This window comes from Ictalurus furcatus, chromosome 13 (genome assembly GCF_023375685.1).
Source record: "Ictalurus furcatus strain D&B chromosome 13, Billie_1.0, whole genome shotgun sequence".
Taxonomy (NCBI): Eukaryota; Metazoa; Chordata; class Actinopteri; order Siluriformes; family Ictaluridae; genus Ictalurus; species Ictalurus furcatus.
Window position 1 is genome coordinate 27,837,555 of NC_071267.1, and position 72,089 is coordinate 27,909,643.

At 39.1% G+C, this 72,089-nt stretch overlaps 4 protein-coding genes and 1 long non-coding RNA gene across 10 annotated transcripts in view; 3 read left to right on the plus strand and 2 right to left on the minus strand.

The window, feature by feature from the left end:
- Nucleotides 1-8,116: 8,116 nt before the first annotated feature.
- On the plus strand, nucleotides 8,117-10,897 carry LOC128617044 (uncharacterized). The gene is made up of 4 exons (XR_008387502.1): nucleotides 8,117-8,212; nucleotides 9,291-9,395; nucleotides 9,562-9,629; nucleotides 9,752-10,897. It is a non-coding gene; the product is annotated as an uncharacterized LOC128617044 (long non-coding RNA).
- Nucleotides 10,898-14,789: 3,892 nt separating this feature from the next.
- Nucleotides 14,790-19,933, minus strand: LOC128616591 (legumain-like). The gene is made up of 8 exons (XM_053639197.1): nucleotides 19,717-19,933; nucleotides 19,408-19,505; nucleotides 19,105-19,186; nucleotides 18,910-18,995; nucleotides 18,351-18,426; nucleotides 16,960-17,022; nucleotides 15,694-16,628; nucleotides 14,790-14,939 (listed from the first exon to the last, which is right to left on the minus strand). Exons 1-7 carry the CDS (start codon nucleotides 19,792-19,794, stop codon nucleotides 16,560-16,562), a joined length of 552 nt encoding a protein of 183 aa, XP_053495172.1. The 5' UTR covers nucleotides 19,795-19,933; the 3' UTR covers nucleotides 14,790-14,939; nucleotides 15,694-16,559.
- A 9,602-nt stretch (nucleotides 19,934-29,535) lies between these two features.
- On the plus strand, nucleotides 29,536-41,241 carry LOC128617446 (legumain). 3 transcript variants are annotated; one of them, XM_053640570.1, is made up of 14 exons: nucleotides 29,539-30,599; nucleotides 31,229-31,319; nucleotides 31,504-31,601; nucleotides 34,251-34,332; nucleotides 34,431-34,516; nucleotides 35,571-35,646; nucleotides 36,300-36,362; nucleotides 36,852-36,915; nucleotides 37,017-37,135; nucleotides 37,224-37,328; nucleotides 37,639-37,848; nucleotides 39,331-39,486; nucleotides 40,495-40,562; nucleotides 40,683-41,241. In XM_053640570.1, exons 2-14 carry the CDS (start codon nucleotides 31,245-31,247, stop codon nucleotides 40,726-40,728), a joined length of 1,248 nt encoding a protein of 415 aa, XP_053496545.1. In that variant the 5' UTR covers nucleotides 29,539-30,599; nucleotides 31,229-31,244; the 3' UTR covers nucleotides 40,729-41,241. The 3 variants fall into 3 exon arrangements, with proteins under 3 accessions (XP_053496543.1, XP_053496545.1, XP_053496544.1); XM_053640568.1 differs by lacking the exons at nucleotides 40,495-40,562; nucleotides 40,683-41,241 and having other exon boundaries at nucleotides 29,536-30,599; nucleotides 39,331-40,068; XM_053640569.1 differs by lacking the exons at nucleotides 29,539-30,599; nucleotides 40,495-40,562; nucleotides 40,683-41,241 and having other exon boundaries at nucleotides 31,141-31,319; nucleotides 39,331-40,068.
- An 18,399-nt stretch (nucleotides 41,242-59,640) lies between these two features.
- LOC128617412 (uncharacterized) lies at nucleotides 59,641-63,992 on the plus strand. Its single transcript, XM_053640520.1, has 2 exons — nucleotides 59,641-59,770; nucleotides 61,414-63,992. The coding sequence occupies exon 2, from the start codon at nucleotides 61,446-61,448 to the stop codon at nucleotides 62,931-62,933; it is 1,488 nt and encodes a 495-aa protein (XP_053496495.1). The 5' UTR covers nucleotides 59,641-59,770; nucleotides 61,414-61,445; the 3' UTR covers nucleotides 62,934-63,992.
- Nucleotides 63,993-72,089, minus strand: part of LOC128617413 (legumain-like) — an 8,194-nt gene continuing 97 nt past the window's right edge. The window contains exons 2-14 of one of the 4 annotated variants that reach the window (XM_053640524.1): nucleotides 71,524-71,605; nucleotides 71,318-71,415; nucleotides 70,354-70,435; nucleotides 70,174-70,259; nucleotides 68,826-68,901; nucleotides 68,534-68,596; nucleotides 67,201-67,264; nucleotides 66,995-67,113; nucleotides 66,730-66,843; nucleotides 66,434-66,643; nucleotides 65,674-65,829; nucleotides 64,337-64,404; nucleotides 63,993-64,242 (exon numbers count right to left, since the gene is read on the minus strand). In XM_053640524.1, the coding sequence (XP_053496499.1) occupies nucleotides 64,197-64,242; nucleotides 64,337-64,404; nucleotides 65,674-65,829; nucleotides 66,434-66,643; nucleotides 66,730-66,843; nucleotides 66,995-67,113; nucleotides 67,201-67,264; nucleotides 68,534-68,596; nucleotides 68,826-68,901; nucleotides 70,174-70,259; nucleotides 70,354-70,435; nucleotides 71,318-71,415; nucleotides 71,524-71,595 (1,254 nt within the window). In that variant the 5' untranslated portion in view covers nucleotides 71,596-71,605 and the 3' untranslated portion in view covers nucleotides 63,993-64,196. Of the gene's footprint in view, nucleotides 64,405-65,673; nucleotides 65,830-66,433; nucleotides 66,644-66,729; nucleotides 66,844-66,994; nucleotides 67,114-67,200; nucleotides 67,265-68,533; nucleotides 68,597-68,825; nucleotides 68,902-70,173; nucleotides 70,260-70,353; nucleotides 70,436-71,317; nucleotides 71,416-71,523; nucleotides 71,787-72,089 lie in introns of those variants that run through there. The other 3 variants (XM_053640523.1, XM_053640521.1, XM_053640522.1) reach the window with 3 other exon arrangements.

Consider the following 72,089-nt stretch of genomic DNA (forward strand, 5'->3'; position numbering starts at 1 on the left):
AGTAGTGTTATTTTCCATGGTTTTCTATGAGGCCTCATATATTACATTAATGTCTCTAGATAGATGGCCTGAGTTTGCAATTCAGACATTGCAGTTAATGAACCTTTTACACACACACACACACACACACACACACACACACACACATTTCCTTTACCTGTGAGAAAAAGGAGTAAGTACAGACTCTTCATAACTGATGTAGAATTCAGAATTCAGGAACACTGCAAGCACATTTGACAACATAACATTTGGTTATGAGTTTTCTTGAGTACTGCAATAATCACTCTTAAAATAGTTACATTGTTAATAATTTTTTTTCTCAATGACCTTTTGTTCTCTGATCTACAGCTGGGGAACAAAACACTGCTTGTATTAACTGTCTTGTTAGGCTAATATAATACTAGCTACAACTAGCATGACTGAAGTAATCCTACTCACGGATGAAATGAAAGTACATTTATCACATGTATATGTTGTTGTCGTGTCAGTGCTGAACTGATGAACTGATTCCCGGAATCCATCACGACATTACGACATTTCCCATCCCCCACAGCCAAAATCACATTCCTGTTCATCTGAATGTTTACACACGCCTGGACCAAATCAACCCCACACACTCCACACTAAGTTGTGCTCTGAGTTTGCCTTGCAATGATCTCAAGCCTATGTCATTTTTCAAAATTTGATTAATAAATGTGCGAGAAATGTCACTGTCAGGTCAACGGAATCGTCAATAAACTCTGTTTCCCAGAACACACCGCGGCCTACAAACATGGCCGCCATCGACTACACTCCCAAACAACCACAGACTGTGGGTGTGTCTCAACCAGCTCCCTAGTTCAGTCAGTAGTGAATCAGTATAAGCTGTACAGGAGTTGGGGCACTTTTAAGGACCTGGTTCACTACACACTGGGACACGGATAGCTCAATTTCCGTACTACGTACTCGCGTTAAAAAAGTCACCAAAAATTTTCAAACTAAAAAAATGTACGTTTTATATGTCATATAAATGTGTTAGCTTAATCACACGCATTTCTGTCATCATTTGTCATTTGTCATAATTAAAGTGTGTAGATATTATTTAGTTCTGTGTCGTCTCATGTGGTTAGTGTGTTGTTTTATGTAGAGATGGCTCCTGCCGGCCAGGTTTTCACCTGCTTCAAAACCGCTTTGGAGCATTTGACGAGCGGTCTGCACGCTGGGATTTACCATAACTGAGATGTGGTCTGAGTAGCCGAGGTAGGGGCGGGGCTCTGCCCCGTATGCACCGAGGCAAGTTTTATGATAAATCCAACTTTGTCCAATTTTCTATTTTTTTTTTTTAGCAATTAGCCCTCACATCCACGAAATAAATGCATGGAAACAGTCTATCTAGAAGTACATTTTGAAAAGTTTTTTGATGGAGAATCTGGGCTCATCCCCAGATGATTAAGAGTTCAGCCAACGCCCATGATCTGGCACTGAGTCGTTTCCCTTAATGACAATGTCTGTATGCACAGACTTTGGTGCTACTTCTGAGTGGAAAACTCAAATCCAGTGCTAATTTTAAGCAGTGGAAAATATGAACATAACAGACCGAACCAAAACATTATACGTAGTGGCGAATAAAATATTGGATTTATTTATACTGCATATTGTGATTAGCATTAACAAGGTTTTCAGCGAATGACGTTTTAGTGAGTGAAGTTGTTGTACTTTTTTGATCAGTTAAATCTAAAACTAATAACAACGGAACTATTCAAACACCTTTTTGTCAAAAGACTAACACTAAACTAAACTGTCTGACAAAATTAACCCTGTCTTAAAGTCAGTCAGAAAAACTCAAAAAGATAAAAACATATCGACGTTAACATCCCGCTAGAACATGGAAACAAAGAAAACCCACTATATCAAATAATGTGAACACAAAGATAATTGCCTTCAATTACTGAGCACTGTTAAAATGAATCTAAAGCCAAACAAAATTTACCATATGACCAAGTTACCACTTACTGAATGGTAGAAATAGCCAAATGTAATATGATGGAGACAGAAGAAGGGTCTCTCCTTGTCTGAGCCTTCAGTCACTGCGTGTGTCTCATACGTACATTTCTTATGCAAAACATTTCACTCTTTCTCACATGACTAGAACAGGTACATCCTCTGAGCTTAGCTTTAAATCAGATCGGACCACGCCAGTTGCCATTCCCATCTCTATAAGCATCATGACTCAAACTAAAAAACATACTTGGGCTAATAGATTTTTACTTGGTTGCTTTTATTCTTTCTCTACAGAAGTGGTCCAAATCAGACACTATAGTGACATATAAAAAAACGTCTAGTATTAAAATCTGTTAAAAGCAATACTTTTGGAATCACCCACTGCCATTGAAGCAATAGATGACCAACCAAGTTGTTTGGAAGGGTTTCATAATGACATCATTTTTTATTTGAAAATTAATCATATAAAATGTATAACTGAACATTACATCGAAAATATAAATATTATTTGATCCTTTTTTTTTCTGGTCAGTGGTGTTACTGGGACAGTGGCGGCCCAGTGGAGGCTCAGCGGTGGCTCAGTGGAGGCTCAGTGGAGGCTCAGTGGTGGCTCAGCGGTGGCTCAGCAGTGGCTCAGCAGAGGCTCAGCGGTGGCTCATCGGTGGCTCAGTGGTGGCTCAGCGGTGGCTCAGTGGAGGCTCAGCGGTGGCTCATCGGTGGCTCAGCGGTGGCTCAGCGGTGGCTCATCGGTGGCTCAGCGGAGGCTCAGCGGTGGCTCAGCGGTGGCTCATCGGTGGCTCAGCGGAGGCTCAGCGGTGGCTCATCAGAGGCTCAGCAGAGGCTCAGCGGTGGCTCATCGGTGGCTCAGTGGTGGCTCATCGGTGGCTCAGCGGTGGCTCAGCGGTGGCTCATCGGTGGCTCAGCGGTGGCTCATCGGTGGCTCAGTGGTGGCTCAGCGGTGGCTCAGTGGTGGCTCATCGGTGGCTCAGCGGTGGCTCATCGGTGGCTCAGTGGTGGCTCATCGGTGGCTCAGCGGTGGCTCAGTGGAGGCTCAGCAGAGGCTCAGTGGTGGCTCAGTGGAGGCTCATAGGTGGCTCAGTGGAGGCTCAGCGGTTAAAGGCTCTGGGTTACTTATCAGAAGGTCAGGGGTTTAAGCCCCAGCCGAGCCACCACTGTTGGGCGAGGCATTAACTCTCAATTGCTCAGTTGTATAAATGAGATAAATGTAAGTCACTCTGGATAAGGGCGTCTGCCAAAGGCCATAAATGTAAATGTAAATGTAAATACTATGGTTCAGCGAGTGCTTGGCAATTGAAGAGGCAACAGGGCAGTAAAGTGCCGACAGAGTGCACGCTTACTCAAGTGAAAGAAAACAAATCCACACAAGCAAATAAGTCATTTGCTTTGATATTTTGTTTAAAAAGCTCGCTTAATAGAGGTTTATTTTCAGCATTTGTATCACATAAAATACTAAACAATGATAAGGATTACGAAGTTTGAATAATTATGTCATTTATACATGACACAAGGACTGAAAACTATTCAAACATTTAGAACTGTTGTATTTGTGTTTGTATCTTTAGCATTATTCCTTACTTCCTCCGGAGCCACTTTTCTTCTGATCTAATGCAAGCGATTTTGCTGGATGTGCTACATTGGCTGAGCTGCGTTACTGGAAGATTTAGCGCACACCGTGCTCTGGAGGTGCTCTTTCACTGCTTAGTCATCATTTTGTCCTTTTCAGCTCTCTGTGAGCTTTACCTTTTCATGTTGATTTATAGGTGTGGCTACATCTAAATCACCGCAAACCTGCTGGGTCGTGTCTTAACATACCTTAGTGTCAACGAAATGAGTGAAAATGTGGTGGGAATTGGCCTACAAAAACATTTACACACATTATTATTATTATTATTATTATTATTATTATTCCTAAATTATTAAGCAATACAGTATGTAAAACATGCAGGTACTATCACACACTTAAAAAAAAACTAAATGCATATGCAGCTTTGAAGAAACAAAAAAGAAAGCTGATGGTAGAAGTGCATACTTTCATAACTCAAAGGGAGTGGCTATAGGTAAGAGTTAACGATCTTTATATTATGGTATATTCTCGGAAATGTGCCTCTGCAAACAACCATACTGAAAGCAGAGGTGAGGATCATCTTCATTAAATGGTTGTTTGATTGATGTATTTCATCTACACTCGACAGACTGCATTCCATCATCCACCTGTGTCATCTGAGCACCAAATAATACATCTTGGCCGAGCGTATCGTGACGTAGCAATATAGCTACTTAAGAATTAACTGGAAAATCAGATGTAAGTGTTTTTAAATGAGTCAAATGACCAGATATCGGATATGTTTCAGATTTAGAACGTAGGCACAATCTACTGTCAACCAATCTCACCATGTTATATTAATAACGTTTACATAAAAGAATTCGACAGTTCCACTATTGCTAATAACAAGGAAGGACAATTTAGCTTATAAACCCAGATCTACGGTTCTTTTTCTCCTCCTACAGTAAACCTCCATGCCTGTCACCTTCATTTCCCTGAGCTTATGCTGTCTTGAGATCTTCAAGACCCACCACAATGTCATACTTACCAAGTTCTGGGTGTGTCAAATGGGAACGGTCTCATATGAATGTGAGGTCTACAGCAGACTGTAAGGGCTAAGTGGGAAATTTGCATGTTCTCTGTCCAGGTCTTTTTTTTTCTTTTCATAGGGCAAAATAAAACATCATGCCATTGATGATACAATAAAATGTTTCCTCATGTCGTCTATCACTTCCGACCATGGAACCAGTAATATGTGATTAAAACAGCTGTATAAATGAGATAAATGTAAGTCGCTCTGGATAAAGGCGTCTGCCAAATGCCGTAAATGTAAATGTAAATGTAAATGTAAAACAAACTGGGTGACGTTATTTAATGTCTGAGGTGGTTAAATGTGGAGGAGTTGTAATACTGACTGCTGCGGCTTATGCGCTATAAACATGAGCATAGCAGAATTACTGAGCAAAATGTGTTATCTGCGACATGTGTAAACATTTGAGCTGTATGCATGGCATTTTCACCGCTCTAATAACCACTTGGACGCAGTTATAATACATTTCAAACTCAAAATCCCCTCCAGTTTGTGCAACAATATATGATCTGCATCATCGTTCGTCCAACAATCCATCCACCCATCCATCAGTCCATCCATCCATCCACACATCCCCCCATTCACCCATCCATCCATCAGTCCATCCATCCATCCACATATCCCCCCATTCACCCATCCATCCATCCACCCATCCATCCATCATCCATCCACCCATCCATCCATCATCCATCCACTCACCTATCCATCTATCCATCCACCCATCCATCCACCTATCCACTCACCTATCCATCCATCCATCCACCCATCCAACCATCAGTCCATCCATCCATCCACATATCCCCCCATTCACCCATCCATCCATCATCCATCCACCCATCCATCCATCATCCATCCACTCACCTATCCATCTATCCATCCATCCATCCATCCACCTATCCACTCACCTATCCATCCATCCATCCACCCATCCAACCATCAGTCCATCCATCCATCCACATATCCCCCCATCCACCCATCCATCCATCATCCATCCACTCACCTATCCATCTATCCATCCACCCATCCATCCACCTATCCACTCACCTATCCATCCATCCATCCACCCATCCATCCACCCATCCAACCATCAGTCCATCCATCCATCCACATATCCCCCCATTCACCCATCCATCCATCATCCATCCACTCACCTATCCATCTATCCATCCACCCATCCATCCACCTATCCACTCACCTATCCATCCATCCATCCACCCACCCATCCATCCACCCATCCAACCATCAGTCCATCCATCCATCCACATATCCCCCCATTCACCCATCCATCCATCCACCCATCCATCCATCATCCATCCCCCCATTCACCCACCCATCCATCCACCCATCCAACCATCAGTCCATCCATCCATCCACATATCCCCCCATTCACCCATCCATCCATCCACCCATCCATCCATCATCCATCCACCCATCCATCTACCCATCCATCCATCATCCATCCACTCACCTATTCATCCATCCATCCACCCATCCATCCACCTATCCATCCATCCATCCACCCATCCAACCATCAGTCCATCCATCCATCCACCCATCCAACCACCCATCCAACCATCAGTCCATCCATCCATCCACCCATCCATCCACCCATCCAACCATCAGTCCACCCATCCATCCATCCCCCCCATTCACCCATCCCCCCATTCACCCATCCACCCATCCATCCATCATCCATCTACCCATCCATCCATCCACCCATCCATCCATCATCCATCTACCCATCCATCCATCCACCCATCCATCCATCATCCATCCACTCACCTATCCATCCATCCATCCACCCATCCATCCAGCTATCCATCCAGTCATCATCCATCCATCCACCCACCCATCCATCCATCCACCAATACGTCCATCACCCCATTCACCCATCCATCCACCCACCCACCCATCCATCCACCAATACATCCATCACCCCATTCACCCATCCATCCACACATCCATCCATCCACCTATCCACCTAACCGTCCATCTACCCATCCACCCATCTATCCATCCATCCACCCACCCATCCATCCACCCATCCATCCATCCATCCATCCATCCATTTTCTGTACTGCTTATCCTACACAAGGTTGCAGGGAGCCCGGAGCCTATCCTAGGATGCCAACCCATCACAGGCCACAATCAGGCACACACTCATTCTACAGACTACGGACAATTTGCCAGTCAGCCTACAACGCATGTCTTTGGACTAGTGGAGGAATCCGGAGTACCCGGAGGAAACCCTCAAAAGCACGGGGAGAACGTGCACACACTTTGCAGACACAGGGAGGAGGCGGGAATTGAATCCCTGACCCGGGAGGTGCCAGGCAAGCGTGCTAGTGAAGACTGTACAGTGATCGTACATATGATTCACTGTGATTTAAAACTCACCCAACCTGTTAATGCACATACAACTTAAAACTAGTAGATAAAAACATTCATGGTTATAATTAAGGAAACACTTTCACTTTTCGTTAGTAGCTTTAGGAATACGCACTGTAATGAGAACTTTGTTAAAATAATAAAGTGCTTAGAAATAACAGGATATTTAAATTCTTTCATTTGTAATTAATTGACATGGACGTCGATTAATGTCTTGACGTTATTTATTCACATCTCAAACACTTGCTTTCTATATGACACAGTGACGGATGCGAAAGTGACGACATTTAACACAGCAGATGAGCAAAATATTTCTCAGCTGTGAGTTGACGATGAATTCATGAGTTTTAGAACGTACTGAAAGTTTCTTTTTTTTACATTTACTGAAGCACCTGATTTATTGTGTAATAACAGCAATGACTTCATTTCATTAAAAGAAATAAAACACTGTTTGTAGTGCTGTTAGAGGAATTAAAATGAACAACACAGTGGTGTGATGAAGTGGAGTTACTGTTACTGCTCTGGAGTCGAGTGTTTTCCTGTAACAGCACGTCCGCGAGTGTTTTATTCCTCTTATAGCACAGCGATTTGCAAACACATAAACACTTTCATCACCAACCTCTCTTTTTCTCTCTCTTGAACTTAATAAGACCAAAAAAACAAAAAAAACATGACTTGTCGTCTTTTGTTACTGAGAAACCACAAAATCTCACTCCTTGATATTTCACAGATTAAGATGCATCTTCTCTGATGTCCTCGCCATGGACTTTAAAGTAGTGATATTATTCATTTTTATAATGATATTATTAATCAGCCCCTGCGTGTCACCATGATCAACACAACGATTTAAGTTCTAGTTTTTTAGTCTCTTATTGTCAAGGTTATGTTGTTTGTTGTTGTTGTTATGTGTGCGTGCCATGTCATCGCTTATAGTCTGTATGTACTGTATCTTGCATTGGATCCACAGTTCATGTTGATGGTTCTTGTATTCACGGTTTTGACAGCTGATGTCTTCGTGACATATTTACCGGTATGCATTGAGAAACCTGTTCAGTCAGCGTGACGAGAATTTCCCCAAATCTGAACGCTACGTCATGCTCCGGCGGCAATAAAAAGCCCCCGGAACAGCATGTGAGAACATCCATCTCAATACATCCATCTCATCGTGCACACAGGGCAGAAGTCTACAGGTAAGCATCTCCGTTCATGTTCATCTTCAAATTTACTCGTTCAAAAAATGAGCAATGAAAACAAATCATTTGGAGAATCTCACTAGGGAACAGGTGTAAACTGAAATGGAAATAAAAACAGTAGAGGCTCAGGTTGTGACTTAACATTTAATTTGACAGCAAAATGTATAGAAATGAGTCGAAATGTTTTTGGGGGTATTTGGCAGACGATTTTTAAAAAGTATGACATGTGCCAATGAAATGAGACAAATATATTCGCTACGTTATAATGTTATAATGTAATTAATTATTATTTTATTTATTATTTAATCTCAGAAACCGCTCAGGAACAGAGTTTATCTTTCACACACACAAACACACACACACACACTGTGATTTCAAAAGAAACTACTACAAACAACGAGACCAACGAGAAGTGGATGGTTTGAAAAAAACAAAACAAAAAAAACCAAAACATAAATCTGTTTAATTAAATAATTGAATTTATTGTATCTGTATAAATAGGTGATAATATCTGATGTCAACGTTATTTTAATGTAGTATTAAATGTAGCTGAGGTATTTATGCAAATAAAGCAGAGAAAATATATTGATATTAACATGGACGTAATATGTAAACACTTACTTAATTATTTTTTACATACATTTATATTCGGTTAATAATTACTTTTATTGTTGTGGAACGTGAAAAACTAGTTCCTGTTCTCACTTACACTTCCATTCCAGCAGCTATTCTATTCTAACTCGCCAGTCTGTCTTTTTACTCCTTCTTGAAGTTAATAAGACCAAAAAAAACAACAAAACCAACTTGCCAATCGCAACACGTAAACTCGTCCGTTCTGAAGATGTCTGAAAGGTTAAAGTTACAGCTCTACCTCCGACTGTTACAAAGCGCCGACACTGGAGACTCCTTCTGATGAAACATCTCCTTACAGAATAGAAAACTTCACCATATCAGCGATTACACACAATGTTTTACACACAGGACCCCAATCAGAATTAAACAGCACTGTGGTATAATTATACAGGATATTGTTAGATATGTTTCATCATTAAGCGTGTTATGATGCCATTTGCAGAAGAAGAGCAGAATGAATAATAGTCTGAAGAAAAGTGCGAGTTCTTCCTCTGCCACCTCTGGAGCAGGCAATCAAGTCGTCCGGTATGGAGTCACTTCTACTGAGGTGATTATATTAACCTAATCTACATCTGCGTAGAAACTAGAAATGTTCTGGGGTTTTTTTTCCATAATCAGAACTTTTGAATTGAATATAGTGAAAATTTGCACGCTATATTTTTTATTTCTGTTATTTGTGCAATCGTGACTCTCACCCGTCCTTCCTTTTGCAGACCACGTTGACGGTGAAGAACACGACACAGATTAAAGTTCCTACTCCAAAAGGAACTGACAACTACACGTAAGTGAGAGATTTCTGGAACGATAATCCCTTTACAAATGATCGACTCGTATTCTGAAATGAACGATTTAATCATTCATTCCAGATCTCATGTGACTTTTCTTTTTTCTTGTTTCCATCAGTGTCAAAGAAATACACTGCTACCAAGTGAAAAAAGACTGAGTGCTGCTGATGAAGTCCAGTTCCCAGCACTACAGTCGACAGAATGCAGATACTCTGCCTTGTTCACAGTCACAGGATTTTGATTGAGCACACCTTTGCTCGATCACACACACACACACACACACACACACACACATACACACATACACACACTTTATAAGAGAGTTTCACTCACCATCAAGTTGTGAAGTCTACACTTAGTTAGTTCTGTACTCCTGATGTGGCCAAGCCTGTCATCCTATGTTTGGTGGTTTGGCTTGTTGCTATTTTCTTGATTGGTGATTTTGCCTTTCCCAGTTCCTCCAGTTTATTAATCGACTGTCTCTTGACTTTGAACTTGACGGCTGTTTTATGATTTGTTTGCCTTTCTGCCTTTCATCTCAATATTTCTCTTATATGACTTGTAGAAACACGACAATGCCCTGTATTTGTGCCATTAAAATGATAGCTATGTGTGAAAAACTGTGTGTAAAGGCCAAAACGTAGTTTAAGTTGTTCAATATCCAAACTTGTAGTATATTTATAAAATGTTATTGAACTTTAAAAAAGATTGGTTATGAATTTGTTAAATATTGAAGATTTTCCAAACCCTTGTTATTACTGCTATAAGATATGAATTATAGAATGTTACTCTGGCCAGCATCTTTATATCTAGTCAGTGTTACTCGGTCTACATTGGTCATACTACCGTGGAATAAACTGATGATGAATTTGTCAAATAATTTTCCTAATCAAGTTATGGAAATGTGATTTATTGTTCCCATAAGTATATATGATATACAATAAGTAGTTATTTAACCTACAGTATAATTGAGGGTGAATGTAAAGGTGTAGAGTAGCCCAAACCCATTAACCATATGTATGCTTCTCAAATGACAAAAAATAAATAAATAAACACAAACACCTGCCCTTAAACCTTCCCAAAAAGGATTAATAAGGAAACAGTGTTTATTGTTTGTGGTCAAATGTTATATAATGTAACATGAAATCAAGAGATGAATTAAAAATGAAAAACAAAATGGCTTCTACACTCATTATTCGGCAGCACGCAGAATAGCACTTGATCCAGCACAGACTTATTTTGTATTTTAATTTCGTATATTATTGTTTTATTCTGTGATTGTATATTGTTTTCTGACAGTTACTCATGCTTGCAATTTGAAGCCAGGAGAAAGAAAATCTGGTTATGAAATTATGAAATAATTTGTGTGCACATGGACGTTCTCGCTGTGGTTGCTGGGACTACGGTTGCCTTAGCGATGGCCTTGGGACTGAAATTACCACATGCAGTTCTACACTCAGGTCTCCTTTAGTGAACAGTGGACTAGTTCAACAAACAGACTTCATATAAACACCATAATGAACTTTCTTTTACTCTCACACTATCCGTCGTTCCCCAGATGAGGACGGGTTCCCTTCTGAGTCTGGTTCCTCTCAAGGTTTCTTCCTCATATCATCATATTCTTGCCTCACCACCGTCGCCATCAGTTTGCTCAATAGGGATAAATTCACACATTCACACCTCTTAGTAGTGTGCTCATGGAACAGCTCATCACTGTGGGACAGAGCTTCTAGCGTGTTTGCTGGCTGTGGTGATGACTCCTCACCCAGTGGCCAAATTGCTAGACAGAGGAGCACAAGTGTCTTATAATTATCACGATTCCTTTCACCGAGTAGAACTGTAAGGCATGTTCTGTACATGGTAGGGAGTGTTCTGCAGATTGACGTATTTGATACTCATAACCTTCGCTAAGACCCTGGGTTCAGGCCACCGGGTCTTCGTGCAGGGCGAGGGGGAGCACACGGCATGCACTTCTGCAGCACTACCATGCTTGAGCAAGACCTTTAACCTCGAAATACTTCTTCCTAGTCAGACCACTCTCCATTCTAACAAGTTGATATGACCTTGGAATACGAATTTCAGCATGAAGATGCATCTCTGTCTGTGGTATTTGGAGTTTAGATGCAGCTTGTACTCACTTCCTTGGTTCTAACAGCTCTTGGGAGGGGTAGTGTTGCAGCTGGAGTTAACAAGTCAAGTATTCTTGGCAGGAGTTTGAACACCCCAGAGCTGCCTACCTAAACTGACTAGTAAACATGATAATGTCCTTAATCACATGGGAGTGACAGAGTGCCAAGCATTCATACTATAGGTGGAGACCTATAAAAACCATTATCTAATTAAGGCAGTATGCCTCTGGCCATCAGAGGTGACAAGGTTATTTATATGCAGTCTGTGAACAGCCTAGAGTCTAGAGCAAAGCCATTTAAGGCATTGGAGTTGGAATACCTTTCCTTGAAAGGTAATTAAAAAACATATATGGTCCTGAGACCATGACTCACTGATATGACCCAATCTGTGGCTTCCCAACATCATTAACCTCTGATAGCCTTGCATATGAAACGGAAGGGGTTTAAGAAAAAATCAAATCTGGACCTTCTTCTGAAGTAATGAAGTAGAAACCACTGTTCTGACCATGGTGGTTTCCAGAAGAAAGCTTTTTTTTTTTTGTGAAAGAATGGCCACTTGATGGGGATGGAAATTGGCCTGGCCATGAATCTGAAGGCTCGGCCTATTGCAGCATTGAGATTTATACCTCTGTGGCATTGTTGGCAACCTTCGTCCTTCACTGACAGGGTGCTCAAGTGAAGTGGGGTGGGGGACACCTTTTGTTTGTCAAGTTGAGGGCACTCAGAAGCCAGCCTGTGGAGAGTCTGAGAGTGCAGTATCTGGACTTGTATGAGGCTGACCAAACTTATGTGGGAGACAGGTTGTGGTAACATCTAGAGCCTTTTTTTTCTGAAACCAGCACAGCCGATTGGATCGGCAATATTGCATCCTTTTGGATCTATTATGTAATTTGGTGTGTTAAATCTAACTTAAATAACGCACTACAAATATGCTCAAGCAAACATATATCTTTACAGAAACACTTTTTTCTTGACTGGACTAGTCTGATCAAGTTCATCCTTGTTTGAGTAGATAATGTTCATTGGGTGTTCAAATGGAGAGGTAGTCATTGTTATCGTTTTACACATGCAACATTACAGAAATTTCAGCTGTGCTTTTTATAAATAATATTAAAACAGTGAATCTTGTTTTGGTTAAATGTGACCTTCTGACTAATAGGTAACAGACTAGTGCTAGGGGGAGTGGTGGTGTGCATCTAACTGAAACGCAGGAGACCTCTGGTGGTCAGGAGTGGTACTGCAACACACTGCTGCTGTACAATGTAGTGGATTAATTTAAATTGACTGACATGATAAAACTGAGCTCTAACTGTCAGTACTAGTACACATGAAGAGACATTCCTAACCCAGCTAACAAATCTGCATAGTTGAGAATTATACAGTATAATTATGATCATACATTAATGATACTCAAACTGTCATCTATTAAATTAATTACATTTGCAATTACGTCTACCTGCCAATGTTTCATTCTGAGTTTTAAAGACATTTAACCCCAAACAACAGTACTACTATCCAGAGAAAACTAATCCCAAATACCCAGACCTGTGTGGAATAATAAAGCCCTGTTATCGACCACAGGACTTTAGGACAAATCCTTATTATAAAATGTCCACTTTACAGTTTCGAATGTGAAATTGTATATATATAAAAAGTATCCTGTGTGTTATGTAAATTCCTGTTAGTTTTTACACTTTCCATGTTTCAGGATAAGAAATGCTTACTTTATAAACCTTATACAATATACAAGCTTTATATAAAAATCAGCTTCAATGAATTAAAGGACTTGTAATGCAGAACTGCGTCTTGTCAGCATGTAGAACTGTTTCTTTCTTTAAGGTTAAGGCTTTACATAGTGATGTTATGGAATTATTGTTAAATTGTCTAGTCGGCAAAAAATTACATTAAATAAAACTCCAATATTTGCAACTTGTATATTTTACATGTGTTCAGAAATGCATTCATGTGATAATGTATCTACAAATCTTCCAAACATTTGAATTATTACAAATATGCTATCTAAATATGCTAAATGTGCTATCTAAATATACCGCTTTAACAAATAACAAACGCGTTTCCCTTTTGCACGATCTTTATTATGGACTTTGACGGTGTGTGTAATTATGTGGTTTTGGTTACAGTAATAGCAAAAAATAATTAAAGGTTACATTTTCCATTGCGAATTCATCAGGATGGTTGTTGGTTTACCAACATCAAAGAAATAGTCAAAATATTGATTAAAAAAAAAGACCACCTAAAAGACGTCCTCGCGATACTGAAAATAAATAAATAAATAAATCAAAGAAAATGATTGTGAAGTCACGTGTGAATTCCTCAGAAAGTAATTTCCCGGCTCACGTGAGTGATGGCTTCAGTGATGCTGATGGAAATAAACAAAGGATTTAAAGATGATTGGGCGTGTTTAATTCAGATTAAATACTGAAAACCATAAGCACATCAAATACCTCTCAACCTCCAACCCAAACTCGCACAGATTCACTAAAACCTGCAGGTGTGGACGAGTGACAACAAACTGCACAGAGAGAGAGAGAGAGAGAGAGAGAGAGAGAGAGAGAGAGAGAGAGACTCAGTATGACATTACCGTTCCTTTCACTAACATTATTTACTACATGAACAAACCATAAACTTCAGCATTAATAATACTAACTAATGTTAACAAAGGAATGAAGAACCAGCTGTTTGTTGACTCTGAATCGGACTGAAATTGATTCTTTTGTTTTGTTCGCTGCTTGGTTCGGTTTGGTTTCAGACTGCACATCATTAAACAAACCGAAAAGTGAGAAACAACTACTGAAGATGTTAAGATGTTCTTCTGTTATATTCAGAACACACAGCATTTCTGCAGCTCTACAGCTCTAATCGTGCATTATCGCTGGTGTTAGGGGAACACCGTGCAGTAGAATGTTAACGTCAATGTGTTTTTCTTGTCTGAAACTATGAAATTATCTCACAAATAAACAAACAAACACACTGTGTATATATATATATATATGTTCATACCGGCTCCTCTTCCCAGTTGAAGAGATTTTTCCTGAAATGCTCAGCCACGAGTTTGAGTTCGTACGTCCGAGTCACCTCACGCTTTTCAGTCAGAGCTCGTGAAGCGTTTGTGCGCTCAGCAATCTTCTGCAGCGCTTCATCCACTGTCTTCCTCTTCTACAAATGTACATCATTTACAATTTTAATCTACAAATCCATCTATCTACAACGATACCTTGTATGATAACACGTAATTCCTCACAAAATGGCAACATTTCTGACATAATGACATCATTTTTATGAATGAAATTGCAATATAATGTATGCAGCATGTAGGGGCGGGGTTTAGCATATGATGGGTGGGGTTTGATCATGACCCAGAGGAGTACTGGCTGATGTGGCACACCTGAATAATAAACACTCTAAGTGCTAATGAATTTGTTGCAAAGTTGTACCATGCACAGCATTCTTGTTCATATTAATACACACAATTAAAAAATCTCAACTATTAAATTTTTTTGACTCATAAAATAATTTCTACCACAGCGCTGTTGAGTTCTGGATTCTGATTGGTCAGAAGGTGTGGATTAATCATTTTCTATAACAGCAGCTCAGACAGTAGTGCAGCTGCAAATCACGGGTTTATATTAACGCACTCGCTCTAATACGTTACCGTTTCTATAGTAACAGCTCTTTCACAGGGACTCGTACCGTCCGGCAGACGCTCCACATAAACGGACTGAAAAAATGTGTAATCGTCGATATAGTGAAGTTTTCCGTAAAGTGATGTTCATTAAAAATTTATGGAAGGAGTCTCCAGTGTCAGTCTCAGAAATAATAGTCAGGATACGGATACAGTGAGTGTGAGTGCTGAATTAATTCAGGAATAAGGACTGTAAATAACGCAGTGCAGTGGGAGTGGCGTACTCACTCTTTTAAGATCATCATATTGTCTTTCCAGGGCCTGTCTCTTTTCCGGGTCCTGTTCGTTTTTAATCCTGTTTTCTTGGATTATCAGTGGAACTTCTGTAGTGTCCACCACATCGGACACTTGAACGTTCAGGATCTGGGACGTGTAGGTCTCGCTGACAAAGCGAGGGGAATCTCCAAAAAATTCACTCAACATTACCTTCAGCATTCCCTAAATAACGTAGAGGAAAGAAGAATAAAGACTTAAATTTGAAACTGTAAACATTTTGGTTAATAATACAATGTTTAAAAGATTTATTGTGCTATATGCTCTTTATGCTACATATGCTATTGTACATATATGTATGTAATGCTTCACTGAAAGCCGTCATGACATGAGGAACGCTTTAAAATACTATATTTATTTCATATTGTACACACCTTGTACCCGTAGTTGCACGGCGTCTGAGTCTTCCCCACAGCTTTTCTCACAGCCTCGCTGACATTTTGCTTCAGGTAGGAGAACTGGTCTTCAAATGAAGTCAAGCAAAGTTTTTCCTTCAGAGTGAAGTGAAGACGAACAGGAAAAAAAGAACGAGTGTAATGAGCGTCTAATGGCGAATCCTTACAAAAATACGTAGTATTAGAAAAAGCAAAGTGCATTATAATGGTATAGAAGAAAACAACAGTCTGAACACTAACAGTCTCGGTGTGGTGAAGCCAGAAAGCAGTGAAGACATCAGCAAGATAGGTATTTCTTTCCTTGTCCCAGAACCAAGCATAAGCATATTCATCAGGACCGCACGACCCAACCGAATACACTGAAACAAGATGATTAAGGCTTTACAGACACTTTAACATGTCTAAACTCAGTAATTAGAGAAAGTGCTAACCGTTTCTGTCTGACAGCTCGTCCAGCATTGATCCAGCATGGCACGATTCCAAATAAACCACCATCTGCAAACATCAGGACTCATTCATCAATCTTTGAGCAAACTTAAGACATGTATAAGTTGATAAATGAGAAATCACCCCTCAATTAACAGTTACTATAGAAACGATAACGTATCACAACGAGCGCATTAATATAAACCTGTGATTTGCAGCTGCGCTACCGTCAGAGCTGCTGTTATGGAAAATTCATCGACGCCTCCTGACCAATCGCAATCCAGAACTCAGCAGCGCCGTGATATCTGTGATCTATTCTATCTGTTTTTAATAGGAAAGGATATGTATTCGTTTTAATACGAGATCTTTTAAAGATGTGAAGTGACAGTAAAATACATACCTTTGAAAACTGGCCACTCCATGACATCGTATTCACCGTGTTAATGAGATCATGTGCATAAAGCTGTAATAAAAAAACAACGATTATTACCTTTCATGCCCTCGGTGTTATACGGTTATGATGCTCTAAGGAATCTGAAGATATTAGAGCCTCTACTCTCTCACTAAGTTGTTGCTGCCAGTTCCTTCACATGTTATTATTATTACTTAGCAGGTTTTTAGCTCATTTCTTTCGTTCGCTAACCATTACATCTTTTAGAACAATGCACTTTTCGATTCAGAGAACCATCCTCAGAGACAGCGACTTAAGTTTACAGGTTATTCTGATGTTTATGTTCTCTGTATTCACAGCTTCCAAAATGAGAACAAAGCCTCATTACTGAGACAGCAGGAACACATCTGGTGTCAGTTCTGCGGCTCCAGGAGATGCAGGTACAGGTTGCACGGGTGTAGATCCATGCTTCTTCAGTCTGAGTGCACTGTGTTCCACGGTTTCTGGCTTAGAGAAGATGTTCACAGAGGCATTCGGTGGAGGAGGAGACAAACACCTTCCAGTCTATTAGCTCTGGTTGTATGAGGGGTGCAGAGGGATCTACCATTCTTATCTTATGAACTGAAGTGGAGTAGAGGAATAGAGGAATAAACCACTCCAGTCCTGTTAGTACCAGTAGGTCCGGTTGCATGAGCCAGTGCGAGCTGCTAGAAATATAACAACAGTCTATCCATCTTGGACACCCTGGAGTGTACGCTAACAAGCTAAACCAGCCATTAGAAATTTTAATCAGCAAGTCGTAGACAACACAGTCAGCAATTAAATGGATACACTACAAGGCCAAAACAACGGAAGAGCAAAAGTGAAATGGATCACCCCTTTGGAGGACAGAAAAACTGTAGCTCCAACCGAAGTCAGAAGATGCTCAAGAGAGTTCCGGATGTAAATGGGGTCCATCATATACGAAGGTGCGTAGAGAAAGGAGAAGACGTGAAGTGCAGTATTTATTGCAAATACGACATCACTGTGACATTGTGACTTTGTTGGAAGGACTTGGGATGGTGCGCACACGCTTGAGAGCCTTTCTGGGTGTAAATCAGCACAGCTGGAAATTCTGGCATATTGTGGTTACATCAAACTGCCATCAAACAGTGGCACTGGACTTAATACTACTCCTCATTTGAGCCGATATCACGCAAGAAAAATGCGTTTTTCTTAAGCTGAAGATCAGAAGACTTGCGAGTTGAGACATGTTTGTTTTACTTACACTCCGCCCTGTGCGCGTAACTCTGACGTGATTTCTGGAAGTTGTGAATATCGATGTGAACAATATCAGTATTAAATCCTCACCGCGTAACTCAACTCGACCTTAAAGAGAGGAGAAAATTCACTAAACTTACCGTGGAATGAGGAAATCCAAAGATTCCATGAGCTCCATGGTCCGATAAGTAGATGAAGATAGAATCGTTTTTGTCACTAAAAGGAAACGTAATGAAATAAACATAACGATGCTTACAGATATCTTACATGATAATGAAACTTGATTATTTTCCCATAACAGCATGTCCGTAAGACTTTTATTTTGTTTATACCACAGCGATTTATTTATTTATTTATTAAAGGACAGCACCTTTTTACACCTTTCTCGTACTTTTTATCCTTTTATCGTTACATTTAATGTCGTGAAGCATCCTGGGAACAAGTTAGTTCCTGTTCTCACGTATGTTCCAGCAGCTATAAACACTCCTTCCCTCACCAGCCTCTGTTTTTTTTCTCTCTCGAAGTTAAGAAAAAAACCGCAGCTTGTCGTCTTTTGTTCCCGAGAAACCGCAAAGAAGCGTAAACTCCTCAGAGCCTTAACCTCCAAGCCACCACTGCCCCAATATGGGGTGAAAGGTCATCAGAGTTAGATGTGGAACTGATGAATATGCCTAATAGAGACCTAATAGAGGTAACTACCTTTGGATGACTTTTTTTGGTCCTGTTTTCTTAACAGCAGCCGAATCTCCACGCAGTACAGCCAGAAAGTTGTGAGCTGATACCTCCTGATAATGGACAATTTAAACAGAACGATTCTACAATCACCAAAAAAACCACAACAACACACAAGTCTAATCAGAGTACTTATTAGTTGCATGTTACAGAGCACATTACCTCTCCAGTGTAGTCCTTTGGAACCCCAGGGTAAACATTTGGGCCGTTTGGGACATTGATTATGTTTCCACATACAGGATTTCTGCACACATTAAAAATATATAAATATATGAAATATATGAATACTGATTCAGACTATTTCAGAAGCTACAGAAGATTTTTTTCAATGGTAAAATACAGGAAGACAAGAGCTACAAGGGCTAAACGGCACTGCGAGAGTGGCATGACCCGTGTAGTCCAGTCTAAGAAATTTCACACTTCTACTGCGGAGCAAAAAAACAAGGCCGACTCTGTAATACTCACTCTTTATTATTAGCGATGTCATCATACATCATCACCACGATCTGTTCATCTGGAACACCATTCTGTTGTGCGACTTGATAAGCGTGGCACACATTGGCCTGAAAGAGAAACTGTAACTTTAGATCTGCATTTGAAGGAAATTACTTTACTGAGCTCTAAATTATATATATATATATATATATATATATATATATATATATATATATATATATATATATATATATACATATATATATAAGATAATGTACCATATATTTATATTTGTATTGCTTGTACACAACCTCAAGCTGCTGTATTTAATATTCACACCTGATGTCTGTAGTTTTCCCAATCTTTAGAACCCGCTGCCAGGAGAACCCACTGTCTTTTGCTGTAGCTACCTCCCATATCGACTACAATGTTCCTGCAAAGCAGAATAATATCAAATATCACGGGACTAACAAAACCAACGGCACATCCGCCCGGGACGTTACACCACCACGCCACCAGAGGGAACCCTCCCCTGAATGCTAGGACATTTCTTCAATTGTCATGTTCATTTCCTGTTTCCACAATACATGAAGTACACACGTTGTGCCTTGCACCCAAGTCTGGATTTTCAAAGTGCTGTGCTTTATTGTATAACAATCTATGGTTTGATATGGTGAAGTTTTCTTAAAGCAAGGAGACATTTATGTAACATTTATGGAAGGAGTCTCCAGTGCCAGTGCTTTTGTCTTATTAACTTTGAGAGAGAGAAAAAAGAGAGGCTGGTGAGAAATGACTGTTTATAGCTGCTATAATGTAAGTGAGGGAACAGGAGTAAAAACATACATTAAAAAGTTATCATGTTCATAAATAAGTACAAACTCGTAAATGTTGGTAAAAAAAAATGGTATAAAAATCATCATAATAAATAATCAATTTTAGTGTGGTAACACACACACACACACACACACACACACACACACACACACACACGCACAGTGGTTACACTGTAATTACACTGTGATGTGTTTGTTGATACACGTGACCGCATCTTGCACATAATTAGTTCACTTTCATTAAATTACAGCATCATGCCAATATAGTTTAATGATAAAAACTCTTTCATATCTTTTAAACTGGATTATTAATGCCACATAAAAGTAGAAATGTGTTGGTTCTTACCAGTTTTCAGCTCAGGGTTAGTTTCAGTGTCCTGAACAGACACATCAGAAGATTTTATAACTCTTTTATTTTCTTAATCACTTTCAGTATCAAGCGTCACTCTTCAGTACGCCTCAGTGTTTCCACGGTAACAAGGGTCACGTAATATATAAGAAGGAGCGGGACGTTCTCATTCATGATTTATTTTTATGCCAGTTTCTATCTGCGATGGAAACCTGAGAGTGAAAGTTCTTAAAAATGTTTACAAACACTCTTTTACACCAGCAGGAGTTAGAATATTGAATGGAATTAAGTAAGGGTAAGCATCTTTTGTGTGAACTTTTATTCGGTGGTTGTTTTTAATTTGTTGTATGATTATGATTATTGTCTGAGTCTTGTGTATGTGTATAACTTTTGTGTTTTTTGAGAAGCCAAAGGACAATTTCCACTTTGGTGGATAATAAAGTTCAATCAATCAATCAAAGTGTCTTTGTGCTCATCACTAAACAGTAAAGCAGACAGTCCTGAACACGTCACATTCCAAGAACAGGTTTATTTTCTCAAAAGTAAAACAAAACAGCTGGTGTGTCTGTTTCCGGACCGTTGGTGAAACTCCCTAGTTCCTTACAAACATAGAAACAGGTCTGAGTCAAACAGAACTATGACTCAAAGTTTCATAGTCCGTTACAATTTTTACATGAACTAAGTTACCATTTTATTTGTTTATCAGATCATCGTTATTAATCTTATACCCAATAAAATTCCAATCCAGTATATGAAGTGTGATGGTCACTGGCTAAAAAGTGAAATAACTGACAGAGTTTTAAAACTCTTTGGAGAGGATACCTATCTTTGATAGGTTACCATGGCAACACTGTTTATAGAAGAACTGAAAAGCCATAAATGTTAAAAATATACAGGAAAATTGGGCAACACACTAAATGACGCACACTGCCATCGTCACAGAGAAAACAATAGGCAATGCACTCTACTGCTCACGCCCACCCCGCAAGACTCCATTTCAAAAGGCATGTCGAAGCCCGTGTAAATTCAATTAAAATTTTATTTGTATAGAACTTTTAACAGTGGACGTTGTCTCAAAGCAGCGTTACAGAAACATATAAACACAGGATAGAGATTTTAAGAGTGTGAATTTATCCCTATTGAGCGAGCCGGTGGTGACGGTGGTGAGGAAAAACTCCCTGAGATGATATGAGGAAGAAACCGGACTCAGAAGGGAACCCGTCCTCATCTGGGTAACGACGGATAGTGTGAGAGTAAAAGAAAGTTCATTATGGTTTAATATGAAGTCTGTTTGTTGAACTAGTCCACTGTTCACTAAAGGAGACCTGAGTGTAGAACTGCATGTGGTAATTGCAGTCCCAAGGCCATCGTAGCAAACGTAGTCCCAGCAACCACAGCGAGAACGTCCATGTGGAATTGAGGTCCAAAACCATTTGCATGGTACTTCAAGTGGTACCGTCCTCAGTGATCTCCAGGCTGTAGCCTCCAGTTGATGAGAGCGCCATCCAGAGGTAGGGCATCAGGATGGATCAGGCGGGTCCGGAGAGCAGAAAGGATCAGGATCACTGATTGCTACAACTCATTTGGACGAGCCTATGAAATACTGGGAGAGTGTAGTCTGGTCAGACGAGAGCAAAATTGAACTTTTTGGCTGTGATACTACACACCATGTTTGGAGAAGAACTGTCACTGCACATCACCCTAAAAACACTACACCAACAGTGAAGTTTGGAGGTGAAGCATCGTGGTGTGGGGCTGTTTTTCATCACATGGTACTGGCAGACTTCATATAATTGCAGGAACGATGAATGGAGCCCTTTACCGGGAGATTCTTGAGAAGAATCTGCTGCCATCCACCAGGATGATGAAGATGAGACGTGGGTGGAGCTTCCAGCAGGACAACGATCCAAAGCATACAGCAAAGGAACCTCTCAATTGGTTTCAGAGAAAAAAATCAAGGTGTTAGAATGGCCCGGTCAATCACCTGACTCGAATCCAACTGAACAAGATTTAAAGACAATATGTTTAGAAGAATGGGCCAAAATCACACCTGAATTTTATATATCAAAATCACACCTATATTTATATATCTGGTAACCTCCTCCTCTCTGGTGACTCTGGGGGGTCTCAGTATTCTAATACTGCTTGACCTAAGTGCTGTGTTCGACACTATCTGCCACAAAACGCTCCTCTCCTGTCTCACAGACATAGGTATCACTGGCGATTCTCGAGCTTGATCTCTATCATATCTCACAGATCGTAAATATTTTGTTTCTATTAAAGAAATCAAATCCTCCAATGGCCCCCTCATCCAAGGCGTTCCCCAGGGCTCTGTTCTTGGCCCTCTCCTTTTCATTATTTATATTCTTTCCCTCGGTTACATCATTCGTCTTCACAATCTGCAGTACCACTGCTATGCTGACGACACACAAATCTATGCAACCGCCCGGTCTGACATATCCATCTCAACCAGTGCACTAACAGCCTGTGTTCACGAAATAAAACAGTGGCTGAACAATAACTTTCTCAAATTCAGTGCTCGAAAAAACTGAAATAATGGTGTTTGTCTCACAAGCTCGCAGACGAAATATTGAAATAAGCCTGGATATTGACGGCTTCCTCACAAAACTCTCTGATCAAATCTCTCAGCAGAAGTGCCTTTTTTCACCTCAGGCAAACTGCCAGACTGCATCCCATTCTTAGCATGAAGCAGTCACTGGTCCACACGTTCATAACGTTTTTTGGCCTCCCATCTATGCTGATGTCCAAATTAAAGTACATTAAAAACTTTACAGCACCATGTTATTACCCGTACACAGCGCTTCGAACATATTACTCCTACTTGGGCTGATTTGCACTGGTGATCTGTCTCCTGTCGCATTCAAACTTCTGCTCCTCACCTTCAAAGCCTTAAATGGTCTCCAACCCCAATACCTTTGTGACTTACTGCACATTTACACACCAACATTCTCCCTTCACTCATCAAACCTAGGACTTCTCTGTGTCCCTAAACTGCGTCTCTCCACTGCTGGGGGTCGATCCTTCAGCGTAGTTGCCCCTAAGTTATGGAACTCGCTCGCCCAAAATCTCCAGAACATATCCTCCATTTAAAATCCTTTCTCTTTCCCAACACTACCTCTCTACTTCTGATGCCTGACTTTCTGGAATGTTTTGTTTTGTTTGTTTGTCTGTTTGTTCAATTGTTGTTCGTTCCTGATTGTAACTTGTCCTTGAGCTATGGAAAGGCGCTATATAAATAAAACTTTAAAACAGATTTCGAACATCTTTAATAAAACATCTTCTAACAGTTTTCATTAAACATGAAAAAGTTACTTTTCACATAAAAACCATGATATTAAATTAATTTCATCAGTTACTTGAGTGCATTTAAAAATAGCAACTTTTTTTTTTTTTTTTTTTACTTTCACTTCACTAAATTGTTTGGTTTGTTACTTCCACTTTTAATTGAATAAGATTTTGACATATCTATGTCTTCACTTAAATATAATCTCTCAGTCCGTTCTTCAACCTCTAGGGACAACACATTACTCACCTGACTACATTACTATATTCATTAAAATGAAATTTGTAAGACTATTGTATTGTATTGTCATAATAATAATTGTTATTTTTAAGGTTGTGGTGGATCCCGAGCCTATCCCAGAAATTCTGGATAAAGACTTAAGGGCAACTTAGCATCACCAGTCTACCTGCCAGTATGTTTTTTAGAGGTGGGAGGAAGCCAGAGATCCCAGAGGAAACCCATATGGACATGGGGAGAACATAGGAAACTCCACCGTACATTATTGTGTTATATTATCTACCACTTTTTTCCGTCATTAATGAAGTTTCCGGGCTAAAACACATAAATGGGCAGCACGTTGAAGCTTCCACAGCTTCCCAGTGGGATAGAAGCATCTCCTCGAAGCATGTTCAGCTGCCCTGTAACGTAGCAATAGCAGCAGCTTGATGTGTTTTGGAGAAAACATGTCACACTTTCCTTTAATGGTATCTGTGGTAAGCAGACATGGAATCTTCTGATGATACAGCATAATCCTTAACAACTGTGCCAAAAAAAAAAAAAAACTAGGATGCTGACTGAATGTGAAACTGGTTTCCTAAAATTGGCAAACTTTCGGCTCAGCAAATGATCTAAAGTGAAAAAACAACTCCAGTTATGGAGATGATGACGAACATAAGTGATGTGTATAAAGAGAGGTGAGCTAAACGGACAGAATTAGGCTTTTGGTAAGAGTTGGGCTTAAACATCGTTCATTTCTTTTAGTATTTTATTTTTAAGAAGCCTTGATAACTTCGGAATTGTGAGTATAGCAGTAATTCCTGTAATACGTACTCTATTATACTATTCCTGCTTTCCAGCGTTATTTATTATTTATTTATTACATTATCTGTCATTAAGAAAATATTTTTTTTAAAAAAATCATTGTGTTACCAATCCAGTTTTCATCTTGGCAACGATTTAATGATTTTAAGGATGAAAACGATTACTTTCAGGTAGTTTAAAAAATTTCCTCAAGAATAGCAAAACATTTCTCGAATAATAAATCTAATGTAGTTATTTACGTATTTATTTATTCTTGTTATTTATTTGCAGGTTGGGTGTGAGGCATTTTACTTACATTCAATTAATTGTGTCTATAAATTGAATCAGAACATATTCTAATTAAAGCAAAATAAAACGATTAATTCCCAAATTCAAATCAAAATCCCATTTATTCTCATAGCTAAAAGACCATTTAGACTTTCGTAGATTTTTTTTTTTCACTATTTACGTTTTTATGACCCGTGATGCTGAATGAGAAAATAACATGACTTTACAATATAAGCTCACTGCCTTTCTTTCTTTATCTTTTTTCCTCCAGTTTCCAAGATGAGTAATGATCGAGGTAAGCTCACATGAACCTCTTTTTGTGGATTTTTGCTTTAATGGATTCAGCTTCAAATTTAAATACAACATTAGAGTAAAATCACGCTTTCACTTGAGGAAGCTCCTTCAACTTCATGATTGTTGCTTGTTGCTTGAAATCTTCCCAGATACACACCTGTTATATATATATATATATATATATATATATATATATATACATACATACATACATGCATACATACACACACAATCCCCTCTGAAAGTATTGGAACAGCCAAATTGTTGTTTTGGCTGTGCCAAATGTTTGTGCAGTTCCTCTGACAGAGTTTCGCTCTTTTCTCAGCTTTGAAGTGGCTTGCTTTTCTCCCATAGACAGCTCTCTGGGCTTCATGTTGGCTTAACCTTTTTAACAACAAATGTAGTCTTCAAAGGCGAAACGCAGGGCTCAAACCAAGAGTAGATATTCAGAGCTGTTAATTGTTTAATCAATCTAAACATGTTTGGCAACCTGAGGTGGTTATATGCACTGGATTCTATTCTGAATAATTCCAACATTTTCAGACTATTTTGAAGACGAAGCACAGGGCATCCTGGATGTGATCGATAACTACGACAGACCAGGACACACATATTCTGATGGCTTGTACACCGACACGAAAACGTACGCTCATGCTTTCAACGACAAACCCGGAGAGCGCGTTCCTAAAGCCGGAGCCGTAGTCGAGGCCGGTGTAGGACGAGTTGGAGCAGCGTGGAGCATCTTTTCAGCTGGAGCTAAAGGTCCAAATGCCTCTGCCAAGGCTGAGGCTAACGTTCTGGAAGCAGGAGCCATGGCTCGAGCTGAGCTTGGAAGTGTATCAGCTGCAGCTGGTCCAGTTAAAGTGAAGCTGGGCCTGGGGATTGATACTGGTGTCAAGATTAGCCCCTCTAAAATAAAGCTAAAGTTTCTTGGCACTGGGGTGACACTTGGAAGCACAATGGGAATTTCTCTTTTTGGAAGTGAATTTAAAATAAAATTATGGTGATCATATTTGAAAAGAAATGTAAGATCTTTGTAAGATTTTATAATGATTTTCTAAGATAATGCTTCCTCAAACTGTAAATTCTAGCATTTACCATAATCCTCATGTTTAGTGTTTTAATCACAGATCTGTCCATCATTTCTACAATCAGAAACCTGTCAGATTACTGAACAAAGAAATAAAATCAAATGCTACAGTATACGATGCTTCCCAAGATTCATCTTTCCACACAGAGAATACTCTATACACAATATTATTTTAATAATCATGATATTTATCTATTCAAGCTTCTTTCCACAGCACATATGAGATTTGTGGAGTTTTGTCACTTTTAGCTTTTAAAAAATTTATTATTATAAGTGTTTGTTTGTTTTGTTTTTTTTTTAAACTTGGTATGATATATATATATATATATGAGATATTTCTAACCATGAGCATAAAAAGACTTTTCTAAAATCAGACCAACATTAGTAGTGTTGGCCATTTCATCCCAAAACCCAGCTGCTAGCTGAAGAAGGACGCTAGCTAGCTAGCTTGAAAATGAATTTGAATAATCAATCAGAACTTTATACTCACAGTTTATTTACGATATGTATTTACAACGTGTTTATGTTTGTGATGTCTGTCATGTTCATTCCTGATTTACTGATTGGCAGCTGGTTATGAGGTACTGCCCCTTTTCAGAGCTGGACCAATCATCATAAGGAGAAGCAGTGCATCCAGGGGCGGGACAAACAAACAGTGCACTGCCCAATAAACATCAAGTTGTTTTGTTTTTTTGTTATTTTTACACAAAACTCACCTCGCCCACATTCTGTTCATCCCCAGGGAAGCATATTTCACGCAGACTGTCCTGTCCATGGAAATGTTTTGATTTTAATGATGAACAGTGTGAGACTGATTTTTGATCTGAGATATTTCATCATTTGTCTCAATAAAATATTGAATTCCACCAAGATTGATGAATATTATAGACACTTTGGTAAACATTTCATTGCTGCATTTTAATGAAATTTTATGGGAATACTGACTTCCTGTGTAGTTTTCCAGTGGCGTATAATAAGGTTTCATACTGTATCGGGTTGCCAGGTCTCAGCAAAATGTCATTTCTGATTTACGGTATCTGCAATACCAATTTACCATAATACCATCGTCTGGTATGAACATGACACACTCTGTAATCTCACTTTCCCTCTCCTAATCTTAGACACCAATCAGCCATAACATTAAAGCCACAGACAGGTGAAGTGTATAACGTTGATTATATCGTTACAGCGGGACCTGTCAAGGGGTGAGATATATTTATTAAGCAGCAAGTGAACAGTCAGTTCTCGAAGTTGATGTGTTGGAAGCAGGAAAAATGGCAAGCGTAAGGATCTGAGTGAATTTGACAAGAGCTAAGGAGTATATACATACATACATACACACACACACACACACACACACACACACACACACACACACACACACACACACACACACATACTCTTACTGCCACTACCAAAACACCAAGCATTATTCCTGTGGAGATATTCTAAGTTTTGAGGCCCGGTTTAGAAAATGCAGTTAGGTATTGACCCAAGCTTTTTTTTTAATTCAAAGATAGGGAAAATGTTGAGAAAGATGAGGAAATTGATGAGGTGACAACATAAACCCAGTAATAACAGGGCGCATCAGCTAGCCTACCTATATTTAAATTTAAATCTTGAATGTGTTAATTTGTCTAGAAATAGGTTTAATAATTTCTATTACTTTCTTTAAAACTTTCTTTAAAATTAATTTTAAATGTTCCTATTATTAAACTTTAAAAAAAAAAAAATCAGCTCTTCTTAAGCACTGTGTATTTGCTTCAAAAATTACAAATGTTTATTTTTTCGATATGGTGAGGACGTGTCACAGTATCACTCTTTTTAAAAACAACAATTTTTAATTTCCTACTTTTTTTGATGCTAACAAAAACAAAAAGTCATCCTGAATAAAATATTTTATTGCAACCAAAATCATATCACAAAGCCTGACAAAGACTATGATAAAGTACCAACAAAGGCAAAAATGTGTTTTTGTTTGTTGAATTATTATATTTAGATAACAATGTGTAGCATATTTGTAATAATTAGATTTAAAAAAAATTCTATATCTTCTACATCTACTGTATTTCTATTTCTAAAACCAAAGGGGCGCCCTGTGACTGCTTTATACATAAACCTTTCCCCAAATGATTGTAAAGTATGCATTTTCCATATTTATTTCATTATTGTTCCACAATTACTTTTCTCTGGTCAGTAATAATGTTCTCTGGGCTTCAAAGCTCTGCATACAAAGCATAACATTTATATATAAAGCATAATGAGCTAAAGTTAAAATAAAAGAAGGAATATAATACGCAAAGAATATTTCATTAAAATAACCTACAAATTGACGTGTACAGGTACTGACAGTAAGAGCTCTGTTTTATCTTTAATTTTAATAAAATGTTAATCCACTACATCGTACAACAGCAGTGTATGGCTGTTCCAGTCCTGACCACCAGAGGGCACAATCTCCTGAGTTTTCGAAAACAAAAACACCATATGCAGTACAAGACTGGTTATCCAATCTGCATCACAAAAACAGATTTTGTGAAAGCTTTTTTCTTCTTCTTCATATTAACGCTGGTGATTAAAAGAATATAAAACATTTAAATAAAACACTACAACAAATCCGTACTTTAAGACAAACTAGACCCCTTTATATGGTGGGCAGACTGATGGTTACATCATAGCACAGACGGAGTGCTAGAGCCCTAGCAGGAAGTCCAATCACTCTTCATTCACCATGTCCATCAGGACTCAGATGTAGGATCTCCCCAGTGTGTTGGAATCTCTTAATACCGATGCATATGAACACACACAGGATACATATATCGAATGAATATAAAATGTGTGAAATGACACGAAAATATTAATTTTTTCTAGTATTTTTATTATCGATGTACATAAAATATCAGATATATTAAAGATATAATAAAAGCTCACTCAAATCCGCAGAAACGCTACCAAAATACAAAATACAGAGGAAACAGGATGAGACAGAATTAAAGGATATAATATAGTCTAATTATTATTATTATTATAGTGATAGTTTATAGTGATAGTCCACGGGCAGCAGTGGCTCAGTGGTTAAAGGCTCTTGGTTACTGATCAGAAGGTCAGGAGTTCAGGCCCCAGCACTGACAAGCTACCACTGTTGGGCCCTTGAGCAAGGCCCTTAACCCTCAACTGCTCAGATGTATAAATGAGATAAATGTAAGTCGCTCTGGATAAGGACGTCTGCCAAATGCTGTAAATGTAAATGTAGTGTCATAGAACATCGAACAAGGTCATTATACAAATCTAACACAGTTCACTTCATGTGCATAAGTGCAGTCCGCAATATACAACACCAGACACGAGCATATTTATCTTCCTGAGGGGTGAGAGGTACAGTAATGAGAGTAAAATATGCAGGACACGGCTGAAACAAACGAGACGAGTGAAACTGATTAGAGGAAGTGATCAGGATCAGTGATCACCTGCACATGATATTCTCTAATATCTAATTGGTTCTGTTTTCCAAAATATGAACAGATGAATAATTTACACGGTAAACGTGATAACGAGCGCTGTTCGAGTGCCAAGTACGCTTTTTTAGGGCCTCTCGTTGTCCCAGTTCAGACACACACCTCTAACACCTAGTGTTCATGATCAGCCATTACACAGGTTCCTACACACCGATTATGTCCAAGTGCACAGAGCACGCAAATGAGGAAATCGGTGGAATTTGATGAATAGCAGATTACTAAAATGTAAAAACAGTGGTAACAGGAAAAGGGTGTGTGTGTGTGTGTGTGTGTGTGTGTGTGTGTGTGTGTTTCTGTGTGTCCTTGCTTGCATTTTCTATCTTAGTAAATATATTAAACTGCTGATTTATCCGAAACCCCCTATTTCTGTTTTCCTGTAAATAACTTGATGACTCAGGATATAAAATAAAAAGTGAAAGTTTATTGGTTATAAAAACCCCACCCCACTGGGTATAAATACCCCAACACACCCCTTCAGGACACTCGCTCACACTGACACTGAATTGAAACAGCCATAGGAGAGAAAATCAAGGTAAGAATCAAGACATTTCTACTTTTATGCAGCACTAATAATCCAATTCAAGAGAAAAACCCCAGATAATCTTTTAATAACAGAATGCTGTAATTAAAAAAGATAAACATTTAAGTTTTAGACTGGTCAATTGTTCCAACTAAACCATTTACAGTGTATTGTGTAAGTAATAAGATTACGTGATAAGCGGAGTGACTGTTACTACCATGAAGTTGATTATTTTTCCATAACAGCGTGTCCTCAAGAGTATTCATTTAACATCACAACAATTTGCCAACAATTATAATTTTTCATTTATTAATACATTGCACGTCATTTTTACACTTTTTATCTGTTTATAGTTACATTTAGTGCTTGTGAAACGAGTGAGTTCCTGTTCTCACTTGCGCTATAGCAGCTACAGACAGTCGTTCCCTGTTCGCAGGGACTGTCAGTCCCTGTGAATGAGCTGTTGCTATAGAAACGATAACGAATTAGAACAAGCGCATTGATTAAACCTGTGACGTGTCCAATCACGATGCAGAATTTAGCAGCGGTGAAGTGCAATAAATACAATTGATTTATTTCATTTTATTTATAATACTCAGTTTTGTTGGTCCAGTGACATCAAATAATTTTCTGCTTTGTAGTGACATTGTAGTCGATATGGGAAGTAGCTACAACAAACAGTGGGTTCTCCTGGCAGCGGGTTCTAAAGGTTGGGAAAACTACAGACATCAGGTGAGAATATTATAACGAGAGGCTTGTTTGCTTACAAACAAAATAAATACGGTAAAATATTTTGTAATATTAGAAAAATATCATGCATTGCACATTCTACGTTGAGGAAGATGAATGAATGAATGAATGAATCATCTTGTGTTTAAAGTTTGGTACGAAGCTAAACTGAGCGTTTCTGTTACAGGCCGACGTGTGCCACGCTTACCAGGTCGTGCGCAAGAACGGGATTCCAGATGAACAGATTGTGGTGATGATGTATGATGATATCGCTTATAATGAAGAGTGAGTATTATAGATTAGAAGTAGAAGTAAAGATTTTCACATACAGTACATGGTCATTCCGTTGGGTCATGTGCAGTCATGGGGAAAAAAGAAAGTACACCCTTCTTAAATTCTACCTTTTTATTTATCCGAGCATAAATAACAGTTGGGTGGTGCTCACCAACTTTTATAAAAATGTGTAGTCATTTTTCTCCAAAAAGTAAACCAACCTTCAGAAACCGTCCTACTACCACGAACACTGAGAGAGCAATCAGCAGCCAGCTGTTCCTAATCAAATGCACAAGGTTAGTTAACCATCAAGAAGTGACAACTTCTATAAAAGCAGAACTTTTGGCAGTTCTGGAGCACTCAGGTGTGTGTCTACATCATGCCAAGGAAAAGGACATGGGTCGTGACCTCAGAGATGCAACCTCATCAATCTGGGAAGGGCCAGAAGGCCATCTCCAAATCATTTGAAATTCATCATCCTACAGTGAGAAGAAATTTTGTACAAATGGAGAGCCTTCAAGACAGATGCCAATCTTCCCAGTTCAGATAGTTTAATACGCACAGCTATAACGATAACCTCAAAGAGCTACATCATGGGACCTACAGACCTCTGTAAGCACATTAAAAGTTTATGTTCATGAAGGCACAATCAGAAAAGCACTGAAGAAGTATGGCTTTTAGGAAGGGTGGCTAGGAAAAGAACACAGAGTGACTTAAGTTTGCAAAATTGCGTCTGAACAAACCAGAAAAGTTCTGGAACAATATCCTTTAGATCGATGAGACCAAGGTGGAGATGTTTGGTCATCATACACAGCACCATGTTTGGCAAAAACCAAAACCAAACTCTTCATAACAACTGTCAAGTATGGTGGGGGAGGGATAATGATTTGGGCTTGTTTTGTTACCACTGGACCTGAGAAACTTGCAGTCATTCAGACAATGATGTATACTCCACTTTATATCAGAATATTCCTGAGACATATGTGAGACCCTCTGTCCAGCAGCTTAAGCTAGGCTGAAATTAGGTCATGCAACAGGACAATGATCCCAAGCACATTAGCAAATGGAAATCCGAACGGCTAAAGAAAAAAAAAAAATCAAGGTGTTGGAATCACCGAGTCAAAGTCCAGACCTCAACCCCATTGAGATGCTGTGGTGGGATCTTAAGAGAACTGTGTATAAACGAATGATTTTAAATATCAGTGAACTGAAGCAATGCTATAAAGAAGAGTGGGCCAAAATGTCTCCAATGTTTCTGTGAGAGACTGATAAACTCCTACAGACATACTTTAATTTCTTGTTGCTAAAGGTGGTTCTACATGTTACTGAATTATAAGGTGTACTTTATGCAATTGGTTTACTTTTTGAGAAAGATCGTGACAATTGTTGTGTTTTTTGTTGTCACTTAAGTTTATTTGTTTGTTTATAGAAGTTGGTGAGGACCACACAGTTGTAATTTAGGCCCTGATGAATAAAAACCATAAAATTGAAGGAGGGTGCAGGGACGTGCAGAAGGGGGCGCTCTGGGGGATCGAGCCCCTGCCCTTTTTCTAAACGATTTAAAAGCGCCCCTCTCGACATTAATTCATGAACAATTATATTACATAAAAAGCGTTTGAATTCAAATGAACACAAGCGCGTGCACAAAACAGGAGCAAATTAATCACAAGAGAGTCGGAGGACGTTCCTATTTATTTGTCCGACTCGAGTCTGCCGTCAGATAGTCTCGTTGTCATGACCCAGACGGGTACGCTGAGACCACGAGCTCTTCTGCGAAGCTTCTCGTAATATTAGCAGCATTTTATACGCTTATCGCCGCTAGTTTTCAAACTGATTGAGAGGAATGTGTTGTAAGTACTAGCTACTCGAGTTCATTACAGCTCCAGACATGCACGTAAGCCTGTAATATTATATGTATGTTATATAGTCAGTAAAGGCACGATGCCGTAAAGAAATTAGAGAAAAACTGAAGAAGGAGGCGGTGAAAGGGACAGCGTCCTTATCAACATGGGGGAAAAGGAGAGCTAATATGAGAGATAGTTGCAGAAAAGACATCACATGTTTACAGCGAGTGATATTCAGTGTTACACGGAGTTCTGTTCGGCCATACACCGATTACCGTTCCCCACACGGCACCGCCCCTACTGTCGTTTTGCTTTTTTATATAAATAAAAACCATTTAGTTCAGCTGGAGAACCTTCACCTGACACCACAATTATAAACCGAAAGCGTCTGCTCCGTTCAGCACGAGCTGCAGAGTCGCAGCACAGAATAATATAGCCCTCTACTTTTAACATTTGAGTCCAGGGGGTATGGGGCACAAGGTGGGGGACATGCTGGACAGGGTGCCAATCCATCACAGGGCACCATCACACACATTCACACACTATGGATATACAAAATCAGCCTACAATACATGTCTTTGGAATGGAGGGGAGAACCCGGAGGGAACCCCTGAAGTACGGGGAGAACATACAAACTCCGCGCACACAGGGCGATGGCGGGAATCAAACCCCCGACCCTGGAGGTGTGAGGCAAACGCACTAACCATTAATCCACCATGTGAGGTGGCAGTGCTACCCACCGCATCACTGTGCCAACAGTTATATAATTATATGATGAATAAGTATTCATAAGTAAAAATATGATATTTTTCTGCAGGAACCCTTTTAAAGGTAAAATCATTAATGAACCAGATGGCCCAAATGTTTATACTGGGGTTCCAAAGGACTACACTGGAAAGGTAATGTGTAACACACAGCAATGAAGTGTTCTGATACTTATTTGAGGTTGGTTTTTTTGCCATTGTGGAATCTACCATTTGAAATTGTCCATTATCAGGAGGTATCAGCTGAGAACTTCCTGGCTGTACTGCGTGGAGATTCGGAGGCTGTCAAGAAAACAGGAGGAAAAAAAGTCATACAAAGGTATTTACCTCTATCAGGTCACTTTCATTATTATATATTGTTCAGATTGTTTCAGACGTGAGCTTAACTTAAATTTTAAAAAGTCAAAATTCATTATTTTCCCACATCTTTTTAAACTGAGAAAAAAGAAAACTGAGTACTCAACCCCTTCAGATGAGTACTTGTTAGAACCACCTGCTGCAGATTTAAGTGAGTTTGGGTAAGTTCCTATCAGTTTTGCACAGTGTTTGGGATTTTCACCTGTTCTTCCTGGCAGATTTGCTCCAGGTTCTTAAGTTAGGAAATTTCATCCTAAGTGATGAAATTCTGTTACCTTCGCTTTAACTTCCTTCGGATGCTCCTGTCAGCAATCAGACCACACGACCGGGCGGTATGACCAGTTCCTTACGTTCTCCGTACTCTTCTACTCACATCGTTCTGGTACAAGTTGATCTTTCTCTCCATAGGATGTTCCAGAATTGTACAGGATTTTTATTAAAAAGAAGTTTTTGGCAACCTCTACTCTATTCCTTCTGTTTCTGAGGCTTACCAGTGGTGTACATATTGTGGTAAACCTTCTGTATTTACTCTGGTGAAGTCTTTGACACAGATACGCCTACCTCCTGGAGGATGTTCTTCATCTGGCCAGCTCTTGTGAAGGGATTTTTCTTCACCAGGAAAGAATTCTTCTGTCATCCACCACAGTTGTTTTCTGTGGTCTTCTGGGCCTTTTGATGTTCCTTTGCTCACCAGTGCATTCTTTCTTTTCAGGAATGGAATAAATATTTTTTATAATAATTGAACTTTGGCCACACCAAATGTTTTTGCTATTTCTCTGATGGGTTTGTTTTGAATTTTCAGCCTAATGATGGCTTACTTCACTGGCAGTGGCGGCTCTTTAGACTTCGTACTGAGAGTTAACAGCAACAGATCCCAAATACAAACACCACCATTGACATCAACTCTAAACCTACTGTCTACTGTGGTAGACAACAAAAATAACAATACACCTGACTGTATATAATGTGTTTGGACATATAGTGACCTTTATTATTTTCATTATGTTCTGTTTCAGTGGTGAAAATGATTCTGTCTTCATCTACTTATCAGACCATGGAGGTCATGGTGTCTTTTGCTTTCCTCATTCCACAGTAAGTTTAGTACATTTTCTCTTTCTGTACAGTATTTAGAGATTGAATGTTTGTAATGAGGATTTAATACAGACCTTTTATTTAGCCAGACCTCAAACATAACTACAGACCTAAGCACTATTCAGAATTTACAGGAGAGATACACAAGCTAGGGTGAAGTTTCAGTAAAACAGTAAAACATTTCACGCTAACACTAATGTGTTGGCTGTAAATACACTCAAAAACCAGGGAATGTTATTCAAGAATAACATTTACATTCACAGTTATGGCATTTGACAGATGCCCTTATCCAGAGCTCAAAAACACATCATGCTCACTAGGTCATGGACCATCAGTCTAAAACCCTTGTTGAAGAACCCTGTTGTTTGATGATAGCTAGTGACTCAGCTGTTTGGACAGCCAAGGGAAATTTGTTCTACCACCAAGTTACCAGGACAGAGAAGATCCTTGTAGGGCAGATAGAGGAGGCCAGTGCAGGGAACGTAGCAATGGGGACGTGTAGGACACTTATCCGAGCACTGGTTTCCCGATGCTGAACCTACTAGTTAGATGAAGTGTGAACGAACCGGAAGCAACAACTCTCTAGATGCTCAGATCCATACTGTATAATACGGAGCTCATGAAACGTAATAATCAGCTGTTTTCTGTTACAGCTTCATGCACATGACCTTATTACGACAATACATACAATGTCAAACAGCAGAAAATTTTCAAAGGTACGTATTTACATTCGAATACATCTATGTACATATATTATCATCTATTTTTTTCTATTAATACAGGTAATAGATTACAGGTTATACCACGGCGCTTTTGAATTCTGGATCCTGATTGGTCAGAAGGTGTTGATTAATTTTCTATAACAGCAACTCTGACAGTAGCGCAGCTTCACAGCTTCAAAAATCAGGTTTATATTAATGCGCTCGATCTAACATGTTATCGTTTCTATAGTAACAGCTCGTTCACAGCGACTAGTTTTATTTCATTCCTACTAACCACCAGTGCCGGTAACTGAAGCTCTTGACTAAAGGCTCTTGCGCAACCACCACATGATTGGCTGATTAAATATGTAATTACATGAATGAGTAGATGTACAGGAGTTCCTAAACAAGTGGGTGGTGAGTGAGTGTGTATCTGTGTTTAGATTTGTTGTGCTTGCCAAGCTGACAATCAGAATTTTGGTCAATCCTGGTCAATGTTTGCAGATGGTCCTGTATTTGGAAGCGTGTCATTCTGGATCAATGCTGGAGGAGCTGAAGGACCGCAACGGTTAGTACAATTTCAATTGACCGAAAAGCCGTAGTTATGCTAGGTTTAGCTACGTTATTCTCATACTGTATGTCTAAAAGTCCTTTAACATGTTCTTTCAGTGTATGGAGTTGCAGCGTGCAGGCCTGATGAAAATAGCTATGCTTGTTTTAAGGATAAGAAAATAAATGCTTGGCTTTCAGATGTCTTCACCGCTGTCTGGCTACATCACACCAAGACAGTTAGTGTTATATATGATGAATACACACATGGAAATATATGAAAATATACATATTTATTTCTTTTTTCCTGTTCTCTTCATTCTGAAGGTGAAACTTAACACGACGTCATTTGGAGATCAGTTCGACTACCTGAAGAAAAAAGTCACCGAGGCTGCGAGAAAACCTCAGACGCCATGTAACTATGGCGACATGGTATGTTAAATAAAATAAATAAAGCATTTCAAAGCCCTCGTCATATCATGATGGGTGACGGCCAGTTAGTGAATAAAATGAAGCATTACCTTTAAAAAGAATTGAAATCCTTTCCAGGATAGATCATTTTTAAACAATGGAACACAAATACAAATTCATTACAGGTTTTGTTCTACAGCGAAACAAATGATTTACCGTTGCGAAGGTTGTATGATCAACCGAAAATATTATTCAACAGCAGCGTTTAAATGCGTACAGTGTGTCGGTTTAAAAATGTCTATTTCATTCTCTCTTTCTCTACATTATTTAGAACATATGTAAAGTAATGCTGAGTGAATTTCTTGGCGAATCACCCGACTCTGTGAGGGGAGCGTGGCCAGGCCAGCCTACGAACTTCCGAGTGTCTGATGTGGTAGACGCTACAGAAGTTCCACTGCTAATCCAAGAATACAGGATTAAAAATGAACAGGACCCGGAAAAGAGACAGGCCCTGGAAAGACAGTATGATGCGCTTAAAAGAGTGAGTACGCCACTTCCACTGCACTGCGTTATTTACAGTCCTACTGTGTTGCTGTGATAGTGAAATAGTTCATTTAATTTTATTCAGTTTTATTTGTATAGAGCAGGGGAGTCTAATCTTATCCGGAAAGGGCCGGTGTGGTGCAGCTTTTCACTCCATCCAAGCAGGAGCCACACCTGATTCCACCTGTTTAATCAGCTGTTCTGGGCTTTCAGTAGACTCAGGTGTGGCTTCTGCTCGGTTGGAATGAAAACCTGCACCACACCGGAACTTTCCGGATAAGACTGGACACCCCGATATAGAGCTTTAACATTGGACATAGTCACAAAGCAGCTTTATGGAAATCTGGATAAAATTTTTATATGACGGAATTTTTTTATTTTTATTTTAAATAATGGAACTTTTTAATATTTTATATGAAGGGGGTTTTTTTATATTTTATATGAAGGAATTTTTTTGTATTTTATATGATGGAATTTTTGTATATTTTATATGACGGAATTGTTTTATTTTATATTTTATATGACGGAATTTTTTTTTTATTTTATATTTTGTATGATGGAATTTTTTTATATTTTGTGACAGAATTTTTTAAGTATTTTATATGACAGAATTTTTTTTATTTTATATTTATATGAAGCAATTTTTTAATTTGATATTTTATATGACGGAATTTTTAAATATTTTATATTTAATATGACAGAATTTTTTATATTTTATATGACGGAATTGTTTTATTTGATATTTTATACGACAGAATTTTTTATATTTTATATGACAGAATTGTTTTATTTGATATTTTATACGACAGAATTTTTTTATATTTTATGTGACGGAATGGTGTGATGAAGTGGAGTTACTGTTACCAGCCTGAAGATGATTATTTTCCTATAACAGCACATCCCCAAGGGTTTTCTTCCTCTCTAACACTACAGCGATTACCAATGATTCATTTTTTATTATTATTAAAGAACAAGATGGTGTACTTTTAAATGTTTATAGTAACATTTAACGTCTATTAAACGAGTTAGTTCCTGTCATGTTATAAAAGATACCGTATAAACAAAAACAAAATGCAGCTTATCATGTGAGTGAGAAACCACAAAGAAGAGTAAACTCGTCTGTCCTGAAGATGTCGGAAAGCTTAAAGTTACAGCTTTACCCCTGACTGTTACAAAGCGCTGACACTGGTGACTCCTTCCATAAATGATACGTAAACATGTCCTTACAGCAAACTTCACCAGATCGACGATTACACACTTTTAAAATCACACCCCACCAGTCATACGCTAAACCCCGCCCCCACCTGCTACAGTACATACAGGTTATTCTGTTATTGCATGAGGGAAAATAGCCATCATGTCAGAAATATTATTCAGTAATGAATTACATATTACCACATACAAAAAGGCATGTTTATTTTTAGTAATTTTAGATTCATATATTATATGTTAAATTTGTATATTGTGATTACATTTGTAGAAGAGGAAGACAGTGGATGAAGCGCTGCAGAAGATTGCTGAGCGCACAAACGCTTCACAAGCTCTGACTGAAAAGCGTGAGGTGACTCGGACGTACGAACTCAAACTCGTGGCTGAGCATTTCAGGAAAAATCTCTTCAACTGGGAAGAGGAGCCGGTATGTACTCCATCCATCCATCCATCTTCTATACCACTTATCCTTTTCAGGGTCACAGGGAACCTGGAGACTATCCCAGGGAGCATGGGGCACAAGGCGGGGTACACCCTGGACAGGGTGCCAATCCATCACAGGGCACAATCACACACACACACACTCACACACCCATTCATACACTACGGACACTTTAGACACGCCAATCAGCCTACCATGCATGTCTTTGGACTGGGGGAGGAAACCGGAGTACCCGGAGGAAACCCCCGCAGCACGGGGAGAACATGCAAAGTCCGCACACACAGAGCAGTGGGAATCGAACCCCCAACCCTGGCGGTGTGCGGTGAACGTGCTACACCACCCTGCGCCCCCAGTAAATATAACATGACTTGTGTAGTGTAATGGATTAAGAATGTAAAGGTCAGTGAAAATACTGTAAAACAGCAATTTGGTAGGTGCATTAGTCAAGATTAGTCAAATCGTTGTACTGGATCTCATGTGAATTCAGTCAACATTGGTCAGGTTAGGTCTCTAAGGGTTAAACAGGTGGAGTTCAACAATAGTGGAATGTTATTTTTACTCCTCTTTATAGTCCCCTTTCTGTTCCCTCCCATGTACACGAAGCTCAGTGCTAAACCAACAGTGCTAAGTGGAGTTTGATTAGTGTTAGGACAGTCATGATATCACTTTAAAGTGATGATTTGGGGTGTTTTATTAATTAAGGGCATTGCTTTACTTCCTTATTTAGATATAGATGATAAAAGTACCAAGTAACATATCATCACATGTAGATTCCTTAGCTTTATGCTAACATTGCTTGATTGTGTGGTTCATCAAAAGCATGGCCTTTCCTCACTCTTACCAACTGTGTTGATTCTCTTATAAAACAGCAATTTACTAACAATTGCAGGTTTTTATTTATTTATTTATTTATTAAAGAATGACGCTGTATTAATTTCCATCTCTCTCTCTCTCTCTCTCTCTCTCTCTCTCTCTCTCTCTCTCTCTCTGCAGTTTGTTGTCACTCCTTCACACATACAGGTTTTAGTGAATCTGTGTGAACGTGGATTGCAGGTTCAGAGGTATGTGACGAGATTCAGTTTTTCAGTATTTTTTACCGTAATCTGGAATTTACCACGTCCAGTCTTTTAAAAAAAAGAAGTATTTCATTTCAAATTTTCTCATTTCTTTGTTTCCATCAGCATCACTGAGGCCATTACTCACGTGAGCTTTGAGATTGCTTTCTGAAGAAATCACACACGACGTCACAGTCATTTTCTTTTACGCTTTTTCTTCTTTCAGTACTCTAAGGACAGCTTTCAGAAAATGTCTGATCGGAATTCAGCATTTTTTGATGCTGAATAACCAAGAATCATCCTGCTGCATGTGCAATGAATAATCATGTTTAAATTATAAATAACAGATTTACTGTAAGCAAAAAAAAAAGTTGTTGTTTTTATTTGTTAAATCAATATATTTCTAAAGTAAAATGTGTACAGAGGATTTTTTTATATTTTTTTTTATTGCATTTCTTCCATGAGGCACATTTTGCCAAACAGATTTTATGTCTGATGTGAATAATTTGAATAATTTTCCGTAATTATATAATTCTCAACAGCAGGTTTTACTCACTAGGCAGATTTGTAAGCTGGGTTAGTAATGTCTCTTCATGTGTATGGAAGTATAATAGTGCCAGATGTCCTCAAGGAAAAATGGCATGTTGAATTACACAAATTGAATAAAAACATATTGCAATAAAAATACTTGAATTTTTCTGCCCAATTTGACACAAATTGAAAATAAAACACAGCAATATCAATGCTTGAATTAATTTCCTCTGCAATTCATTGGGTTTGTATATTTTGACTGAAAACAAAAATCCAGCATTCAAAATTCGATACACACATATTCACCTTCCTGAAATACAGTTCCAAAATATTCAGTTGTTAATATACCATCTTCATTATTCGTCAGGTAATATTTCAACACATTCTGTTTCAGCCTCACAAATTCAGGCTGCAAAAATTCAGGTCTTAAAATTCAAGTCTTCACATCCGGGTCTCACAGGAAGAGCGATGGATTGCCGATACTATTGTAACATGTTGCTCTGGTCCGCCCCCAGTGGTGGGATTGTGCAGACACGCCACAAGAGAAGATGAACCTAGCGGACTGGAATAAAGTTGGCTTGACGTTGGACGTTCGGTATTCGCAGATATGCACAAATTAATTAAGGGACCGTCTCTAAAGTTACATACGACATTGTTATACATGTTTCTAACTTCAATAGCATTTGAAGGGAATGACTTACAGTCATATAACCAACTGTAAAGTGTTCATCTAGGTGTCAGCTATTTTTTGCTTTTAACAGTTTTACAGATCTGGTCAGTAAACACCTTGAAGAGCCTAAGGCTTACACACACATTTTATTTGTCAATTTCAGTTCAGCTTTTAACACTCTGCGGTCTCGCATGCTCATTCAGAAACTGAAACATATGAATCTTAGTCTCTTTTAGACTCAATTGGTATTTTTCCTTTTTAACAAACCATACTCAAAAGGTTAGAGTAAGCAATGCTCTCTCAGAGTCCAGGCCGATCAGCACTGGTGCTCCTCAGGGCTGTGTTAACTGTCCAGTCCTTTTTACACTCTACACTAATGATTGTACTAAACTCCACCCTGAGAATTACATTATTAAATTTCCAGATGATACAGCTATCCTTGGCTTTATGCACAAGGATAGAAGTTCAGTAGCTGATCATACAGAAATTGAGAATTTTGTTCAGTGGTGTGACGGCAATTTTCTTGTTTTAAATGTAACCAAGACTAAGGAGATGGTGTATAACCCGAAGGCCATAGGTGATCCCAGGCCTGTAGTCATCAACAACGTACCCATTAGTCAGGTTTGCTTTTATAAATATCTTGGTGTACATATTGACAATGCACTCAGCTGGAGGGCCCATGTTGAGAATCTTTGTTCCAGACTCCAACAGAGGATGCATTTTTACATAGACACAGAGTGAATGGAGTTAAACAAAAATGCATGTTGTTGTTTTACCATGCAATATTTTACCATGCAATGGGCAGCAGACGTAGACACTTTAATAATATAATCCAGCCTGGGACATAGGAAAGTCTTGACTAGTCCAGGTAGTCAAGGCAGGTAGGGGCAATAGAGAGAGGTTGCAGATCTCCTACTCGCTTGTGAGATGTCAGGGCCACAAAAGAGCTACCTTTACCTCAAAAGCTTCTCTGGATGGTGACTCTAAGGGCTCAAATGGGGCACCTGACAGACCTTCCAGGACCACAGAAAGGTACCAGGAAGGTACGCGTGGTCTGTAGATGGGCCTCAGCTGTCTGACACCACACATGAACCTCGATGTTAGTGGATGTTGCCCCACAGAGGCTCCATCAATAGGGGCATGGCTGGCCTAAATGGTGGCCATGTAGACCCTAGTTGTAGAAGGAGCCAAACTTACTGAGAAATGTTCCTGTAAGAACTCCAGGACTGTAGCTATTGCACAGTTTACTGGGTCTAACTGACGTTCCTCATACCAGGATACAAAAAGTTGCCACTTGAATGCATACAATTTTCTCATGGATGGTGTAGGATAATTTGCTTCTCCAACCTACATTGGCCCTGCGAGCTCACAAATTCAAACTATAAAATTCATTAAAAGATCTATCTTACACTTAAGATAAATAAAACTCATGAAGACTGGATTCAGATTAAGTACGTTTATTAGCAGTCAAGCAAGACAGCAAATAATCCAGTTGGCACCAGGGATGCACGTCACATGAAGATCTAACTTGCACCAACGCTTCAGTGGCACACAGTCTCTTTATATACAGTGGGGAAATAAGTATTGGACATTCTAACTGAAATGTATTTAACACTTAGTGGAGAAGCCTTTGTTTGTAATGACAGCTTCAAGATGCTTCCTGTATGAAGAAATTAGTGGGCCACATTGTTCAGGTGTGATTTTGTCCCATTCTTCTAAACGTGTCGTCTTTAAATCTTGTTCTGATGGATTCGAGTCAGGTGATTGACTGGGACATTCTAACACCTTGATTTTTTTCTCTGAAACCAATTTAGAGTTTTCTTTGCTGTGTGCTTTGGATCATTGTCCTGCTGGAAGCTCCACCCACGTCTCATCTTCATCATCCTGGTGGGTGGCAGCAGATTCTTCTCAAGAATCTCCCAGTAAAGGGCTCCATTCATCGTTCCTTCAATTATATGAAGTCTGCCAGTACCATGTGATGAAAAACAGCCCCACACCATGATGCTTCCACCTCCAAACTTCACTGTTGGTGTGTTTTTAGGGTGATGTGCAGTGCCATTTCTTCTCCAAACATGGTGTGTAGTATTACAGTCAAAAAGTTCAACACTCTCCCAGTATTTCATAGGCTTGTCCAAATAAGTTGTAGCAAACTTTAAACAAGCTTCGACATGCCTTTTCTTTAGTAATGGAGTCTTGAGGGTGAGCGTGAGCAGTGGAGTGCATTGCCTATTGTTTTCTCTGTGACGATGGCACCTGCTGCATCCAAGTGTTTCTGGAGCTCTTTCCGAGTGGTCCTTGGCTCTTGGACTACTCTTCTGACTATTCTTCTGACTCCCTGGTCAGAAATCTTGTGAGGAGCTCCTCTGCATGGCCGGTTGATGACGGAGTGATGTTGCTTCCACTTGAGGATAATGGCCCCAATGGTGCTTACTGGAAGATTCAGAAGTTTTGAAATACGTCTGTATCCGATTCCATCAATATGTGTCGCAATAATAAGGTTGTGAAGGTCTTGGGAGAGCTCTTTGCTTTTACCCATCATGAGATGTTTCTTGTGTGACACCTTGGTAATGAAAAGCCTTTTTATAGACCATCAATTTACTAATCCAGCTGATATTAATTTGCAGAGATAGGGGGTATAATTACTTACGGATTTCAGCTGGTTCCTTGCCTTAGTTTGCCTTGGAGAACTGCTTTTTCTTAGTGTTCAATACTTTTTCCCCGTGTCATTCCACTTTATTACACATAATTTTATTTATGGACTTGAATATTGTGAATTCTATATTTCCGGATTTCTTGAGTTAATACTGGTGTCTGGTGAAAATTTCATGCGAATAACCTCATTGGAAATATATTTACTGAAAAAATGTTGACACATTCAATACTTATTTCCCCCGCTGTATAGTTCCCCTTCTTGTACATCCAATCACAGTCTTCCACACGTATCCCAGTTACGTAATTTCCCATTATCTCCAAGAGACCTTTGGTTTACTCATTTAGTACTGCTCTAAATTTCCATTATCTCTTGCCTCAGTCCATCATCATTTTTAATAGTTATACTGTAACCCAGTATATATTATCTTTTCTAGCATTAGTTCCTTATCTACTTTTGAGCTATTTCTACCTTGATTGAGCAACAGACTTTTCTCTTTTCAGGGACGAGTGAGCATTCTAATGCTTATTTGCGTGGTACAGTTGTTCCTCTTTTTAGTTGTTTATCCTGTGCAACGGTCTCCCGTATCTTGTTCCTTGTGCTTGTAACTTATTCTATATTTTATGTGTTCTTCTAACATATGGTCAAACATCAATCCTGGGCCTTCCGAGGCGAACCCGGACCCCACAAGCCGGTTGATACTCACAAACCCACTCTCACAGCTTTCCCACTTTTCTCCAGGTATTCGTCTCTTTTGCACCTAACTGCATTGCAAACCTCACAATGGCCTTTATGTTAATAATAATAATGTGCCCAATACACATACTGTGAAACTTTATTCTGTAAAAGCAAAAAGAGTAATGTTTCTTTTTTATTAATGTTAAATGTTAATAACCTAAATTTCCTCTGTGTGTGTACAAACTTTTCACATGGTTCGGCATACTTCCCTCTCCAACAGTCCATCTGTCAGAACTTCCTCCTTCTCATTCTGGTGTGCCCTTACACAACCACATAGTCTAATGTCATTGTCAGAACGTCCTCATTCTCGTGCTGGTGTGCTCTTACACAAGCACCTGTTGGCTCAAATTTAGCCTATTACCCAAAAACACTTAAAATTCAACATAGAAGCAAATACTCACATCTACCTCTGAGCCCAGTTGGAGATAGAAAAAAATACACAGCCGTGAGTGAGAAGAAGCAAGGGTCCAGCTTTATTGTTCCATTCCACCACACGAGATCCACACCGATGAGAATTCTCAGAAGTGATCCCCATACCCTGAGCTTAAGCTCCAGTATTTATACTGTATTTACACACTAAATAACCCAGATGTTTCAAGAAGACTATGATCTCACTACCAATAGGGTTAAAAAAGAGCTCATTTACCTTACTCTTATGTTCCAGAAAAGGGCTATTTCACTTACACATAGAATCAAAACCAGGGGTTTTAATTTACACATAAAATCAGAACCCAGGCATTTCTAATAACCCAGAAAATAAAAACCCAGAGTTTCTAGTTACTCAGAGGATCAGAAACTTCATTTTTCAGTTACCCAGAGAATCGAAACCAGAGAGTTTGAATGACCCGTAAAATAGAAAGTGGACAAGACTAAACAATCTAGAGTGACCTTGGTCTTATTGTTATCTCGCGGGGGGGCAGCTTGACTCAGCCACCCTTATAAATGGCTCCTCATGGTTCTTTCTTAAAATTAAGGCCTTCCTTGCGAGACAAGAACCCTCACCATTTGAGTCATGAGTAAGTTTACATTTTCCTGTATTTCTAGTTTATAATTTATTTTCATATTTGCTCTATATTTCTTATTTTATATATATTTATACTACTTGAAAAGCGGTTTACTGTACTTCCAACTTCTTAATATCATTACAGTTCTACTGTCCTGCATATCCTACTATTCTGTTTTTTTATAGAGAGTTTCTCTATTACTATAAGATATTATTAAAGTTATTCATGTGTGTGTATGAGAAAGAGAGAGTGTGTGTGTATGTTGTGTCTACTTGCCCGCCCTTGACTGTACGAGCATGTGTGTGTGTGTGTGTGTGTGTGTATTAGCACTCCTCAGCTCAGCTCGTATACCTCTTTTTGACTTTTTTGACTACTACTGCTCTTAAAGATCTTTAAAGTGTAATTCCAATTTGTCAATGTCCGCCTAATCCCGCTTCTATGTGTCTAGGTGCCTGTCTTTTCTTCTTCTCCCCTTTGCTGGATGCTAGGTCTCCCTTATGTTTATTTTATGACATTTTTTATCCACAACACACCACATTGTCTAATGTCAAAAAACAGCTGTCTTTATGTTTTCAGATTTCACTTGACTCTTCAATATTTATTATCTATATTTTATTCATTAGTTTATGTACTTTATATCTTATTTTATCCCAAATTTCCTACAATGGTGCTCTAGCATTTAACATGATCTCTACAACCTGTGGTTGAGAGACCAGAATCTATGAGCTGGTGCCCCTCAGGGGCCTGACCCACAGTTTCCGAAGTTCCGGCCGAGGATGATAAATCGATCCTCTGGCTTGAGACAATAGATCTCTGTGAACAGGAATCTCCCAGGGAGTGCCATCTAGCAGAGATTTTATCTCCAAGAACCATAAGGTTGCCAAGCTGGCCAATAAGGTGCTACTAGCAGCAGACATAGCTGGTCTTGGCAAACTCTTGCTAGAACTTGTGGGAGCAGAGCAATTGGGCGAAAGGCATACAGACGTGACCTCGGCCATGTGTGTACCATGGTGTCCAGCACTAATGGTGTGGCAGGAGTGAGGGCAAACCACAGTGGGCAGTCTGTTGTCTCCTCGGAGGTGAACACATACAATTCCGCTTGGCCGAACCTCCGCCATATGGACTCCACCACTTGTGGATGGAGCCTCCAATCCCCAGGCCTCAGCTCCTGCCTCAACAGGATGTCTGCCCCCACATTCTGGTTGCCCGGAATGTACACTGCACTCACTGACAAAAACTTTCCCTCCACCCAGAGAAGAATTATTTGAGCCTGACTTAACAAGGGGCGCAAACGTAACCCTCCCTCCTGGTTGATATATGAGACCATCGCTGTATTGTCTGTCATAACTAACACATGGTGACCTCTCAACTGAAGAAGAAAGAATTTCAGTCCTCGGAATATGGCGCACATTTCTAGGCAATATATATGCCACTCTAGATGAGGGCCGCTCCAAAGACCGTGAGCTGGACGGCCATCTAAGACCACGCCCCTGCCCCTGAGGGAGGTGTCTGTCATTACCATCTTGCAATAAAGAGATGCCCCTAGAGTGTGACCCAAGGCTAGAAACCGGGGACACCTCCAAGTTCTCAGAGCATGTAGGCATCGCCACGTGACACTGATTACTCTCAGGGATATTGTCCTTGGATGAAGCCACCTTTGAAACGGTCTCATGTGCAATAGGCCCAATTGTATGATGTTGGCTGCTGCCATAAGCCCCAACAATCTCTCGTAGAGATTGGAGGGGAAGCCCAGACCTAGCTTTATCGTGCTCAATGTTGTTAGGATTGACCCTACACATGTTGGGGATAGTCATGTCCTCATCATACTATAACCCCTTATCAGCCCTAGAAAAGTCGTCCTGTGAACTGGAGAAAGCGTACTTTTCTAATGGTTCAACCTGAGCCCCAAAGCTTCTTATGTGGGCGACAACAACATCTCGATGTTGAATCGCCAACTCCCTGGACCATGCTAGAATTAATCAGTCGTGCAGGGAGTTTAATACACGGGTGTCCTGGAGTCGCAGTGGAACCAGAGCGGCATCCATGCACTTGTGAAGGTGCAAGGGGATAAAGTTAGACTGAAGGGAAGAATTCGATATTGATACACATTGCCTCCAAACGCAAACCACAGGAATTTCCTGAGCAATATTTCTATGTGAGCTGAGATCCAGGAACATTCCTCTAGACCGGGGATGGGCAATCTTATTTGGAAAGGGCCAGTGTGGGTGCAGGTTTTCATTCCAACCAAGCAGGAGGCACAGCTGATTCCACCTGTTTAATCAGTTGATCTTGGCTTTCAATAGATTCAGGTGTGGCTTCTGATTGGTTGGAATGAAAACCTGCACCCACACCAGCCCTTTCCAGATTTCTTTCAGCTTTTTGGCCAAAATAATTTCCTGCGACCTCAAGCCTTGACCACCAAACATTTTTTTCAAATTCTAGATTTATAATATATGACTACTGTAACATCTGAACATGTTATTGTGTCAGTAACATGTGTACAGTATGTGCATCGTATGAGACTAAAGAAAATTCCTTGGCTTTACAGTCTAGTGGGAAAAGTGATCTTTTTAAAAAAGTCAGGAAGTGTTTGAAAGGGTGCATCTTTTTGAGTGTCTGTGCAGAAGCAGTGACTGCGTGAGTGGCATTATTCACACACACACACACACACACACACACACACACACACACACACACACACACACAGCATATCTGATGTACATCTGGAGGAATAAAAATCACATCCACTATAACTGAAACATCAGAGGCAAAGTATCCCAGTCTGTCAGGTGTCCAAGTCAAACTGCAAAATGTTTAGTGATTTCATGCACAGTGGCATTAAGTACTTTTTGAGCTTGGTCTCTCTCTTTAAAACTTGCCTGACCTCTGCTGGCAGGGAGAGGAAATGTCCAGAATCCTCACTAAAATATTTGTATATTTTTGCGCAGAAATTCTATTCGTGGGAACATAATCAATGTACCAGATGGCCCAAATGTTTATCCTGTGAATGGATTTATTTGTGTGTTTTTTTTTTTTTTTTTTAGTAGAATTAATACTTTTGAACTGTCCATTATCAGGAGGTATCAGCTGAAAGCTTTCTGGCTGTACTGTGTGGAGATTCTGGAGATCTCCTGTGAAGAAAACTAGACCAAAAAAAGCAATACAAAAGGTGGAAACCATCTCTATAAACTTTATTCATCAATTCCACGTCTAATTCAGATGACCTTTTAGTCTATATTCTATTCTAAGGTGTTCAATCAGGAACAGTAATGAGTTTTTCCCTATACATGACTCTGTTGAATTCTAGATTCTGATTGGTCAGAAGGTGTTGATTAAATTTCTATAACAGCAACTCTGACAGTAGCGCAGCTGCAAATCACAGGTTTATATTAATGCACTCGTTCTTATAAGTTACTGTTTCTTTAGCACGTTTAATGGGACTTTTACAGGGAACACTCTATATAAAGTGATTTAACATTTATGGAAGGAGTCTCCAGTGTGAGGACAGATGAACTGATGGTTTACGGTTTCCCAGTAACATGACAAGCTGCGATTTTTGTCTTATTGACTTCAGAAGAGAGAATAAACAGATGCTGGTGAGGGAATGGCTGTTTACAGCTGCTATAATGTAAGTGAGGACAGGAACTAACTTGTTTCAGCCATGTGCAACAAGATAAAAAGTATGATGTTTATTAAAAATTGTAATTATTGGCAAATTGCTGTGCTATAAAACACTTGGTTTTGCACATTAATATACACCTGTGATGTGCAGCTGCACTACTGTACTGTCAGCGCTGCTGTTATAGAAGACTTTTGACCAATCCAGGGCTATGATATAAACTATGATAACACGATGTGCGGCCTCTTCTAGATACACTGCATCATTTTTCCTCCCGATCTCCCTTATTTATAAAATGTTTAGATTATTTGTGTGTCTTTATATTTCCTGATCTCATAATCAGAATCTTTTGTACAACCAGGTCATTTATTTGGAAGCGTGTCATTCTGGATCAATGCTGGAGGAGCTGCCACACAAAGGCAACGGTTAGTGTGATTTCTATTCACTGAAAAGAGATAGTCCACCTATAAGAGAGATAATCCCTCCAGTGAAGACCTTTTTGTCTCCATCAGAATCATGGCAGCCATTAACCACATGAGCCGTGACATTACATTCTGATGAAAATGCACACATTCCTGGTTACAATCATTTTATTTGAATCTTTATTTTTCAGAATTCTGAGGATGTCTTTTAGATGGCGTTTTTATACAAATTTTATACAAATCTCTGTATGTGACTGCCAGTGACTCAGCTTTTGGACATCATGGGGAAGTTCATTCCACCATCTAGGTGCCAGAACAGAGAAGAGTATTGATGCATGCCTTCCTTGTACCCTGAGAGATGGTGGCACCAGTCTAGCGGTGCTAGAGGTTCAGAGGGAGTGTAGTGCAGTGCGAGGTGTGATAAGAGATTTGAAGTAAGTGTGTGCTGGTCCATTTTTGGCTTTGTAGACAAGTATCATCAGCGTTTTACATCTGATGCGGGCAGCTACAGGAAGCCAGTGGAGGGAGCGTAGCAATGGGGTGGTGTGGGAGAACTTAGGAAGGTTGAAAACCAGTCGAGCAGCTGCATTCTGGATCAACTGCAGAGGTCGAATGGCACTCAGAGGCAGAACTGCCAGGAGTGAGGTGTAGTCTCGAAATGACAAGAGATTGAACCAGCACCTGAGTGGCCTGTATGGATAGAAATAGTGAATCCTTCTGATGTTATAAAGGAGAAATCGACATGAGTGTGTCAGATTAGCAATGTGAGAGGAAAAGGACAGTTGATTGTCCATGATTACCCCAAGGTTGCGTTCAGTAAACGAAGGTGATATCAGAGAGAGTTGTCCAGGGAGATCACAAGATCCTGACATGGTGATGAATCACCTGGGATGATCAGATCAGCAATTACACAATCTTTTACTCTGTTTATTATTATTAGAGCGTCTGTCGTGCCCGTCCCTGTGAATCAGCTGTTACTATAGAAACGATAACGTATTAGAAAGAACGCATTAATATAAATCTGTGATTTGCAGCTCTACTACTCTCAGAGCTATTGTCTATAGTCTTTACTATAGTCTTTCTCTTCACAATTATTTATGAATTAATGATAGGTCTACCCCAGATTCCACACAAAGTTGGTCATATATCGATGGGTCATAAATTTAAATCATATTGTAGTAGATCCGGTGCTATTCTCAAATTCATGTGGAAGCCTACAGTTCACACCCCTAATCATCAAAATATCTGTGCTAAAACATGTATATAATGACTGGGTAGTATTGATTTTGATGAATAAACTTTATTTAAAAAAAAAGAAAAAGACCTTAACAACCATAATAACTCTAAGAGTCTCTGAGATTAGATTCTGAAAACAACCTTGTGTGTAATGGCTCTGAATATTTATATTTTGTAAAGGCGCTGTACGAAATGCACTGAGGAACCCGTTTAGCTAGTGTAATGATGACTTTTTGACCATTATCTGCACAGGAATGTGTTTTGTTCAGTTTTTTATTTTATTTATTTATTTTTATTATTTTTTATTTTTTTTACTAAAACAAACGAAAGCTAAATTTATGCTAAGAAAGTGATCTAAAGCCTGTGTAGGAATTCCTCCGACTGAAAAGACAGTCGTATCTGAACTAATGACCAGTGTTGTGGTGATCACTTAATTAAAGCATAATTTAAAAAACATTTTAGGTAAATAATGCAAAACATTTACTGATATTTGCATAGATTTAACCTGTATTACTTTAGCTACATGCAGAAACGTGTGTGTGTGTGTGTGTGTGTGTGTGTGTGTGTGTGTGTGTGTGTGTGTGTTGAAGCAGAGTTACTATTAATATATAAATCTGTGATTCACGAATAATGATGTAGACAAGAATCAGAAACGTGCTCATATAATCTGGAAGGAGACGTGGAGCTCTGGTGAAGGAACAAAGTGTAAATAATCACTCTGACTCAAACTCAATTTCTGCTCCGGCTACATTGCTGTTTTTGTTTGTCATCAAAGAGCTGCTGTTATATGTTAAAAAAAAAATAAATTAATCAACACCTGACCAATCACAATCCAGAATTCATTAGTGCTGTGGTGCGAGAACTCCCCAGAACCTCCTACTGTTAACACGTTCCCAACCCCCAGACATCTGTCCACACCTGTCCACGATCACCAAACCAAGCAAAAGAGTCTCCCATGCTACACTCGACGCAAAGTAATGCTCAGACTGTTTTGTGCGTCTGAGATTACCAAGCCTGCTGTTCTTGTTTTGACTTTGCCCTGTGTACTCTGTTTGCTGATCTCCTGATCCAAGCCTGTTTTTGACCTTGACTTTGCTTCATGTTTTGGATTTGTCTGCCTGCCTTTCGTTCAGAATGTTTCATTGCGATTGCGTCCATCACAGCCTTCTCTCACACGACAGTAATGCTACTGTCTTTTTTTACTTTAATTTACATCTCGTCTCAGAGATTGGAGGCTTGACGAGGAAAAACATTCATGATTGCGAATCCACCTTTAGCGGTAAAAAAACCTCACAATTATGAGAGGCAGGTCACGTGTCTAAACTTAGCATGCTATTTAATAATCATCGTCATAGTCGTCGTCCATACCATAAGTCAATGCACAGGAATTTCCTTCATCATAAACACGAGTACACGCATAAGTCGAAACTATCAAGTCTAACCAGAAAAAAAAGACACGAAAACACGGCTCAGTATCGACGAGACTTCACAAAGACACACGAGGGTATAAACAAATCAACAAATTAATCCAGAACACACACCAGTGACCGGACAGGGGCAGGGTCTCAAATCAAAACATCTGGGTTATAAAGCAGCACAGTTATTTATTTTAGGTAATTGTACAATCATACATGTTATTCACTTCCAATAGCAATCATAAATCTGGCCAATCAGCAACAGGGGTGTAACGACTGGATGACTGTAATCAACTCATCAATATACAAGGTAACAATTTGGATGGAAAATGGATAAAAACATAAATTGATTATTATCAAAAAAGGACAGACATGTGGAGTGTAAAGCTAATTCGGATTTTTAAGCTGATGTTTTAACAGGCTAGTACAGCGATACTTTTAATATGGTCTTTCTCTACACCATTACTCGTCAATTATAGGCCTAGCGCAGATTCCAAACAAAGTTGTTCATATATTTCGATGGGTCATAAATCATAAATCACATCGTAGTAGATTCGGTGCTATTGTCAAATATCTATTTATCCAAATATCTGTGCTAAAAATGATATAATGGGTGGTATTGTTTTTGATGATTCAACTTTTAAACTTAAAATAAAAGCACAATAACTCTGAGAGTCTCTGAGATTAGTTTGTGTAGATAACTTTGCGTGTCTAGGTTCTGAATATTTTAGTGATGAAAGATGAAATGGAAATGTATGGAATGCACTGAGGAACCTGTTTAGCTGGTATAAAGAGGACTTAATTTCATCTGCACAAGAATGTGTGTGTTTTTTTTGTTTTTTTCTTTTTACAAAAACAAATGAAAGCAAAAGTTATGCTAAGCGGGTGATATAAAGCCTGTGTAGGATAGGAAGTCCTCCATCTGAAAAGACTCTGTCTGTCCCAGGTGATATATCGTCAGGTAAGCATCTCTCTGTGTACCTAGTCTATCGGATAGTTTTAGTTTAATCTGCAAAAAAACTAACAAAAATTAATAATAAAATAAAGAACCCAACTAGGACAGGAGTGTGAACTAAAAACAGCACAATCATTACGTTTATATTCAATGTGTGTAATTGTTCAAAAAATAAATAAATAAATAAATACGTGTGCAAGTGTTTATATGATAAAAATCTGCTAATATGATTAATATTAATAACAAGCAGAAAACATCTGAGGTGATGACCAGTGTTGTGGTGAAGACTTTCAATTCTGCAGCATCATTTTCTTTTAACAATTACGTAACTAATGCAAAACACATGAACTGCACGGATTTCACCTGTATAACTTTAACTACATGCAGAAACCAGTGTGTGTGTGTGTGTGTGTGTGAGAGAGAGAATGAGAGAGAGAGAGAGTTGTGGTTTGTAGCTGCTGTTAGAATAATTATTATTAACTATTGAAATGAATCAGCTGTAGTGTATTCCTGTATAGTTAGATATATTATAATTAAAAGTGTTATAATTCCATTTCCAGAAGAAGAGGAGATCATGAGTCACCGTCAGTGCAAGTGTAACTGCTCTTGTTCTCGCAGCAGATCAAACAGCAGTTCAAACAGCCAGCTGGTGTCATACGGCCATACACCAAATCAAGTCGTCCTTCATGGAGGCAGTAATTACAGACAAATTATGGATGTGCCGAATAATCAGGTGATTTTTATTTTTAACCTGATCTATAAGGTTAAACAAAGGATAGTATCAAACAAAAAATAACTTGGTTTATTAGGATGTGAAAATATCTTGAATATATTAGATTAAATGACCAAATAGAAGATTAATAAACCCATTTCGAGACATTTTCACTAAATTCAAGCTTAAATTTCTTGTGTTCTATTGACAGCTGATTTTGCTCCTAGGGTTAGGGTTCAGGTTAGGGTTAGGGTTAATCATAAATAATTACAATGAGAAAAAACAAATCATCTGCCAATAGAACAAGACTATTTCAAGCTTGACGTGGGTTTTTTCAGTGCTTCAGTGTTATATTTTATTTCTGACTCTCGTCGTCCTTCCTTCTGCAGGTGGAATACACTATGAAGCGCAAGAAACGTATTTATGTTCAGACTGAGTACGGCCTGAAGCCTGTTGAGTATGCGATGCGTTTGTGTTACGATACGCTGGTTATAAATGATCTACTCAGTATCAGTTTGTTTACGCTCCATTTGTTTTGTTTTTGTTTGTTCCCATTAGCGTCGAAGAAACGCTTTCATACCATGTGGAAGGAGACGTGGACTTCTTGTGAAGAAACATAGCGGGGAAGCAGAAAAAATAAATCTAAATCAAGCTCAGTTTCTGCTCAGGCTGTTTTTTGTTTGTCATCAAGTCATCGACGAATGCAGTTCTTATATTCGGCTAACATGAAAAAGGTTTTCTTCGTAAGAGGTGCTTATAATTGAGGTCTTGGCTGAAAAAGTAGCTTCCTCTTAGCTGGGATTATTCCTTTTCTTTAGGATTGTGTGAAGAATATAATTTGCAAAAATTTCTTCTTGTAGTGAGTACATAAAAGATTTACTTAAAATTGCACACCCCCCCCCCCCCCCCCAATATTTATTTGCATTTATTAGGGGTCACAAAGCCCCGGCTCTGCTTCATGGTCCGCATGGGCTTATTGAGCAAGAACCAGAGAAGCAGACTGTAGAATGCATTAAGTGCACAAAATAATTTCATTCTAGCTGTGTAACATCTGAAACATCGGAGAAGTTTCACAGTCACGCAACAAAAGTACCTCACGTATATTTGTATTAAAAAATTAAAATGATTATTTGACTGGTGTTCATGTGGGTTTCCTGTGGGGTTCTCTGGTTTCCTCCCAAATGCACATGCAGATAGGTGGACCGGCTATGCTAAATTGCCTCAGGTGTGAATGAACTGGTGCCTCTCCAGGGTGGATTCCTGCCTCACACCCAGTATTCCCAAGACCCTGAACAGGCTAGAGTGCGTACATCTGAATACATGTTTAATAAAGTGTTTTTCACTACTACAATATTTTGTTTATTAACAATCCTTTAAATTGTGTCTATAATTAGGATGAGGGATGTTACTGTAAAATAATAAAAGCATGTGTAACTTATTTACGGTGTTTAATGTGAGTAATAAAACACTGATGTGTGTTTAAAACCAGTGTAAAATGAACTTAAATCTCAGGTGTGCATCTGATGAAATATTAATCTTTAATCAGGAGATTATATATATATATATATATATATATATATATATATATATATATATATATATATATATATATATATATATATATATTAGAATGCTATAACCATAAACCTAACCAATAACTATAAACCTAACAAATAATCAGTCAAGTGTGACTGAGTGTAAGGCAAATACATACCATAAGTAAGTCAACTTCTATAGTAAGTCTAGTGTGATTCAACTGGACTGAAGCTATTTCATTATTCTTTTTGTCCTGCACCCAACAAAATGGTCAGTGGTATGATCATAAGCCACTGCTGGTCCACAGAAAAAAGAGCTGGCCAGTATCAAATATTTTCATATTATTTTTTACATAATGTTAAAGTTTAATGTTGCAGTTATTCAGCCTTGGCTTAAATTTAATAGGTCTAGTGCTCAAACTAAAAAAATCTATCTATATCCTGGCGAAATTAGACAGCTACATATATGAATCTTTGAAATGCCCTTTGTGTTCCTTTTTACTTTCTTTATTGTTGATTCTTTTATTACTATAAGACCACTTTATTCTTTCCATTTTCAGTTTATGTGAGATGCTTTTCAATCAAATACAAAACATATCATGTATAAACATGAAAAGATATGACTATTTTTTGACACAAATAGCAGATACTACAAAGACATAATAAAAAGCCAACGCAAATTATTATAAAAGGCAAAAGTATGAGAAGATAAATAACTGAAGGCCCAAGAAGAGAAAAAACATGGGCACAAACACTCAGTCTGGCCTTTCTCATATTGACGTTTCTGTAATGCGTTATATAACAAGCTGACAGGTTCAAACATACACAGGACTACAAACACAAAAAGACCAGAATTAAATGAAAATGATGAGAGGAAGTGCTTAGGGTGGAGTGAGAGAACGAGTGAGACAAACAAGAAGCAAGTTATACATATGGGGACTTTCCATTGCCTTTCTGGCCAGAATACAGACAGTTCAATCTGAACGTTTTCTTGGTGATGTTGCCTTGACTTCCACAGATCACCTTACATTTTACATTTACATTTATTCATTTAGCAGACGCTTTTATCCAAAGCGACTTACAAATGAGAGAATACAAGCACAACCTTAACTGATTCATTTCGAAATTAATCAACAAATCCTGTCCAATCACAATCCAGAATTCAACATCACTGTGGATTAATAAAGATGAGGTTTTTTAAATGTAATTTAATTTATAATTGTCCTGTATTTCTTCCTCATGCCGAGCACTCTCAGAGTACGTAGCATCTCGCAATGCTACAGCGCATACTTATGCATTGTTATGTATTTGTTTACATTCCAAACCTGTTCCAGCATGACCATGCCCCTGTGCACAAAGCGAGCTCCATGAAGACGTGATCTGTCAATGTTGGAAGAAGGTGGAAGAACTTCAGTGTCCTGCACAGAGCCCTGACCACAACGCCACTGAACACCTTTGGGATGAACTCGAACACTGACTGCACACCACGGCAGAAGCTCGATGGAGTAGTCATAAGAGCAGTGAGGTGGCAGACCACTGGCTTTAGTCTTACTGAATGCTTCATGAAGATCATGGTATTCTGGAGGGATGTGATTTGAAACATGCTGACTTGGAGGAGGAGGGGCTGTGTGCAGTTGGTGATGATGCTGTCACCAATGGGTCCTCTGTCAGTGGCTTGAATATGGAGGGGGTGTTGCACAGTTTGTGTAGGGATGTGGAGCTTGTTCAAGGTCTCTTGGTCCAGACCTAGAGTCAACAAGCATTGCCAATGTGTTGTAATTTTGCTTGTAATGAGAGTGACTGGTGACACAACGTATGAAAATGACTCACCACTGGAGAGCAGATAGAGTTGGTCCTGATCTCTGATGATTGGGCATGGCTAAGGGTTGACCATGCAGAGGACATTGTCCCACGGAGTGCTAAGGCTGGCCACAGTAAAAGCAATGGTGTTCTCACCAAGCCTGGCTTGGGCCAGTTGCATGGTTTTGGAGTGGTTGCTTAGCCTTTGGTTGTGAAGCAGGTGATCTAAACAGATGGTAAGATCGATCAAGGAATTCAGAGTCAGCTTGTCATCTCTGCATGCCATCTTGGTGAGAATCTCGAAGTTAAACCCTGATGAAAGGTGGCTTTCAGGGCCAGGTTAATTTCAACCACTGTCTGCAGCGAGAGTGCAGAACTTGAATGTGTATTCGACCACGCTTCTGGTACCTTGGGACATGGTGAGAAGTTGTTCTTTGGTCTCCTTTCTCTCAGGTGAATAATCAAAGACACGTTGGAACAGTCCTGTGAACCGGTCATAGGAGTTCAACTGTTTTCCTTCCTGATAACATACCACAGTAACTCAGTCTAGTGCCTCGCCCTTGAATGGGCTGAGAAAGGTCGCGATCTCCTGCTGCTCAGACAGTCCCTCTTACTTATGTTAGGAGTAAACCTTTAACATAAAGCAATATACAGTATGGTTGTGTGGGTCATACTGACTTAATCTCTCTCTCTCTCTCTCTCTCTCTCTCTCTCTCTCTCTCTCTCTCTCTGCATTTAGTTGTCACTCGTCCACTCGTCCAGGTTTTAGTGAATCTGTGTGACGGTGTGTTGGAGGTTGAGAGGTATGTGATGGGTCTCACTTTTTCAGGATTTAATCTGCTCCAGTCATTTCTCATTTTATTTCTAATTCACTTTCTAATGTCTTTGTTTCCGTCAGCAAAACTGAAGCCATCACTCACGTGAGCTGGGAGATTACTTTCTGAAGAACTCACCTACGAGTTTATAATCTTTTATTCTGCTGAACCAAAAATCATCATGGAGTATTGGTGATGAAAATGGATTAACCTTTATATATTTACATTTATGGCATTTGATACTTTTTATTATAGCCAAAATCACATAGTCTTTGCCTCTAAATATAGTATCAACAGCAGCTCATACACCATCCTTCCACACTGCAATCTTAATATTTTTACTGTTCTCGGTCTCAGACTAGTCTACTGCAGGAACATAATGGCTATAAAAATATTAATAATAAAGCTACACTGCAAAACATCCCAGAGTATTAGCAAGTGAAGATATCTTTCCTATTAAAAGTTTACACTAATCCAAATGTTTGATCATTAAGCCTGTTTATATGTTGTTGTGGTGTTTTTGTTTTTGTTTTTTAACTAGTTTTTAAAGCATTTCAGTTTGAAATGAGTAAAAATATCAATTTAGAGGCTTAATGATCTTATACTTGGTTTATTGTAATCTTATAACAGGAAATACTACATAATACTAGATTGGACAATATTTAAATTCAAATATTTTAACTTGCTTAGATATTATTTATTTTGCAGTGCATGGTGCACAAATCAGATGTGATTCTTGCAGTTTAAAACGCTTGCTCACAGGAAGTAGCAAAGACAGGTGCAGTACCTATCATCCACCTCCAGGGGAACACAGAATACAGAAGCATATATTGAAACAGACACTGAAACAGATCATACGACAACAAGATTGATACGTCATCTAATAATTTCATACAGTTTTGTTGTACTTTATATTTTATGGCTCCAACAGGGTGTGTTTTATATTGTGTGTGTGTGTGTGTGTGTGTGTGTGTGTGTGTTTAGTTAGAAAGCTCAACCGAAAAAAAAATGTAGTGACTGAATGTGAAACTGAAAGTGAAAGTAATGTAGAAGGTATAAAAGGAAGCCATGTTCTGGACGGTGCATTAGACCTGAAAGCATCACAAGAGAAGGTAAGAATCTGTACAACATGCTGCTGCTTTAAATGTCATAATGATTTCAGACTGAATTCTTTATTAATCAAATGCATTTGTAATTTGGCATATAAATATATATATATATATATATATATATATATATATATATATACACACACACACACACACACACACACACACACACACACACACACACATGTATTATCTTTTTTTTTATAAAAAATAAAGTCTATTTTTCCAATGATCAGGGCAGATTATATCCTGTTAATAAAAAGATGGCGGAAAACACATGGAGTGTGTAAAAAAGATGCCTCTTGTGTGGAATGATGATAAAACTCCAGTTTGTAATCTCTGTAAGCTCTGCACTGTTAAAAAGTTTACACGGAAGTAGCAGCAGTGAAACTCTCACTCTCACCCCACATGTGGCACGTGCTGCTCGATCTGAATTAAAGGGCCAGTCCACCTTGAAAGATTTAAATGAAGATGAGTTGTAAAAAGGTATATATTGCACAGAAATATATTTGTAGAGTAGTATATTTCATATGTAGGTAATGTTAATGAGTTTATATCATCAAAAAGGTTTATATTAGGTCTATATATGACCAGTTTGATGTTCAGTGATGAAGTAGAGGTGCTTGTGTGTGTGGAGAGTGAATGTGAGACTAACAGGAGGTTTTTTAGAATTCAGTGAGTGTTCATATGAATGAATAAGTTAAAAATCTTACTTTAATCTTCAGAAACAAGTTCATGTGTTAATGATAATTAGAGTGATGTGTTGTGTGTAGATGAGACCAGTTACTGTGAAACAACTTGCTGAAATGGAGAGAATAAAGTTTTTATTTGCATTTCTTTCAGAATTGTGGAATTCATTATTATTCATTTAAAAGAAGGCGTTAAAGGCAGAACTATCGGTATCGGTATCAGCTGAGAAATTTAGTATTATGCATGTCTAGTGTATATATGTCTGTGTGTGTGTGTGTGTGTGTGTGTGTGTGTGTGTGTGTGTATAATCTGTAATCTGTTTTAGATAGATAGATAGATAGATAGATAGATAGATAGATTTTTTTGCTTTTGTGTTTTTGCATTTTTTAAATTACTTTTCATAACTTTTAGGATTTTTTTATATAACTTATGACTTTTATAAAACTATATAATGGACAGGTGTGGAACATGAATGAGGAAAAATGTTTCGGAACACTATAACTCTGAACAATATAACTAGGCTGTAATAACATGAACAAGAAAACGAAAGGAAGACAAAATCAAGACAAACGTGAGCGGTGAAAAAAGTCACTTAAATACACGCACACTGTTGTGTATTCGCACTTTGTCGTCCTGCGTACTCTTCTGTGCCGCACTGTGGTCCTGCAGAAACGACATTTCATTCCAATTAATACAAGCTATATTAAGGAATGACTATAAAACCCACTTGACTTGACTTATAAAGTGTATACTTATAAAGTATATATAAAGTGTAGTTCTAATATATTCCAAGTACAATTTAGGAGTGATTCAGTACAATGTCTAACAATTTGGTGCTAAAATAAAACACATTACGTATCTAACTATTTCAGCAATACTTAAGTATACTGTTTTTTTACCCCCATAAGGGTTATTATATGTTGACATGATCATTTTTTATTTTTTTTCCGACTTAGATCTCAGTGTGTGTAGAGCTGAAGCCAGAGCTATGCCAGACATCACAGAAGCAGGTGCCGTGGCTGGAGCCAGGGTTACACATGTCTCTGAAGAGATGGATGCTGAGGGACCATATGCAGATGCAGACGCATTCTTACATTTTGAAGCAGGAGAACTCGGATTTGAAGCTGGAGCCAGAGTTAGAGTTAATTCAGTACGAGTCAGAGCAGCGCGGAGCGTCGTTTCAGCTGAAGCTAACAGTCCAAATGCTTCTCCCATGGTTACTGCAGGACGAGATAGAGCAACGAGGAGCATCGATACAGCTGAAGCTAACAGTCCAAATGATTCTGCCATGGTTAGTGCAGGACGAGGTAGAGCAACGAGGAGCATCGATACAGCTGAAGCTAACAGTCCAAATGATTCTGCCATGGTTAGTGCAGGACAAGGTAGAGCAACGAGGAGCATCGATACAGCTGAAGCTAACAGTCCAAATGATTCTGCCATGGTTGAGGCTGACACCATAGAAGCAGGAGCTGTGGCTAAAGGAGTGCTTAAATTTGGAGCCGGAGCCAGAGTTAAGGCTAGTGCAGGACGAGTCAGAGTAAAGCGGAGGATTGTTTCAGAAAATGCTTCTGCCTTGGTTGTGGCTAACAGAGAAGCAGGAGCCATGGTTCGAGCTGAGAATGCATGTGTCTCAGAAGAGATTGACGCTGAGGGACAAAATGCTGAGGCAGGGGCATTCATACATTATCAATCTACACCAGGAATGCAGAAATTTGGAGCCGGAGCCAGAGTTAAGGCTAGTGCCGGACGAGTCAGTGTAAAGCGGAGGATTGTTTCAGAAAATGCTTCCACCTTGGTTGTGGCTAACAGAGAAGCAGGAGCCATGGTTGAAGCTGAAATTGTGAGTGTCACAGAAGAGATTGACGCTGAGGGACCAAATGCTGAGGCAGGGGCATTCATACATTATCAATCTACACCAGGAATGCAGAAATTTGGAGCCGGAGCCAGAGTTAAGGCTAGTGCAGGACGAGTCAGTGTAAAGCGGAGGATTGTTTCAGAAAATGCTTCTGCCTTGTTTGTGGCTAACAACAGAGAAGCAGGAGCTATGGTTCGAGCTGAGAATGCATGTGTCTCAGAAGAGATTGACGCTGAGGGACCAAATGCTGAGGCAGGGGCATTCATACATTATCAAGAAAAACCAGGAAAGCTTGAATGTGAAGTTGAAGCCAGTGTTAAGGCTAGTTTAGGAAAAATCAAAGCAACGCAGGACGACATTTCAGCTGAAGCTAACGGTCCTAATGCTTCTGCCAGGGTTGTGGTTAGCAACAGAGAAGTAGCAGTCATGGCTGGAGCTGAGGTTGCAAGTGCCTCAGTTTCAGCAGGTCCGGCTGAAATTAAAGTTGGTCTTGGGGTTCAAACAGGTCTTAACATTGGCCCCAATGGCACAGAAGTAAAAGTTCTGGGCTGTGGCTTTTCACTCGGCAGCACGACGGGAGTTGCTCTTTTTGGAAACGAAGTGAAATTTAAGTTATGGTAAAAGTGCTTTAACAGTAAAAGTAAGATTGTTGTTAATTGCTCTTCTTCGACTTGTTACAGTCATACATTGACTAAATTCAGCCTAAACTACATTCAGCCTACGCAATTCCCTGCCCTCCCTTAATCAGCATCTTAGTTTGTCTTAGTAGTGTCCTGTTTATATGTATGGATAAAGAACATAAAGGACCTTATCTTCACTGTGAAGCCTTACAGTTTCATTAGAGATTACAGCAATGACGCAATGAATTTCCTCCAATATCTGCCAAAAAAGGTTCATGACCTGAAGCTTTTTTAAAATAAATGATGAAAATGATGCGTTCCTAGTGCATGCTACAGTGGGGTTTTGGTTCCAGCTAACATATTTGTGCATTCCAATGCTTTCAAAATGTTTGTATTTTTTAGTAACAACTGGAAAAATTGACATAATGTTGTGTAATGTATTTAATAAACAAAAGGCAACCCCCTTATATATGTTATGTTTCATGGTTAATGCAAGTTTTTGATAACCGTATTTACTCTGGATGTTGTTATTGCATATGATTATCTGGATTATTGACCTTGTCTTGACCTTGTCTTTTGAATTATGTTTTGGTTTGTGTTTGCTTAGTGCTTTTGGTGTTAGTTCTGGAATGTTTTGATGCTAATTTTGCAGCAATAAACCAAGATGTATCTTGCAGATGTATCCATATATCAGGCCTGATAGCTGTTTGTTACCCAAAGAAAATGAAATATTAAAAAATACAATATTATTGACTTGCCGCTCTTGTCCGTCTTCAAGAGTCTTGGAATTTGTGGCACAGCATGGAAATGGTTTGCTTCGTACCTGGTGGGTCAGTCATATCAGGTGACGTGGAGGGGATCCACATCTGCTCCATACAGACTCTTCATCATTGGTGTCAAGGCTCAATGCTTGGTCCTCTTCTTTTCTAACTCTATACCTGCACGTCACCTGTCAGTGGTTTCAATGTTACGGCTGAACGAGTTATAATACTTGTATAAATCATCTGTGTGGCACAGTGTTGTCTAAATATACTGATTCAACAAATAAACTTTTGTTTCTCTCCAAGTTCTTTATTGAGGTATTCTACAGGCTTTGGTATTGTGTGACTTTAGTTAGTTAAGGTTGGTAAAAAAATTTTTTTAACAAAACTAAAATAAAAAAATAAGAATAATAAAAATATTGCTTTTAAAAGATGATCTAATCGAAATCCTCATATTATTGAAAGAGAACGTGTCAAAGAAAACGATCGTGGTGTCGAGTTCTTCAGAAAGTGATCTCCTGGCTCGCGTGAGTGATGGCTTCAGTGATGCTGATGGAAACAAACAAATTAGAAATACAATGAGAACCGACTGGACGTGTTTAATTCCAGAACAAACACTGAAAAAGTGAAACTAATCCCATACCTCTCAACCTCCAACCCACACTCACACAGATTCACTAAAACCTGCAGGTGTGCACGAGTGACAACAAACTGCACAGAGAGAGAGAGACAGAGAGAGAGAGGGAGAGACAGAGAGAGAGAGACACAGAGAGAGAGAGAGAGACAGAGAGAGAGAGGGAGACAGAGAGAGAGAGAGAGGGACACAGAGAGAAAGAGGGAGACCGAGAGAGAGATAGAGACAGGGCGACAGAGAGAGAGAGGGGGGGAGAGAGACAGAGAGAGAGAGAGAGAGAGAGACTGAGAGAGAGGGACAGAGAGAGCGGGACAGAGAGAGAGAGACAGAGAGAGAGAGAGAGAGAGAGAGAGAGAGAGACAGAGACAGAGAGCGACAGAGAGAGAGAGAGAGATGGAGAGAGAGATTGATAGAGAGAGACAGAGAGAGAGAGAGAGAGAGACAGAGAGAGAGAGAGAGAGAGAGACAGAGAGAGAGAGACAGACAGAGAGAGAGAGACAGAGAGAGAGAGACAGACAGAGAGATACAGGGAGTCAGAGAGAGAGAGAGAGAGAGAGACAGGGAGACAGAGAGAGAGACAGAGAGAGAGAGAGAGAGAGAGAGAGAGAGAGATTAAGTTAGTATGATCTACATAACTATATATATAAAGCTCATTGAGGTTCACACACTAACAAATTTGAAACTTGATTAATAATAATTATTCATGTTAATGGATAACATGAGAATACTGGGAACGTCAAAATAGCAGACATTTTTAAACTGAGCTTTTTTACACCTCGTCATTCGACACAAAGCCAATGAAATATCAAAGCTTATGCACAAACCATGACTTTCAGCATGTGCAGCTTTTAAATGGGGTCTGCAAAGCCCCTAATATCACTCACATGTGTAGATTTGGCTTTCTGATGACCTTCTGAGCATGTAGACCGATAGAGAACAAGTTTCTCTTTTTCTTTGCCAAATTTCATGTGACTGCAAATAATATATCTAGAGATATTAAATCCTCGTTTATTTCATTTTACCACTTTACCATTTCACCGAAACATACGAGTTCAGCCATTAATTCATACTGGTTGCTTGATTTGGTGATGCAGGAAATCTTAGATACTGTATGAGTTTATTTATTTCACAAAATAAAAGTGTTAATTAGTTTGCTAACGTTACTAATGATGTGTTAATGCTGATGTTAGGGGAACATTGTGCAGTGGAACTTTAATATTAATGTGTTTTTCTTGTTCTTGTTACCTGAAACGATCTTTAACATTCTTACTTCATTACACTTCATGTCATGATCGTCAAACACACACACACACACACACACACACACTGTACGTATATATTCATACCGGCTCCGCTTCCCAGTTGAAGAGATTTTTCCTGAAATGCTCAGCCACGAGTTTGAGTTCGTACGTCCGAGTCACCTCACGCTTTTCAGTCAGAGCTCGTGAAGCGTTTGTGCGCTCAGCAATCTTCTGCAGCGCTTCATCCACTGTCTTCCTCTTCTACAAATGTAATCACAATATACAAATTTAATCATATAAAGACATCTAAAGTGACTTTCTAAAATACAAACGTCTTTTCACGTTACATAACAACATGCAATTCATCACAATATCACAATATTTTTTGACATAGTGACTAATTTCATTACTGAAATAACAGTCATAAACAAACATGTGTATGTAGCATGTGGGGGCGGGGTTTACCATATAACGGGCCTGGCTTAGACATGATCCAGAGGAGTATTTGTTATATTCTACTGTTACACAGACTAACGCTGGTCATATTCATTTACTAAATTTGCTGGACATAAATAAGCTCCACTGAAATGTAACTAGAAACAGATAAAATAAAAACTAGGGCGTGCCAGTCTTTACTGAAACATGCAGTCATTGGCAGATGGAATGGCGGAGGAATACAGCTTTTGGGGACGTGCTGTTGTAGGAAAATAATCAAGTTTTCAGTAGTAACAGTGACCCTGCTGATATAATATTGGGTTATGTTGATGAATAATAGTCGGGATACGGATACAGTGAGTGTGAGTGCTGAATTAATTCAGGAATAAGGACTGTAAATAACGCAGTGCAGTGGGAGTGGCGTATTCACTCTTTTAAGATCATCATATTGTCTTTCCAGGGCCTGTCTCTTTTCCGGGTCCTGTTCGTTTTTAATCCTGTTTTCTTGGATTATCAGTGGAACTTCTGTAGTGTCCACCACATCGGACACTTGAACGTTCAGGATCTGGGACGTGTAGGTCTCGCTGACAAAGCGAGGGGAATCTCCAAAAAATTCACTCAACATTACCTTCAGCATTCCCTAAATAACGTAGAGGAAAGAAGAATAAACATGACATCACACTAGAGGAAACACTCGAAGCATTTAAACATTGCTGTGTGTTGTACCTTGTCCCCATAGTTACATGGCGTCTCAGTCACTCCTGCCTTCCTCGCGTCTTTACTCACGTGTTTCTGCAGGTAGGAAAACTGCTCTCCAAACGACGTCACTGTAAGTTTTACCTTCAGAGTGAAGTGAAGAAAAACAGGAAAGAATGAATGCTGTCTAATTCAGATACTTTACTAATATGGAAGAAATCAAAGTACACCTTTGTGGTGTAAAAAACACTTCATTAAAGAATTAATTCCTGGAAATAACTCCATAAACACTGACCGTGTCCATGTGCTGCAGCCAGTTAAAGGTGAAGATATCAGAAAGAAAGGTATTTCTTTTCTTGTCGAAGAAACAAGCGTAGGTATATTCATCAGGATTGCACGAAGAAACTGCATACACTGAAACAAAAGGATAAAAGCCTTTCAGACACGTGAGAAGAACGTTCCTGAACGTGTCCGAACTATGACTTTTCAGTAAAGAGATACCGTTGCTGTCAGACAGCTGATCCAGCATTGATCCAGAATGACACGCTTCCAAATAAATGACCATCTGCAAACATCCAGCAGGTTTACAGAGGATCAGCAAAACACACACACACACAAACAAATGTAAACACACACACACACACATGAGAAAATATAAGCATTTTGACATATTCACAGTTTATAAATGTGAGAGCTATGGAGGGAAAATGTATACAGAACAGGTCCTGGTCACGTCAACGCTGGAATACAACTCCCAGACTACAACATGGACTACAAACATGGCCGCCAAGGACTACAACACCTGAGATGGAAGAAAGAGCTGTTTTGAAACAGATTACAGTCGAATTACCGTACAGCCTGCTGAGGAAAGTTTAACAGCTACCCCGTCTACATTAAGTGAAAAGGTGGACAACTCTGATACTGTGGATTTTGGGCCAGCGGGTACAAAGTCACTGTAGTAGTAGTTGTGGTAGTTTTGGTGCTAAAATCGGTCTGAAAATGTCGATAATGGAAATAAAATGAAGATGGCTGTGAATGATCTGAACATGATCTGAAAACTGTTGACATTTTAACATGAAGTGTAACTATAAACTGATAATAAGTATGACATAAGAGGAAGAAAACATTTAAGGGCAGGACTGTTGTAGAAAAATAATCAACACCGTCTGTCTAATGAGAATCCAACAAGAGCTGTGGTATAGTCTGTGATCTGCTCTCTTTATTTTTAATGGAATAGAGAGATAAGAAATGAAAGACAGGACACGAGAACACGGAATGAAGAAGGAGATTGTAATATTTAAACCTGGCTATTTCCCCTCCTAACCACCAGAGGGCACCCTCCCCAAAATTCTGACCTGCTTCTACTGTTACTCCACTCATTTCTTGTTTGCAGGCTATACCATTTGCACGCATTTACATACCTTCCCAAATAACCCTCGCTTGTATTCCATGACTTCCCGAATACCATACATGGAGCTGTTCCTCTCTTAAACTGATGTGCTTCCTGAAAAATGCCCTTCCGCCTATCCAATCAATAGTTAACCCATTGTGTCTGTTGTGTGTCGAGTGTGAAATATACTCTGTTTTTCTGTGAATAAATCAGACATCTTGCCATTTGAACTGTGTGTGTCTGGTGCGGTGAGTGTGTAGCGGGGCAAGGCCGCCGTCTTCTTGTGTACTTTCGTTTTTCTCTCTTCTTAAGAATCGTAACCTGAAGATCACAGTTCCTAACACCTGCTCATAAACCTTTTGCACATGGATTCTTATGGATTCCTCTGTGAGCCCTGGGTTACGGAGAAGTGCTGAAATGTAAATTAGGAGCTGAAATACGTACCTTTGAAAACGTGCGACTCTTTGACATCGCCTTCACTGTGTTAATGAGATCATGTGCATAAAGCTGGAACAGGAAATAAAGATCTTTATGTTTCATGACCTCAGTAGTGTACGACTGTAAGGATCTGGTAGTCTGACTGAAAATAAGTTTCTTACTGATATTCAGTTTCATTCAGACATCAACACAACTTAACACAGGGATGTTACAACTGTACAACACCGCGTGCTACGCGTATCAGTGTGTACGAGCTCGGAATACGACCCCGAAGAAAGAGAAACTTTACTAAACTCACTGTAGAATTAGGAAAGTGAAAGATTCCTCTATTTCCATGGTCTGATAAGTAGATGAAGATAGAATCATTTTCACCACTGAAAGAGGAAAAAAATATTGAAATAATACAAAGATATTTGTAATAATTGTTGACAAAATGTGATGTTTATTCTACAGGGTTCTAACGTTTTGGAGAGTGTAGATGAGCTTTTTTCCGCTTTAGATTCTTAACTTCATCGCTCTCGTAACAAATAGTGATGCAAATCACGCAGAAATACCCGACAAGACCGATCATATGTTCTGGTTCCGAGATGAGTGGAAGGGAGGGAGGGAGATGAGTGGGAGATGAGTGGAAAACGGCTTTAAGCACCAACTCTGAATGCAGCATCTACAAACATGGCCACCCCGGACTACACTTCCCAAACACACAGACTCTGCCATGTTCACAGTCACTGGACTTTTAACCATGCACACCTGTTCACAATTACTCCTGCACCTATATGAACAGACCACAGACATTCAGCCAGCTGCAATGAAATGCTCAACGTGTCCTGCTGAAATTCCCCCATTGATCCTTCTCTATCATAATAATCTCCATCTCTGAATCGTCCACATCTCTCTCTCCTCTCCACTAATAGCTGGTGTGTGGTGGGAGTTCTGGAGAAATATGTCTGTCGTTGCATCATCCAGGTGGAGGATACACACTAGTGGTGGTTGAGGAGACCCCCCCATACCATGTAAAGTACTTTGAGTGTCTAGAAAAGCGCTGTATAAATCTAACTGTAAGTGTAAAAACGTGTGATTACCTGACCTTACTAAGTCATTCACTGTGTATTGTTTCTCTGGTATTCTGATCTTGCGCTCTACCTGTTTTTTTGGATTTAGGATTTGCCCTGTTTGTGTGGCTTGCTCATTGCCTGATCTTTTTTATTATATCTTTCCCTTGAAATTTCCACTTGTCTGCCTGTTTCCACAATAAACTCTTGCAATCGCATCTGCTTCCGCCTACCTTACAGGACACTCCTACAAGCATGGGCCTCTATAAGCTCTTGTTGCAGTTCCCATTTCTGACCACTAGGTGCAATAACAAATCTATGGAGCTACGTGGGGCAGAACACAATCGTATAACATCTAGAAAGGAGAGCAAATGCACCGTCAGATTATATCTGTTAAATAGCAACTATATTTAAATGCGTCACTCGAATGGTTTGACCGTGACATGGATGATAGTGTCAGGCACGCTGGTCTGAGTCGATCGAGCGCATTAATATAAACCTGTGATTTGTAGCTGCACTACTCTCAGAGCTGCTGTTATAGATCATTAATCAACATCGTCTGACCAGAATGAAGCTAAAAGAGATGCTTTCTACCTTTGTATGACTTTTTTTCTTCCTGTTTTCTTGACAGCCTCCGAATCTCCACACAGTACAGACAGGAAGTTCTCCGCTGATACCTCCTGATAATGGACAATTTAAACAGATTAATCCCACTTTACAAAAATAACCTAATTAAAGTATTTATCCATTTATAAATGTTACAGAGCACATTACCTCTCCAGTGTAGTCCTTCAGAACCCCAGGGTAAACATTTGGGCCATTTGGTACGTTAATTATGTTTCCAGGAGTGGGATTTCTACACAGAAATATCATGTAGACAAGTAATATAATTATCTTTAATTAACGCTTATTCATTATATAAGTATATTATACATAATGTATAAAATATAAATGTAAGCAGTTTCTTGGTCTGATTTAAAGCAGCGGCGCTTCAACGTGATGAGATGAAAAGACCACATACTGGGAAATAATGGGAAGAAAATATTATTCTTTCGATCCAATCAAAAATGAGTCCAATCAAATGACTCTTATGAACTGGTTCTTTTTAGTGAATCAAAAACATACAATGCAAGCAGTGTAGCCCAATCACGAACAAATGACTCTTACTAGCTGGTTCTTTTAATGAATTGAAGCATTTGTATAAATCTATATGTGGGTATATTATGTAGTATTATAGTTTATGGTGACGTAATCCATCCAATCCAGCTGTCATGGTCAGTGTAAATCAATCACACAGCAGTCCTTATTTAATCTTTATAGACCAGTATAAAAATGTGTATGCGTTGAATATGTAATTCAGGCTTTAAATCCACAAAAACTACACATGGACGCTTGCTTCAGTGTTGCCACCCCTCATAGTTTTCATGCCACCCCATAAATAATTTTCTAGTCCCGCACCTGGCCCTTGGCGGCCATGTTTGTAGGCCCCGCTGTACTCAGGGAGTTAGAGTTCGACGCAGATTCTGCCGCCGACATGACACGTTCACACTGAAGCTAGTTATCGTTCCTACTTAACAACCTATATTTTCAAATGGTCTTCATCAGAACCAAAATGGATGCCCTGGGAAAATGTCTCTGTAATTCAATACTTTTTACATTTTCGTGTACTTTAATCTGAGGGTTTTTTTTTTCTCACTGTTTGGCACGGCCCACTTCTACTGCAGAGCACTATACTCACTGTTCATTGTAAGCGATATCATCATACATCATCACCACAATCTGCTCATCTGGAACGCCGTTCTGGTGAGCGACCTGGTAAGCATGGCACACATTGGCCTGTAACGGAACATAACATACGTAACATAAAAACAATTCGAAAATATATGATATAACACATTAGCATTACTAACACTAAATTTAAGCCACTGCATTTAATATTCACACCTGCACATCATAGTCTTCCCAACCTTTAGAACCTGCTGCCAGGAGAACCCACTGTTTGCCCCTGCTGGCCATGTCGATGTTCCTACAAAGCAGAAAACTGATAATCAGGTGTTACTGAGTCAGCAAGAGTAATCACAACACTAAAAATAATCCATTACATTTAATAACTCAGAATCAGAGTTTCTGTGTTTTTATCATGTCTCTCCGGTTTCCTCCCATCTCCTAAAAACATGCCAGTAGGTGGATGAATGAGTGTGTGAATAATTGTGTGAATTTGTGTGTGAATGAGTGTGTGAATGAGTGTGTGAACACTAAATGGTTAATAAGTATAGCATCATAGATAACAAATGTAATCACTGATAAATTGCAGAGGGATAAGAGGAATAAAACACCTAGGGACACGCTGTTATTGGAAAATAAATCACACCACCCCGTCACTCAGTATTTTCCTGTAACAGCAACACACAAAGGGTTTATTACTTCTATAACACACTGTAAATGAGTTGTTGGGACACGTGACCGTTCATCTTAAACTTACATTCTGTAATAAATTGTAAAGCTGAACG

Bases quoted from the DNA above. Each gene is read 5' to 3' on its own strand.
- LOC128617446 (XM_053640568.1), top strand. From the start codon at position 31,245: ATGGGAAGTAGCTACAACAAACAGTGGGTTCTCCTGGCAGCGGGTTCT. The intron at 31,602-34,250 runs GTGAGTATTATA...ATTTTTCTGCAG, and splicing joins GATATCGCTTATAATGAAGA to GAACCCTTTTAAAGGTAAAA. The intron at 37,849-39,330 runs GTGAGTACGCCA...TTACATTTGTAG, and splicing joins AGTATGATGCGCTTAAAAGA to AAGAGGAAGACAGTGGATGA.
- LOC128617412 (XM_053640520.1), top strand. From the start codon at position 61,446: ATGCCAGACATCACAGAAGCAGGTGCCGTGGCTGGAGCCAGGGTTACA.
- LOC128616591 (XM_053639197.1), bottom strand. From the start codon at position 19,794: ATGGGAGGTAGCTACAGCAAAAGACAGTGGGTTCTCCTGGCAGCGGGT. The intron at 18,427-18,909 runs GTAGTTACCTCT...GTTTCCTTTTAG, and splicing joins CCAAAAAAAGTCATCCAAAG to TGACAAAAACGATTCTATCT. The intron at 17,023-18,350 runs GTAAGTTTAGTG...TTTTTATTACAG, and splicing joins TTGGATTTCCTCATTCCACG to CTTTATGCACATGATCTCAT.